General features: G+C 36.2%; 1 protein-coding gene across 1 annotated transcript; it reads right to left on the bottom strand.

Moving 5' to 3' along the window:
• Positions 1-20,468: 20,468 nt before the first annotated feature.
• On the bottom strand, positions 20,469-46,434 carry LOC129271781 (cytosolic carboxypeptidase 6-like). The gene is made up of 5 exons (XM_064106467.1): positions 46,342-46,434; positions 37,847-37,969; positions 34,240-34,364; positions 31,557-31,651; positions 20,469-24,557 (listed from the first exon to the last, which is right to left on the bottom strand). The coding sequence occupies exons 1-5, from the start codon at positions 46,364-46,366 to the stop codon at positions 24,257-24,259; spliced, it is 669 nt and encodes a 222-aa protein (XP_063962537.1). The 5' UTR covers positions 46,367-46,434; the 3' UTR covers positions 20,469-24,256.
• Between the last annotated feature and the right edge of the window lie 25,655 nt (positions 46,435-72,089).

The raw sequence follows: 72,089 nt of genomic DNA, 5'->3' as shown, positions 1-72,089 counted from the left end.
TTCCTACATAAATTACGCTTAATTTAGCACGTATCGAGCGCGTGTATAAAAAATGTCCAATGCTGATGCGCGCTTTTTTCAGTGCGCCAAATTGACACCAAATTGATACACTATTTTATTCACGAGTCCACTGTTTGAGGAGTGGACTCATTAATTAAAAACAGTGAAATCGTGACTGAGATAGCGTGGATAACCACGGCAACAGGCGTCAATTTGGCGCACTGTGACAAAAGCGCGCATCAGCATTGGATATTTTCTAATACACGCGGTAAAATAAGCGTAATTTATACAGGAAATCTGCATAAACCATGGACTCAACCGTAGGTTTTCAAAACCACCATTGTGAATTCGGGCCCTCATGTCTGGGGCAACATACTTCTGTGCATTGAACCCATGTTCATTACCTTACTGATAAAAAACAACAAACAAAAAAAAACCAAGGGTCCTGGATCATGGACATGACTGTCTCCATCATGACGCAATTGAGAATCAAATCTACTACTGCGAGCTAAACATTGAGTGGGCCGATCTGGGTGAGATGATGGAGATTTATTGGACTGAAGTACCCCTCACTTATCTCACTAAAAGTAACCACAGAGTTTAACGGGATGAATCATTGTCACAAACGTGATACAAATTACCGTCCTGTCTCTCTACGTGCCTCCGACTTCATCTCAGTTATACACCATACGCACACCGGCTATACTTGGTGATTATTAGGCTCATGAGTTCCTAAAATGGTCCACTTTCCAAATGACAAATTTATCAGTCCGTGGGACTGTTAGGGAAATCACTTCCATGTGCATCAATGTCGGCTGGAAATAAGTTTCTGACATCCTTTTGTACTTGTACATGTTCATCTGAAAACCTGATCTTTTGAAATCAAAAGTAGTTGAACTCTTTAAAAGGGAAACTTATTTTCTTTTTTATTTACAATGAATAATGAAATAAAATTATCACCAAAGAGCAAGAAAATTATGCTTTAGTCTCAGAAAATATTTTTGTACATGGACTATCTTTTGATGCAATGCAATTACTCAAAATTCAATTGTGAAGCTTTTATGTCGTGTTTTAAGGAATACATCCTGACTGATTGATTTATTCATTCATTCATTACTTATTTATTTATCGTATTCATTTTTAATTCTAGTCTATCTCCATGTATAATTTAGCTGTACATATACTTGCGAGTTGCTACATGTATGATAAAGATACATCAAAATACATATATAATCAATTAATCAACTAAATTCACTCAATAGAAAGATTTCACAAATAAACAAAGAGTAAACATGGTTTCACTGGCCCGCCAAAAACTGAGGGAAAGCTCCATGGTCATGCAAGTGAGTGAGAGGAGTAGATACACATCTTACAGGCCTAATCTAACTCAGATATGAAAACAGTAGGCAGGGGAGCCACAGTCAAGATTGTGAAAGAGCTCCCTCTCTGGTGAAGACTGGACAGGCAGTGTTACTCAAATCGAAGCCTATACTTGCCTCATTGGTTGACAATGACCAGATTTACAGGATAACTTATTCAAGAGACTGGATGACCCAACTGCATGTATCAATCTGAATTCATAACTGACAATTAACAACAAAAATCCTAACAACCATGAACATGATGCAAAAATACATGAATGTGTCACATTCACCAATACATTGATAGGTGACAAAACAGAGGCGGCGGAACATCAGGCTCGGACAAAGAAAGTGGAGGGGGGCACCTTTTGTCTGCCAAACAATAGGTGCCCCTCCACTTTCATTGCATGAGCCTGACGTTCCGCTGCCTCTGTGACAAAAGGTTCATAAACAAAAAAGGAGAATTTGGAGAAATGTAGAGTATTAATTATGTCACCATTGAAGACCAAGGTATTACAAAGCTTCTCTTTTAGCCAACACCTGTAGTAAAATATTCCAATTTTATGCATATTTACTGAACAATGTTGTTCTTGACAACCTGAAAGTTTGCCAGAAGCTTGTCAGACATTGCAACAATGTATGCAAATTGGAAGCTGTATGTACTGCGGTACATTCATGATTGATAGGTTAAAAGAATACATTGTACATGTAACTAGGCAGGGAATAATTTTGCTGGTATCCATCGCAATTTGCTCCACATTTTTGAAAGACTGCTATGCATTAAGTCTTTTGTATAGCATATTTTTACATAGGACTGTACATTACTTAGTTGAGAGCTTTTCTCTTATGAACAAAAATGCTATTCAAATTTGTAAAGCAAAATTATTCCCTGCTAGGTTCTGAGTAAAGAAACAGCCATGAAATTCAAGTCACTCTAGACACAAGCCTTTTCTGACTGATGCATATAAGATCAATATTCAATTTTGTTTTTCTAGACAATTTGCTGTTTGACCCAGGAGCAATTAAATCACATGATTGGCAATGACATCCCAAATTCATGCACACAGCAAAAGAGTAAGAAAATATTATATGAGTTTGAAACAGTAAATGGGGTACTCTTCCATTTCTCATATCTTTCCCTCATGCATACTTTTTCAAGTAAACAGGTGATTATTTAGTAAAACTACGCACGTCATAATCAATATGGATATCCAATATATCCATTTGTATTTCACTTATATAGAAGTAGCTATTTTTAATGATTTTGTCTTAATACAAGCATAATTTTAGAAGCATATTACTTTGAAACATGCAGAAAAGGGGGATTTCTCATCTCTTTCCTAAATATTTTTGAAGCAAACAGGTGGTTTGGAATTTCCTTTTTTTTTAATCACTTTATTTTTCAATTACACAACAACTCATTTTTACATGACTTTGTTGTGCAAGTAAGCATAATTTTACAGGCATAATTTCATAAACATTAAAAAGAAATAGATTTTGCATAGACAAACAGATGCATAGGAACTATGCACAATGAAATGTACGTCCTTCGGCATTGTAATTAAAGGACAAGATTAGTGTGACCTTAATCCACGAACACAATAAAAAGCTTTCAGCACATCGAGGTATGATAAAACACACTAGATATCCCACTGGCGTAAGCTCTATGCATGCACTTTGCAGAGTGCGTTTTCAAGGCCAATCAAAAAAAAAAAAAAAAAAGAGGGAAAAAAATATCCATTATCTAAAAACACCCGATGTATCCCAAATAATAAGCTTAGCGCTAGTATATGAGAGATGTAAGAATAGGACGGATGTTATATTAGGCTTCAGATTGATAATGCTTAATGCTGTAGTAATTGATCGTATTATGCATGTATGTACGTTGTAGTCAATTAAAAGGCATGTATGCTATTAGACAAACCATGTTGCCACTTATTAAACTTTTTTTATTTTTTTGAAAAAGTCTTGGATCACATGATAAAGGATCTTATATAATATTAACCTTTGAAATGCCTTCAAGCTGGCTTAAACATGAAATAAGCATACATATTTAAGGCACTTGAATTCTATGCCTCTTGAAATACAAGAATTTGTTAACACCTGTGTTAAGAGTTCCAATGATGAGGATTAATTTTTTGTTTCCTCCTTCATTATTCTTTTTTGGGGGGAGGGGTCTGTCCAGATGTCTCTATCTCAGTCTCCCCCCCCCCCCCCCTCCCTGCACTCACTTTCTGATCTCTGCATTTCTTTTCGAACTGACCTCGATTCCCCCCCCCCTCTCTCTCTCTCTCACACACACACACACACTCTCTCACCCTCCTTCTAACTCTCTCTCTCCTTCCCTCTTTTTCTTTCCCCCTCTCTCTCTCCCCATAATAACCAAACAAACAGACAGCATCATAACAACACACCTGTAAGAAAAGAATGGAAAGCTTTTCAAAAGAAAAAGGGGGGTCAATCTAGTATGCAGGTCAACCTCCTGGAGCACTAAACAGTGTCAATTATGCGCATGATTACGGGGAGCTTTTAAAGCGGAGAGGAGGGGGGCGACAGGTGAAAACATAAACTTTGAGTTACCGGTGGTCTATTCAGGTGCACGGCCCTGCATTATAGATGTATCCTAAAATGATCTTTACAATGAAATAATCAATAATGTGTGTGTGTGCTGGCTAAGGTGAGGTGGCATAGAGAGGTCGATTTAGCTATCCTGGACACGATTCTAACCATGATCGTGGAAAAGATAGACCAGTAGATTCAATGACATAGGAGAGAGGAATGGGAGGAGGCATCAAACTTTAAAAGGAAGAAAAATGAGGAATCAATCGAATAAAAAAACACAAAAAAGTGCCGTTTTTATTCAATAGGAAAAATATCAGAAGCATCGGACCTTACAGCAAATACTTTTAATTAATAGACCTTTATAAGGTGTACTACACTGCATACTCTATTTTGTGGATGCTCTTTCTCTTTCTCTCTCTTTTTTTTTTAATTCCCTTTTTTTTCTCTCCAAATTGATATCACAGATAACAAATTTTCCAATGAAACATGTCTTAAGTTTTTTTTGGTATCAGAAATATATTTTTTCTTGACTTTACTAAAACATCAAGTTCAAAAACAATTTGATCAAAACAAAACGATCATGTGAATCTCAAACAATTCAATGCAATAAATCTTATGAATAATGCATTGCAAAAAAGGAGTGTTTTTCTGGTATGCTTTCATATTCAAAGGGAGTGATGAAAGGTTACTCTAAAGTACTAATAGTTCACTGAGACGCTGACTGTTTGGACACAAAATCCAAACAAAGTCAACAAAGGTAATAACCATGAATATTGATAATAGCTTGAAAAGACAAACATGGGCCCGTTTAAAAGTGATTCAAAGTCATTGATGTTTCTTTCCTTAGAGACCTAGCAACAGAAAATTCCTTTGACCTATACACTACAATATGAGGAATCCAGTTTGTCTGGTAAGCCTCTGGCCAGCTTTCATGTTGTCACAAACAACCTGGTTCTAAGATATATGCATGAAATTAGTAGAATAAGTCAGTAAACCTGTCCATTGTTCGTAATAAAGTTTACCAAGAAATCAGTTGGTAAAATTACACAACTGAATTGCATGACTGATAAGTATTAACTCACAGGATAACTGAGTATATAGTCACCAACAAAAGTGCTCTTCATGCACTTGTTAAATCACTTTGTATTTAAGTATTCATGAATAAATAATATATTCAAATCTTTTCACATGAATATGCCAGGTATGCACCTCATTGTGTTTACAAAGTCATGATGCAGATTGCAAACACCATGGCCCAAATTCAGAAAGGAAAGGTGGTCACAAAAGGCAAATTCACCTGATGCCATGCTTGAATAGGGTGATTGTCATGAATAATTTACATTCTGGCTATTACAGTCAGTTATTCATAACAGGTGAAGAAGAATTAGCATAAGCACATCATTAAGATGAATGCAGGAATTAAGGTGACTTCAGCTTACATCAGTTTTATACAAGAATGGCTCACTTTTAATCATTGTCTGTTGCTTATGTAGTGAAAGTCTCAGACACATTTTCAGGTCTTGAAATATGACTTTTGCTTTGATAATATGCGTTAATTATGATAGATTTTCCTCACATTTGCATTTCAAAGCCAGCAGGATATGGGGCAATTTTTACAGTAAACCCTAAAAATGCATTCATTTTATTGTTTAAATGAATTTTACTTTAAGTGCACAGGTATTAAGCATTTAAGAGTTTTTGACAATAAGGCAAATTAAAGGGAGGAATTAATTTTTTCGAAAGTTGAATGATTTCCTTCTAACAAATATATCTGGGGCCTGTTTCATAAAGAGTTATAACTGTTTTAACTTTGCCATTACGGCAACTCCCATGGCAACAGGGCTCAGCAGCCAATCGAAATCAAGGTTACCATGGTAGTTGCCATAATGGCAAAGTTACAACAGTTGTAACTCTTTATGAAACAAGCCCCACCCCGGGCCCGTCTTACAAAGAGTTACAATCAATCATAACTCTATGGAAATCCATCAGTGTCATAATTTTTTCTACAGGAAATTTGCACAATATCCTTTGTAAACAAAGAGAAGCACAGTGAATTTTTAAGAAAACAATGAATGCATGAATATACATCATATTTAGAAAATATTTTGAATAAACATGCATACATGTTGAAGTTGCTGGCCGTCCATAGTTACGATTGATCGGATCAATCGTAACTCTTTGTAAGAAAGGGCCCAGATCTCTTCTCAGTGTATAATCAAGAAGACCACTGGGTCCAATCATCACTTGACTTAACGTTAATTTTTAGTCTAATGCACAGATGGTTTAATTTACACCCCAGCTTTGTTGTCACTTTGCACTTTACGAACTCTGATTCATGAACGGTTCATCTAGTCAGAGACTAAGTGGCATTAGACCAAGTGGATAATATACGAAATGGGTATTGCTTTAAAGTAAATACCAGTAACGACCTGAAAATGAGTTCAAACAGAATGCAATAAAATGACCACCCAAGTGTTTGTATGTATGAATAAAAAATATGTGCCAATTGGCTCTGGAAAAAAATGTGTAATTGCTGACAAATGGGCAAAATAAGCACGGAATTCCGTAAAATGTTGGGTATTTTTTCCAAGCAATATTAATACACTGTCCCACATATGTCTTTTTGTGTTAGTTATCATCAGAGTTATTGGTTTTCAGCACCAGATCTAGATCTCTAATAATATTGGGGGTAATTAACCTTGATTTTAAAGGCTTCTTCATGAAATAATTGTTTGCTGCAATTACTTTCTTTGACCTTTAACAGGAATTTTGACAAAATGGTAAATGTACTAAATAGCCACAAGACCAAATAGTAAATGGTCTGGTTGTAGAGGGTGTTTCATAAAGCTGTTCCTAAGTTAAGAGCGACTTTAAGAACGACTGGTGATCCTTTCTTGTGGTAAATGATACTGTTCACTAGTGACTATTTAGTGTGGAAGAAAGGGTCACTAGTCGTTCTTAAAGTCGATCTTAACTTACGAACAGCTTTATGAAACGGCCCCCAGGTCGTAGACCAACCAGGGGCCTGTGACACAAAGCTTAGCAATGATCGTAGTACATTTTTCTACGATTGATTGCATAGACTACAATGTACAATCAATCATGAAAATCAATCGCAAACCTTTGTGTTAACGGGACCCAGGTGGGTGTTTCGTGAGGCTGTTCGCAAAGTTTCATATGACTTTATGCATGAATGTAACCTGTTCTTGGGTGCTAAGTCAGCTACATGGGGATCCTTTAGCACAAGAAAGGGTCACCAGCCATGCGTAAAGCAGGGTGCTACATAAGCACTTGCCCGATTGCCCGGGGCAAGTAAAAGTTAGAGTCGGGCAAGTGTTTTGAAGTAAAGACCCAAACTACTAGCCCCAATTGGGAAAGCAAAATTCTCACAGTGGAATGACCAAAATTAGGGTGGATATTTTCAATATGATATCGACCCTAATTTTGGTCATAGCGGGCAAGATGAAATCACTTTGGAAAAATACATGCAATAACAAGGTACATCAGTTCATGTCAAAAGACAGAAAAGAAGTTCAATGGTTCATAAAGAGGTACAACTTTTTTTTCAAGGATTTTTTGGGCAAGTATATTCCAACTATTTAAAAATTTGCTTGCCCAACCGGGAAAGTGCTTCTAAAAACTTATGTAGCACCCTGGTAAAGTCATTCATAACTTACAAAAAGCTTTATGAACATCCACCAGTGTCATACCATGGTGGGATGATGCCAAACGGGAAGTAGACCAAGTGGGTGTGGACCAAGTGGCAATTGACTGGGGGTACCGCTGCCAGACAGACAATGCATCTTTGTGATTGTAGTTTCACACTTGCATATATTGTCTGGTCCCAATCTTTAATAAAAACCTACACACAGACCATCTGCTATGTGTGAAAGCAATTAATATCATGTCTACTAAACAAACAAGTGCACAAAATTTTGCAAAGCAATTCTTGATTAAGCCAAAACAAGAAATAAATTGGGAAATGCAAACTTTGTCTTGGGATTAATGAAGCAATCCTTGACTCAAGGGTTCAGCTGTGATTTTCATTGCCTTTTCAATTCCCTAATAAAGTTGATTATAGGGTATTTGAGTCTAATAAGCGTCTCCTTGGAATCAGCCAGACAAATTTATAAAACATCAAATTAACAAATGAAAGCACCTGTTGATTCTGTATCTACATGTATATATTGGTTGTTTTTTTTTTTTCAATATACTACAGCACTTTAAAAAAATAATTGACCAAAAATAATGAATTGATTTTATTTCCACTTTTTCATTGCCAATGATAAACATAAAGAGGTAGGTTTATACATGTCATAAAATCTACGCAGAAAATAAAGCAGTGGAGAATAGGCGTAGAAATTATCATTTTTTTTTACAGAAGTCCTTAACAGGGCAATGAATGGATTGAGTTAGGAGAAAAGTATCTAAGTTTAGCTCTAGGAGTCAAGGAGTTAATATTCTGAGGTGACAGATATGTCACATCTGTCATATCAGAAAAACCAGTAATACTGCATTCATCATACTTCTCATCTGACAGCTTTTTTAGTCCTGCTTTGTCTCCCTTCTCTTTCTCTCTCCACGGTGCAGAGATAACGGCACGCGACCGACCGTGGGCAGTTTCCCTCTCAAGCTCGACCGGACAAGCACAAGAGGGGGGCCGTCACGGTTGCCTACACGTCCATACGGCTTGGTGGCTTGCTCCCACGGTGCAGCGAATCCTCGGCATGCCTCCTCTCACGTCGTCGTCGTCGTGCTTGCGCTAAGTCGGGCACTTAATTCATTATCTCCCGCTGTTCCCCCCCTTCCTGCTTGTTTAGCTAAATACGGTTTTGGGAAACCAGAACCAGAGTAAGGCAGACTCCAATGAATGGAGGGAGTTTTTTCATCTCGATGCCTGATTTCATAAGATGATTGAATAACATGAATCAGGTTAGCATGAACAGCAAAATGCTTGCTCAATTTCCAGGCATATCTGGGTTCATTATATACAATGAAAAAAATATACATTTTGCAAAGAAATAGTTCTAAAGATGATTCAAATGTTAAACTTTGCATTCAATGTTTGACTAATTAGGTAATTACATGTATGAACAATCAAATCATATTTTACAAGAAAGTACTTCAGCATTCTCATGGAGTGTACCTTACTGTGTTTATATGGTGGAAATGCATAAAGCATTATATTCTTTTACTCCAAGAGTTCATCTCAAGATTTATAGGGGAAAAGTATTGTACATTTTCTGGCATTATTAAAGTCAATTATTTACTTATTTATAAGGATTCAGCTTTTCTTGTAATTTTTTTCAACAGCATTCTATTGAGCAGTCTTTTTTGGGGGGGGCTTTGTTTTTTTTCCTAAAAAACTAATCAATCAAAATTGAATAAAATCTACAAAATCAATTCATTAGGTGTAAGATCTATGCAGCAACATTTTTTTTTCAATATTTCTTTTGATCTTTAATTCCTTACAGAAGAAATTATGTGATGCATTTTTCTTATTTACCTTATTCAAATGTAAACAGAATATAAATATACGGTAAAACTGATTGATAGACGATTTCTAGATTACAGTTGAAAAATAAACTGGCAATATTCAAATAATTGGGACTATTGGGACATTCCATTATGGAGGAGGTACAAATCATGGGGGGGAAATATAATGTTATAATACTAGCAGTGCAGAGCTATGATAAAAGGTGGTTTCAAACCGCCTCGATCACAAGAATCCCCGTTAAATTACGAGAACTTTTTTAGGCTGAAAAATACCCATTAATTATTCCTGCATTCACACCACCCTGAAACATACCCTTCGGGATAAGTTCCTGAAGTTACGAGCATGCGCAGTATGGTCTGATAAGCAGCAAGGCGCGAAATTCAAAATCACTAGCCCAGCAGCAACCCATGCACGGCGCCGCACCCAACGACACGCTGGGCTAAAAGTTCCCGTAATTTGCTTTCAGACCGCCAAAATACCCACGACCTTGGAAAAATCCCCGCGAAAGTTCTCGTAATTTCGCCAAGTACCTACTATTTATCGGGTATTTTCTTTCGGGGATATTACGCGTAGTTTGCTTTCACACCGCCAAAATACCTGGTATTTTCTGATCGGGGTAAATTTCCCGATCAGAGAATACCTGGAACTGGCCAACTTCGAGGCGGTCTGAAACCACCTATAGTACTAATTGTAGAACATTGGCCGTCACACCACGTCATACATGGGATTAGTCAGACAAACTTTGTGTACCATGATGATAGGTGTCATGTGTTCCAGTTATTTAAATGGAGAGGAATCATGTTCATTTGACAACATCCCAGGAGAGATAAAATCACACTGTATCATATCAATATGAGCAATATAGGATGGAATCTGGGGTGGCGTGAGATGTAAAGGAAGGGGAGAGAGAGATGGGGGAGAAAAGAGAGACGGCGAGACATAGAGAGAATGATATAAAGAAGGAGAGTGAGAGATAAAATCAGTCTGAATTATTTCAATATGAGCAATATCAGCTAAAACCATTAATAGTGGGAGAAAGAGAGAAAAAGGAAAGGGGGAGGCAATAGGGGAGACAAGAGAAAGAAAGTCAAAGAGAGAGAGAAAGATAAAAGAAATAATCAAAATGGGCAAATTATAAAATTGGAATGAATAGGATATTGATAGAAATATAACAGGGGGATCAAAAAAAGGCATGATAAAAGATTGAACACAAAAGCTATGACGTAAGGTCAGCCCCCCAAAAAAAAAAATTAATAAATAATAATAATAATGGGTGATGAACAGAAAAAGAATGTCATTTAAAAAAGAAGATTAAGTGGAAAAGGGTATATATATGAATTTTAAAAATAATAATAATAATGATACAGGATTTGTATAGCACACGTATCCACCTTGATAGGTGCTAAAGGCGCTCCTATATTACCCCGGCTATAAAGCTAGTCTACCGATTCCGGTGTGCACAGCTTTTTGAGGAATTACTTCCTGCCGGTACCCATTTACCTCACCTGGGTTGAGTGCAGCACAATGTGCATAAATTTCTTGCTGAAGGAAAACAAGTCATGGCTTGGAATCGAACCCACGTCCTTCATATTGAAAGATGATAATCTTAACCACTAGACCACGATGCCCCCTTGTAATAGGGAGGGGCAGAGAAGAATGGGAAGTGAGAAAGAATAATAGAGGGAAAGAAAGAGGATTAGAGACAGACAAGGAAAGAAATCGAGAGAGAAAGAGAGACAGACAGAGAAAGTGAAATAGAAAGATAGAGAAAGTATACAATCAGAGAATATATATTCCTACATTCACTAGATAATGAACAGATAGAAAGAAAACATACAGTGTACTCCATATAGACAACCTCTGTTTCATCCTCCTATTCTATTACTTGCTAGTGATGCCATCCGACAAAATAACACACCTCTCTCTCGCTCTCTTCTTTTAATAAGATGCAGAGATAACAAGGATAGAGAGAGATGAGGTGAGAGGATGAAGAGAGTGTCAATGTACTTTTTTGTATTCTGTGCGAGATAATCTGTGCGAGACAAAAGCAAACATGAGTGGGGTATATGGCACCTGTCGATTTAAAGGCGTACACGGGGTCGGTACGGGTGTTCAGAACAAGATTGCTTGCTATAAGGGGTTCAGGATGTCATGACAATGGCTACATTCATTTCATACAGGTGAAAACTGTCATGGAGACGGATCACCAACCCTCGCATGGCACCTCGCTTTCTCAGCCAGAAAGTACTACAGAAGAATTATAGAATATACTCCTTTACCACGATGACTGGAGGTTTATCAATTGAAAGACATATTTTCAGACAATGAAAAGCTTTGCGTTGAATTGGTCTACCTTTGGAGATATTTAAAGGTCTCTTAACAACATAGACAAAGGAAATACTGTAGATAATAATAATAATAATAATAAAATAATAATAATAATAACAATCATAATAGTGTTAGCAAATATGATGATATAATAATAATAATATTAATAATAATGATTACAAAAATTAATTACAGCAATAACAAAAAATAAAGTAACAATACAAATGCAATTAAAAAAAACAATATCAACAGTTACAGTGATTAACATACTGTTCCCACCACTTCCATTAAAGCTTGAAATACTTACTGTTTTTTTAATGTATTATCATAAAAAATATGATCCTATCAATTATCACAAACCTTCATTACAGTAATGAAGAAATAATAAGATAAAGGAATGAAAATATACAAATTGAACAGAATAATAAGTTGCCTTTAGTTGTATATTAGGCCTTAGATGAAATGCCTTCTTTTCTCTATCTTTTATATTACATCATACTCGATTTTTCCAAAACATATAATTTGCTCTCTTCATATTTTAAATGATCCCCCTTCCCATTATATCATCAAATTATTATTCATTATTATTATCCATTATTATTATTTCAACTAGTTCTCCTGGTCATAATAATGTAATGTGCTTCATTTCACTCAATTTAATATGTTATCTCTTAAATCACTCATTACATTAATTATTATATTTCACATAAATGCAGAAAATGTACTTTTCACAAGTACACAGTGTCTACATAGACAGATCAAAGTGTACGTGTACTCTTAATGATAATAATATTATTTTTTATCTCATTAAGGTCCATCCGATTCATCTCATTAAGTCATGATTTCAGTTGCTTTGGGGCTTCTATTTGTACTTTGTTCATGAGAGAGATTGCCGAGCTCATCATCCCATCAAATGCTATTGTTACACAAGAACAATGACTTCCATACAACACGGCTATTCTACAATAAAACATTGGTTTTGTGGGTATAATAATCAAACGCACAGACAATACAGACATGATTTCCATTATTTAATTATCTTGCTTTCTGTATTCCAATGGTTATGTTTGTAAATCACATATACCCTATGATATTTACTGGTGTCCATACAAAGAAGAAATAGGCCTCTATTTGTTGCAATATGTTATAATTTTCCCTTTACCCCTCCTCCTCCTCATTCAATAAAAAAGACTTTCAGTAATCTTGCCTTAAAAACTCCCCTTGAAATTTCTCTTTTTTCACTAATCCATTATTCTATTTTTCTTTAAAAGACTGAATGGTAATATAATATATAGTGCAGTGTTGTGGCCGAGTGGATAAGTCTCCAGACTTTGAAATAGAGGGTCGTGGGTTCAAATCCCAGCCATGGCGTTGTGTCCTTCAGCATGAAATTCTTCCACTTTGTGCTGCACTCGACCCAGGTGAGGTACATTTAAATGGGTACCCGGTAGGAATTTGTTCTTTGAAATGCATGTGCGTTGTAAGTAATTATGGCCGCCAAGCAAAAGCCGGGTAATAATATCAGAGATCTTTGGAAGCACATAGACACATTATATTCATAATTATATAATATTGACTGGCCTTGAGGGGAACATTAAATATATTGCCCGCAACAGAATCATATTGGCCCGAGTCTTTAGATGAGGGCAATACGGTTATTTTAAAGGCAATACAATTTATGTTTCCCGAAAGAAAAGCCAGTCAATATTATCTTTATTACCTACAGCTGTACAATGACATTTTTTATCTGCTAAAATGCCTTGCACATGTAATAATGTGATACGCGCTATCTTCTATACAAGAACTGTTTATTATTGATATTATTATTATTATTATATACTCATGTATTGTACACACTATGGTACTTTTTGTTTCTAGTACTCATGAAATTTAATTATTCACATTATTTCGCATTCTTCTCTTTTTCCAGGATGCCTTATCATACTTTACAATTCAGTGTATGGTTTTTATTAAGAATGTTTCATTTTATTATTTTGTCTAGCGGTTACGACTCTCGTCTTTCAATCTGAGGGACGGGGGTTTGATTCCCAGTCAAGGCATATTTTCCTTCAGCAAGAGATTTACCCACATTGTGCTGCACTCGACCCAGGTGAGGTGAATGGATACCCGGCAGAAAGATATTCCTTGACTGCTTGAACACCTATGTTGCAGCTCGGCTGCAGCTGGGGTAATGATATGATACCAAGTTTAAAGGGCAGTAGAGTAACTGCATTATATAAATGGTCCATATTATTCTCATTATTATACAGAGTTAAGTTATGACTATACAGAAAGCATTGAACTTAGAAACCCCTGTATTAAGTGTCTCTAATGTTTTTATCATTATTATTATTATCATTATTATCATCATTTATCTAATCCTTCATCCTTCTTTATTTCTTCCTCTTCCCCTCCTTTCCCTCAATTAGCTCAAACAATGTCGAACATACAAAGTAAACACAAAAGTGTTGTATACACCTGTTGATGTTTTATGTGGAAAAGAGGCATATTCCTACAAATCTACTTGTGTCAGAATGTTTATCTTTAAACATACACAAAACAATTTACTTAGATTTCTAAAAATGCTCCAATTTGTATCTTATTTTGTCTATTATTCTAGCTCAAGTCATAAACATTGACAAGTGCGAACAGAAATAAATATGATACACTTATTGGTAAAAATACACAAATGTACCCTCCATGTACATGTGTATATAATAATAGTGAAGTCCATCGGTGTGAGTGTTTTGAAGTTATTTTCCCCTTTTTTTTTAACAAAAAGCTTTTGTCTATTCTCTGTCTCCATATGCATGCTATTTTGGTTGACATATCAACACTAAGATGTGAATTATATATATGATAAAGGAAGAGGGGTGCTAACATCGACCAGGAGCTGACATGGACTATCTGTCTACACCAACGAGACATGCATCCATTTAAAATTTCATGTCATCGCCATGACGACACGGATGCCCCGCCCCTCTCATCAGCTCTAATTTATCGCTGGGGCCGCTTTGAACCCCTGCAGAAGGCTGCGTGTAATAAATCAAAGAGGCATCTCGCTCACACCTCGGCACGCGCTCCCACCTTGCATCGTTAAATTGTGATGAGCCCCGAGACAAAGGGAGAGTTTAAAAAGCGAGTCCCCCCGCTAGACAATGGGACTCCACTTCGCGTGGCTACTGCTGCCGTTTCAGGGAAGAGGAAATGGATAAATTTGTTAATTGATCAGTTCTCTCCGAGATTAGATCACAGCAACCCTCTTAAAACCCATACCAACATTTTGGTTAAACATGGAAGGGGAAAGTATCGCAGCGAAAAATGCTCGAACCATCCTCCGCTTAAGGCACGTCTTTCTAATATTCAACTAAGTTTGCAGTCGTAAACATTCACAGGAGGATGCTGACAAGTTGAAAGAGATTATCGGTGCAAGCGGTAACCCAGTATTGTATTTCTTTGTATGGCACTGTGGTACAATCCAAATCTTTCAGGAAAATCTGCACAAGTCTCTAAAATTTTATTCATTGTGAAGAAGCAGGGCTTAGAGTACGTGTACATAATAATGAAGCATGCACGACTTTAAAATGCATGATGGGAAGACAAGAAAATGAACAAATGTGAAAAGAAAAAAATTGCTTATACTTCCAATGATATAAAGTGAATATACAAATCTTTAAAATTAAAAGGTACATGTCCACCTGCTAATTCTTTGTTTACTTGCATTTTTCCTTGTATTTTCTTTTTTCAATGTGTAATGATTGTGTTTTTATTAAAGTGATGAAAATAAACTTCACTTAAAGATTAAAAAATACACAACTACTGCTGGCTACTTTCAATGAAACTGAAATAAAGTTGAGACTTCTTATCCCCAAGAGGGAAAGATAAATGAAGGAGATGAATGTTTGAAGCTCCAGCAAGAAAGCATGTGCCCTGAATTAAAGGGAACCAAAATACAAGGAGAAAATCTGTCTTATCAGAAAAAAATAAAATGAGAGGAGCAATCTAATACTTGTTATATCAAAATCGGTCATAGAATAAGCGAGTTATGGAAGTTTGAAAACTCTTGTTGTACTTTCTATGGGGATTCTCAAATTGGCAAACGTGCTTTAAAATGGCTGATTTTGTGGACAACTCTCCATTTTTTTTAACATAAATTTTCAGATTTTCCTCATTATCTTTCAAATAGCATCTTGCCTCCTTCTGAGCACAACATATGTCATGGGAAAATATAATTCACACCACATATATCAAGAATCAGCCATTTTGAAGCACATTTGCCAATTTGAGGATGCCCATAGAAAGTGCAACAAGACTTTTTAAACGTCCATAACTTGCTTATTTCAAAACCGATTTTGATGAAACTTGTTTTAAATTGTTCCTCTCATTTTACTCTTTCCAATAAGATTGATTCTTTTCTTGGGTTTTGGTTTCCTTTAAGGATTCCGGCTAAAGAGCTGGAGTCAGACAGTTAAACAGCATCGGCAGTGGGTCATTGAAGCTAATACTCTTCTCTAGATGGGCAATTAATAAGTGAAGTTTAGGTCAAGATAGTCATTATTTCATTTGGCCCAGCCATCTAGGTGGCGCCTCTTTCTAACGCCATAGCATCCAAGCAGTTGTAAGCTGGTCCATTTTAATACTATTCATTAGGTCTTCTCTTCTACTGCAGAGTCAATGACCAATAATTCTATTGCCAGTATCCTTCCTTCTTCTCTAGTATATTATTATATTGTTTAGAATGAAGAATGGTAAAACAAAATGAAATAAAATAAATTAGGAGATAAAAATCAAATAAATGAGTTAATAAATTAACAAATTAATATAGAAATTATAAGTGCGATAAAGATTAAACCATGCTCACTACATGTAGATAAACCCAGAATTGAATTGAAATGAAATGAAGAATTGAAAGGGAAAAAATAAAAATAATAAAGATTTAACAAAAATAAACTTGATGTGGAGAATCAATCAAATGGTAAATCTTTAATACTGTTGATATCATATTACCAAAGATGAGTTCCTAATAAGGAGTAATGAGGAGGAGAAGGAAGTGGAGGCAGAAAAGAAGGAAAAGAAGAAGAACAATAACAAAACAAATACAAGGAAAGAAGAAAAGTTATCAAGTACATGTAGTTGTCTATCTAATAAACCAATTCAAGAGAAAGAAAAGTGAGAAAGGGGGAGGGAGGGGGGAATGGGGAAGGGAAGGGACAAGAAGAGGAAGAATCATATAATGAAGAAGAAGGAAAAGGAGGATGCAGAGGTAGGGAAAGAAGGAAGAGCAGAAGGCGAATAAGAATACGAAGAAGATGATGAAGAACGAGAAGCAGCAGAAGAAAAGGTGGAGAAGGAAGAAAAGGAAGAGAGTACTAAACAAAAAAATTGTTTTTGCAGGTAACATGCAAACTATAATGTGGAACATGGAACCATAATGTACTACTACGTCTATGAATATGTTAACATCTAACAAAGATATACTTATAATGGCAATGCCAAATGTTCAAACCTCTCTCTGAATGACATATACACCCTCCCCTTTATGTATCACTCCCTCTCTTTCCCTCTCCTGTTCTCTTTCCCTCCCTCTCCCCTTCTTTATCTTACCAGTGTTTTACTAGATATTGGATAGCCAAAATGCAAAAATCTCAAAAAATTTTTTTTTTTTTTTAAACCAAAATTGACTGATACAAATGGTTCAGATGAACGCCGACGATGTAATGCACAATTAACTGGATAAACAAGTCAATCAATACATACATGTACAAGTTTTTTTTAATGTGAGTCTAAATGGATTTTTTTTCTTTGTTTTATGATCAATGAAAGTATTAACTTAAATAACACTTTATAATACATAACATAATTTTCCAAATCTGTTAAGCCTTCAGAAATGTTTCACTAAATCAAAAAATTTGATTAATGCTTGATCAATCAAAGTAATAACTTCAATAACACTTTATAATACAGAACATAATTTTCCAAATCTGTTAAGCCTTCAGAAATGTTTCACTAAATCAAAAAATTTGATTAACGCTTATGCAGCACACATACATTAACCACTGATTTACCCCTGTAAATCCATATCTAAGAAAGGAAAATATGCAGCTGCATGAATATCTAATCGACTCTTTCAAATATCAGCGAGTAAGGTTGAAAACAGATCAATTAAAATGCCCAGGAAACAAATCTTGGGAAATTCTTTTAGAAAAGAAGAAGCAAAGGGCAAAAATCCAAATGTTACTAAAAACAGTATGCCCCAGGATGAAATAAAAGCCAGGTCATTTTAAGTCCATCAAACACGACATCGCCCGAGGAGCAATCTCTCTTCCAAACTACACTACAAAATTCGGAAGACGAACGAAGAAAACAGAAATACCAGGATGATATACTTCATGTTTGGGAATGTTAAAAAGTCCTGGAGTTCGATTTCTGTTTGTTGGCAAATCCATTTGTGGGGGTCCGGCTGAATTCACAGGGAGGGGAGAATTTACGTCGGGCAAGCAAGCAGCACTCCCCTACCATTACATGCGTGTGCCCTGTGGCGGGAGCACTCGATCGGGTGCGCTTTGTGGAAGCTCGAGTGCCAGCACAACCCCCGATGCAAATGCACCCGAGATGAATTATGGATGATGGTTATTTTAAACCTAAATCAAGTGCTTGTATGTAGTGCAGTGCTTTAGAGGATCTAGCCCTATGAGCAGAAAAAAAAAGACAGGGAACTCATGCATTTAGAACAGAAATCAAGCCCCAGGATGAATACTCAAGTTGGTATACGGGCGGTGAAGGTACAAACAAATAAATGCACCAGGTATTTCAAAAGGAAAAAGATGTTGGTAGCAAAGGCCAACAAGGGAACAAAAACAAAGAGAGGAAGACGGAGAAAGAGAATCTGTGATGGAGGCTCATAACTTTAAGGGGTACTTGTGAAGACAGGGTGTGCGTGTCAATCCGTCGGGATAAGCTGTTAGTGTGTTTCTATAATGCTTTTGGAGTTCTGACTTGCGTCTGCACCCCCGAAGCGTTTTCCCAATCAAGCCCTGAGTTTCTCTGCCGGGATGGTCCTCCTAGAGCGCTTCTGGTAGTGTTTTCAATAACCCCTGATTGGTTTTAGGCTACACCCTCATCATCAAGGCAACGGCTTAGGAAAGAGGTTGCAGACGTCGTCGTCGGGAGGGCTGGAGGGGACCGCGTTCTCAAGACTAGTTTTTCGGAAGCGCAGGTATATGGACTTGAAATATTTCCCAACCTCTATTGCCACTCGAGAGTGACTTTGAATATTTAAAAGGCAACTTGAGAGTTTTGTTTTTGCAAGTTTGGCAGAAGTTCTGGAAAGGCACCAGACATGTCCTCACGACTCACCTTGGTAAACCAACACCTCTGACATTTACAGACATCACCTGATGTTTAACCTACTCACGACATTGGCACACATCTTATGGTTCAACCTCTCATTCAAAGACCCAGATAGTGTATATACTGGGAGAGTAAACCCACCAAGCTTACTGCATGTATAATCTTCATCCACTTGTATTGCATAGAAGTGATTTACATTAATTATACCTACAAAAATATATTAAAAATGTCTCAAAACCTGTTTGTTTTATCACTGATCCCCCTCGAATACTAGAACATATTATCAGAGAGTGGAATTATTTTCATTCTTTTATATCATATATACATTACATATTTTTTATTTATAGATTTAAGCATTTTCAAAAGCAACATTGAGAAAAATACCATCAACATCTACATGTACGCAGCAAAAATCTACAAATTAAAAATGTTGGTTCATTTCCCGTTAAAATATAAAATTGAATTACTGGGATTTGTTGTTTTTCTTTTGTCTCTCTCTCTGTCACTTTTTTATTTATTTTCATGTCTTCCAGTAACAGATTGACTTAGATACCCAAATTGTATGTTGACAAAGCTTTTTTAACAGGGCATTTTGGCATTTTAACAATTTAGTTACCCTTTCGTCCATTTAGACTTGATAATATGTATATTTTCTACTATTTTCTTTGAATGAAAAACACATAATGTAATGATTGGTGAATTATGTGAATGAAAATTGAAGTTAACAAAGAAACAAGAAACTAATGTTTCACAACAATGTAAACAGAATACAACCTCAGCATTTCAACAAAGACAAAGGAGTGATGTCATGTTTTTCTCTCTTAATCTTATCCACATCATCATTCAATACCCTTTCATACAAAATCCACTTCCTGCACATTAAAATGTCATAAATTTCACATTTAAACAATGATAAATGTTTATGCTAGCTCCTGGCTGATCTCTTAATCAAATTAACCTTTGGAAAGATTGTTCATATTTCATAATCTCATGAAGTGCACCAAGCTTTGTCAGTATCAATTAATTCTAAATTAGTTCCCAATCTGAGGGGCATCATTCCAATTTGCTTGTCTATTGTCTACGAGCGATGGCAATTTTTTTACTTCTTCCCTGTACGATGGTAGAATAAAGTAAAAGTTCATTAAAACAGTAATGTGCTTTTAGCCATTATTGGAGTGATTCCTTTGTCTTTTGGACAGCCTTGCACCCCCAAAAAACCTTGTCCTACTTTGAGCCTTTGTATCACTGATGTACTATTCGTACAGCCTGGATGAGGTACACTTTTCAATCTCAAAAAATATTGTTTGTTCATTAATCTAAATCAGGGAAATGGACTACATGTCAATCAGCAGATTTTTTTTTATATTTTTATCCTCCAACAGGATATTGCTTAATTGTCATTACTTTACATCATACATTGTACATGCCATACCTATTTTGATAAAAAGGCTACTTCATTTTCCTTTCATATTTTTTTTCTCCAAGTCTATACAAGTGTTAGTAAAAAACTGAATTAATTTATTAACCATTCTCATAAGAAGTTACTTCCCATGTGTATATATGCCGGAACTGAAGCTACCACTCATGATCAGCGCCTTATCAAATAGACACAAAAGCTTGATTTTTTTTTCAAGACTGAATAATAATGAGGAAAAACTAATCATTAATAGTATTCCTTAAATGTAATTGAGAAAAATTAGTGACGAAAAAAGAATAAAACATGGTCCAGGGGCCTGTTTCACAAACTCATCATAATAAATTTTCAAAAACAAATTTAAACTACTGAATTCATTCAATATGATTGGCTGATAGTAAACCTGTTATAGACATTGTACTGTTGTTGAAAAAAGTATCTATGAAATGGGACCTTTCTCATCGTACTAAGAAGACCAATTAGTTTGTTGACAGTGCAAATTTGATCCCGGAATTAGAACATTCAATATTTTACACAGAAACAATAACATAAAATAGTTAAGATGTTTCATTAGGGATTGCCTTTCATTGGCTTTCCTTAATGTTTTGTGTTTTTCTTTGACCATCTGTTGTCCATGTACTGTACATACATCTAGGTATATTAAAGAAAGGTTCATACAGTGTACAATATAGGGCTGTTATAGATAACCTCTTTATCGCTAGTCTTGTCGATAATCGCTTGTCTTTTGCCACTTAGCGATATCGACAACCTTTCTCTTGTTGTCGATAATACCCGCTATTATGTAGGGACATAAGAGTGAATTTCCGCAATTTCACGGAATTCACGGAAACGGCCTTTGAAAGTGGCATTTCAAATGGAAAATCACGGAAAACGTATTTTTCCTGAAAATGCACAGAAAAGAATCAGAAATTTCGCCAAAATCTCAACAAAATACAAATATTTACGAGCAACAAAACACGATCTCACTTCACTATAATCATGACAATCTGAACATTGTGACTGCACTCGACTCTATTCGATCGTATATCGAAAACATTCACAAGCGCAAGCTCAATTTTAGCGAAGTACCAACCTAGAAGGCAGCACACAACCGTGTGTTGCTGCCCTCTACGTTCGAAGATGTACAGCATGATATCAAAATGGCGGATAGGTGAAAGACGTTGACTGCTCAGAACAATGTCCAAAAAGCCTGTAAATTATCGATAAAACTTCATCCAAACCTAAAATAATGCTAATAACATGAAAGGCGAGGATATATTTATGCTAAATATGTTTGCTAAAAGATGTTATGTAATCGTTTACATCCGATGAACGCGGAGTTAAAGCATTCTTGGTACTGTCGCAGATACAAATTTTGACCAACGCGAGTATGTGACATCGCTATTATGCATACAAAATGCATATTGATTATGTTCTTTTGACGATAGTTATCAACATTGGTAAGATATTTTTAGCGATATATCGACAGAGAATTTTCTTAACGATAACAGCCCTAGTACACTAGCATTTGTAAAGAGCCAGGATTCATGCGGGTAGAGATCTTTTAACACTCTTGGTGTAGTTTGCCGTCACAGATCTGCTCATTCAGTGCTGTGTGATTTCAAGTACAGAGTAAGACTGGTGTTGGTGTAGATATACACCAGCCACAACACTGTATTCAAAATCTCCCAAAGTTGTTGGGATTGACCTACATGTAGGAAACTAAACTATGACATATTTTATAGTTTGTGATCAGTATTAGTTTCGGTACTTGTTTCAGCAGCCATTAGAGCCAACTCAAAAATCAACAGCAACTGCACAAACACTGACCCTAATTTAAACTTTTCTCAACAAGTGGGTCTTCACACAAGACTAGCACAAATACACCTTACTGTTGGCGGGGACTTTAGGCTCCATATTCAGACCACTTTCCCCGAGGAGGGTCAGCACAGCAATCTCACCACACCCTGCTTGAATTAATTCATTGTGAAACCAATGCGACACTAAACAAAAACTCTACTCCAATCTCCAATACGTCCCATGTTACATTTATTTAACCCTTGAACTACTTCGCAAACACTGCAGGATGTCAATGTCCTGTTGCTCCTAACTTCCATCTTATTTTCAAACAAGAAGATTCAAGCTTTCATCCGCCACTCTTCCATCATGCAGAAAGTTTGCCCATATATCTGGCGAGAGATCGAAAGAGCCTACGGCCTCATTTGTCAGTTACCCTTCATCGAAGATGAAGCTAAGCAAATCAGGAATAGTGTGTAATTCCCTGCTTCGCTACCCTTCCAATCTAATTCATCATTCTCAATTAAATCTTTTTGTTTCAATGGAGCGTGTAGCATCCATTTGTTTATGGCTCGAGGACCGGGTGCTATTAACGGCTCCGTAGTCTTCTTGCTTTCCACATGCCTGGGGTAAGGACTTAACGGGTACACTGCATTTTTTTAACAAGAAATATATCCTACAAGTATACATATACACCTCACCCTAAATTAGATATGCTTTTATTCTATTCACCATTCTCTAGACTCTAGTTTTGATCTGAAAAGACCTTCTGTATGACGTGTTAATCCTACAAGATGCTTTATGCGATTCCTGGATTGCCCTGATAAACCAGGATTAAGATTTTCAAAGCACGCTTGTCAATATTTATTTGAATTTGAATCCTCATCTCTAGAATAGGTCAGTACTCAGTGTGTACTTTTCTTTTTCAACACAGTCCAGGTAATAATATTTGACATCTCTAAAGGGCAGTTTTCACGGGGCACATACACGATTTGTTAAGGACACAAACATAAAAGGAATGGCATAGTTAACAGTCGCAATGTAAAGCTGCCAAGCTAGAAAATGTGTGCTTAGGTTCGGAAGCTGTGCCAATTGTTTGCAAGTGTCATTTTCAATTAAGTGCAATGTTTTTCGATTATAGAAATTACTGGCAAACATTTTCCACAGCCAAAGATTTTCTATGTGATTTATTCTCAAACATGTAGCATTGGGTCATCGCGTTCACTTCAAAAATTTGGTTCCGATCGAAGCAACACTGTCGGGGAATTGATCAATTTGTAGTATTGATCAATGTCCATTTGTAATAAGGTCCATGTCATAAACAAACTAGATGAAATACTATTTACCCCAGGCAAAGAAAAGGAAGACTTTTGTGGCCACACAAAGCCAAAGTAGTTCTCTCTTGACAAAGTCAAACTTTCTCTTCTCAAAATTTCTTTATTCTTCAAGACAATGTTTTTGTTAAAACATATTATATTGATTAAAAATGTGTTTTAAATACCATTGATATCACATGAAGGAACAGAGAAATGTTCTTTCCACACTGAGGCTAAGTACTTCTCTCTTGACAAGACCAACCTCAACATTTCTTTTATTCAACAAAACATTCTTGTTTTGTATTTTTTAATATTTAAAATCATTTAAAACACTTTAAATGATTCAAAACATGATTTAAAATTGCAATTGCACCATATGAAGGAAAAGAAGGATGTGTTCTTACCACACTGAGGCAGAGTTGCTCTCTCTTGACAAAGTCCAACCTTCCTTTCTCAACATCTTTTATTTCACAAAACAGTGTATTATTTTTGGTTTTGTTTTGGGTATTTTAAAATGTCTTGTTAAATGAATTCAAGGCAAAGTACTTCTCTCTTGACAAGACAACCTTCTCATCTCAACATTTTATTTATTCTACAAAACATTCTTGTTTTGTATTTTTTATGTTCCAAATCATTCAAAACACGTTAAATGATTCCAAACCTTATTTAAAATTGCATTTACACCGCATGAAGGAAAAGAAGGATGTGTTCTTACCACACTGAGGCAGAGTAGCTCTCTCTTGACGAAGTCCAACCTCCTCTTCTCAATGGCCGAGAGGTAGGTCTGTAATCTGGTGTAGGAGTACGGGTAGCAGTAGGAGAACTGATAGAGATCGCTCTCCTTGTCAAAGCAGAAAGCAAAGGACATGACATAGTTCTTCCTGTGGTCTGGGCATCGGTAATAGTAGACATTCTTGGACGGTATCCTCTGCCTGTAAAATGGATACAAACATAAATATAACTAGAACTTTAATTATAATGAAAATAGATGTACATCCAGTCATGAGCACCCATCAGGGTCCCGTAACACAAAGGTTAGCGATTGATTGTACGCTTGATTTTCACAATTTATTGTACAGTGCAGTCAATGGAATCATCGTAGAAAAATGTTCTACGATCATTGCTAAATTTTGGGTTACGGGCCCCAGGTGTTTAGTTCTTGTATTGTCCTTTTTCTTTGGTGGTAGCCCCCACCCCTTCCCCCCCCCAAAAAAAAGGCTTTTCTTTGTCTGTCCCAATTTAGGAATTTCCTTAAAGCCCCCATCACACTTATTCGGAATCAGCAGGAATCAAGCAGAAGCTGGAAAGATAAAAATATTCAAAAAATCTATAAATTTTTGGGAGGAACTTATGAATTCACCAAACTGGAGTTGAAATTCAGTAAATTGACCAGGTGAATCATCATACACTAGTCAAAATGAACCGCAATGGAGTCAGATCGATAATTCGTGCTACATTCTTGGACATTCTAGGCGCATTCTAAATATTCTGAGTGCATTCGAAATATTTTGGACATTTCTTTTGGCCGTCCCGAAGGATTTGGTCATGTTCAAAACATTCGAGGGGTATTTTCGAACGGTGTTCGAAGTAGATTTAAATGACCAACTTGTGGTCAAACAATAGTCCTTTCATTCAGGCCAATTCTGCTTGATTCGGAATAAGTGTGATGGGGGCTTAATATACCGGTTCATATGCATGGTATAGTAAAATGGACAATAATAAGATTTGATTTAAAAAATTGCATTGGTGACATTTACAAAGAAGAGAGGCTAAAATACTTCCAAAGCTGTTCATTCAAATTTTGTGAAAAGATCAAGGCTCTTCGCATTTTTTTTTTTGTATCATGGTAACTTTGCATCCGTAACTCCCGTCAAATCCTGTTTTATTATAAGCAGGGAATAGTGAGCACTGTTAATTTTTTTTTTCAAATAGGAAACAATTTTGGTGGCCACTAAAGACAGGTGGCCACCAAGAAATGTTTGCCTTTCACAACTATTTCACAACTTTATCAAGTATAGATTTGAAGCATACAATTGTGTACACAAAGATCTAAATTTCATTGCAATGGAAGCAAATATCAAGTTCACATGCTTAGAAGTAAACTTTATCAAGTACATTTTCAAGCATACAACCACGTACACAGAGATTTCATTGCAATGGAAGAAATATCAAGACTATGTGCAATAATTAGTTCTACGAAAATTCAAAGTACAGAAATAAGGGGCTTGAAATCTAGTGCTATTAAACCGGCTTGCTCTCTCTCAAGAAACATCCTGCTAGAGCAAGTAAACAAACAAGAAATCAATTGAAATATTTTGAGAGTTATTAACGATAATTTCATCAAAAATGCTGAGATGAGTGCAATCGCGACAGGCCCTGCGATCAATCAGAGCTAATAAGCCAACGCCAATCATACTTAGATTGTTACTTACTAATGGAGCCTTCTCATCGGGCATGTCCCACCCTGCCGTGTATTTCTGGCCTCCAATAACAAAAAATTCATTAATTCCTAATAAATGTGAAATCTTGGTGAGGAAAGAGGGAGCCGGAGCTCAATGAAAGGCCTTTGTCTGTTAGAGAGGCCATTGATTGATAATGGCATTGAATGATTTGCCTCCAGCCCTCTATCAAACCACTTCATTTCTCAGCCACCACCATCGGAGAAAACCCACACTCCAACACTGCAAGTTTCTGTATGAACAACATTGCTATACTGAAAATAGTCAATAATCAAGTAGGCCATGTATCTCAAATTATGTGAAAAATCACCTTGTTTTTAATAACAAAACATTCGAACTGGGCCCCATCCATAAAACACATGTGATTAATTCAAATCAAACTGAAATTGCGATTGATCTAAGATTGTGTCTTTAAGTGACAGGAAATGTAGATCAATGACAATATGAGTTTGATTTAAATTTATCAAAGATTGTTGTAAGATGGGCCCCTGAAGTCCAGTCTAATTCCCAGAGCTGATATTAAATTCCATATTTAAGTCAGAGAAATGAGCATGTTATATTTTTGATCAGATGAAATACTTTTGATTGGGTGCCGAGTCCCGTTTTACCATTATAGTTCTCTTAATAGCAAACCTCTCTCTAATACAAGTTTTACTGAGATAGGACCCTGAACATATTGGAGAAAGCAAAAGTGTCCCATGTCTGCGCACCCATTCACTTTACACATGGTTTTGGGATTGATAAGAGACTGCATTTCGAGGCCTGAAATACCTGAAATGAAACATTTTTCTTCATTATGGCTCAGATTTTTAAATGAACATCTGTCGGTAAAATGCACACACCTGTATGTCAAGTTTGTGGTTGTTGTGTGCCATCCTTGCTCAGGATCATGCACACATGCATATCTGCAGAGGCAAGGAGCACTCCGCAGACTTGGGGCACACCATACATCTTTGGTAGATGTGAAAACAAACTTGCAGTGTTGGAGTGAGAGGACAGGAGGAGCTACCCTACCATATGTGACAAGGGTTGGATATGAGGGGTGCTTGGAAGCCCAAGATGAGACTGGTTATAGAGGAATAGAAATAAAAGATGTATAATTGTCTTAGGGAGGGATGAAATATGGAGAGGCAACATGAGGTTAATTATAAACACCTTCAAATGCCTACGGTCAAGCTATGGAACTGAGTTAACTAAATGTAGAGAGAGAGAGAGAGGGGAGGGGAATTCTTACAAAAGGAAATAGTAGATTTGAATAGTGTAATGAATAAAGGAATGGATGGATCGTTGGATGGGTGGATAAATTAAATACTGAAATAATGGATGGATGGATGGATGGAAGGATGGATGGATGGATGGATGGATGGATGGATGGATGGATGGATGGATGGATGGATGGATGGATGGATGGATGGATGGATGGATGGATGGATGGATGGATGGATGGATGGATGGATGGATGGATGGATGGATGGATGGATGGATGGATGGATGGATGGATGGATGGATGGATGGATGGATGGATGGATGGATGGATGGATGGATGGATGGATGGATGGATGGATGGATGGATGGATGGATGGATGGATGGATGGATGGATGGATGGATGGATGGATGGATGAATCAATCAATCAATCAATGAATCAATCAATCAATCAATCAATTAATGAAAGAAAGAATGGATGGATGAAAGTTAGATGGATGGATGGATGGACGGACGGACGGATGGATGGATGGATGGATCAATGGATTGATAGATGGATGGTTGGATGGATGGATAGATGGATGGATAGATGGATAGATGGATGGATGGATGAATGAAGCCCAGTCACATCTTTCAGATTGTGATGTCAAACTATGTGACATTAGGCATCGGTGCGACATTACCAGTTGTAACAGGGCCTCTGTTTAATAGCGCATTGTTAGTGCGATTAAACAATGTTTCTGTGCAGCCGACCCCGGTTGTTAGATAAGCTTTCAACTTACTGGCCCGTATTCTGATAGCTTGATTTAACTTTACCCTTGTCTAAGTGAGGTAATAACCACAGTCTAACTTGTCATTTTAACCCTAGGTTAAAAGTTTGTATTCCGATAGCAAGGTTTGAATTAATCCTGGTCTAAGTGTGGCTATTAGAATACAACATGATTAAAATACACTTAGGGTTCAATTAAACCTGCTATCAGAATATGGGCCATTGTGTTCTGTACAGTCCTATGTAAAAAACAAATGCTACACATAAAAATTTTTTTGTGTAGCTGCCATACAAAAATGTGGAGCAAATTGCGATATGATACCAGGGAAATTATTTTCTGAGGCCTGTTACTGGTAAAACACATTATAATAAACACACTTTCCACTCCAGCGTAAAGCATGCAATTTGGTGAGTCAATATCATAAATACAGCTTTGCTTGATCATTTATTTCTTTACATATTTTTACCATGGATACTTTTCAATAATGAACACTTTTGTTCACAGACCACACAGTTAGAAACATACTTTTATTACATCCTTTTGAAAATGTGTTTATGGTTTAAAACTGAAAGTGAGTTTAAGTGAAAAGTTGATTTCCTGTTATTCCCAGACTTGAATTCATACCTTCCATCATGCTCATCTCAATAGATGACAATATGAAGCCCCCTTGATCTTCATACGAGAGATGGGGCAGCCATCTTGTCTCTCGCATCCACTCATTCCATTTCAATTACAAGTATTCAGTCAACTTTCAAGTACCAAATCTCCTAATTGGACTTCATTTCGAGCACCAACCATTCTAATTATTACTACAATTGAATATTGTTGTTCTCTTAATCTGTAGAGAGTTAGGGCTTTTTAGATTGCATAAAAAAAAAAAAACAGTCTCCTTCAAATCAACACGATGATAAAAACCTTTCTTTGACCTTACCACAGTTCATCTAAGGTTTAACAAATACAAGGCCGAGATGAAACAAACAACACGGGGCATAGACAAGGAAAAACATACATGAATTCAAACATGATCATGAAAGTTCATCTGTGTTGGCTGAAGATAAGAAAATTTAGAGCTTTTGCTCACAACACACAAGGAAAACTTTAAGATTTTGAAAAATATCACTCGGGTCAAATCCGGTCACATCGCTGAGGAAGGCTGCAGTTATAGTAGCCAAAATTTTGAGGTATATCTTTGAGCTTTCTTTGTGTGTTGTGAGCAAAAGTTCAACATTTTCTTAAAGGTCAAGTCCACCCCAGGAAAATGCCGACTTGAATAAATAGAGAAAAATCAAATTAGCATACATGTAGTGCTGAAAATTTCATCAAAATCGGATGTAAAATAAGAAAGTTATGACATTCTAAAGTTTCTCTTATTTTTCACAAAACAGTAATATGCACAACTAGGTGAGTCAGTCAATGATGTCCATCACTCACAATTTCTTTTGTTTATTGTTTGGATTATACAATATTTCATTTTTTATATAGATTTGACAATAAGGACAAACTTGACTGAATTGTATTAAACAATGCTAATTGCACATGTTCAGGGGGAATTAATCATTGTATCACTTGACAATGAGGAGAAAATTAGAATATTTCTTATTTCATATAATAAAATACAAAAGAAATAGTGAGTGGATGATGTCATAGTCTCCTCATTTGCATACCAGCCAGGATGTGCATATAACTGTTTTGTGAAATTAAGCGAAACTTTAAAATGTCATAACTTTGTTATTTTACATCCGATTTTGATGAAATTTTCAGTGTTATGCTTGTTGGATTTTTCTCTTTTTATTCAAATCAGCTTTTTGTTGGGGTAGACTTCTTCTTTAAGTTAAAAAATGTATTAGGCCTTGAGTTTCAATAGTTTATAGGGTAAGGCCACTTTTTCATCAGGCTCATTTCACATATGGGAAATTTTTTTAAAAGGGCACAAACAATATTCAAAGCCTGTAAGAGGGATATTAGAGTACATCGTTTGGGCGTCCATGTCCATGGTCTTACATATAGATGGCAATGGATTGTATTCAGATTGTTATACAGTGCGTCCCAGAAAAAAGGAAACCGGGATTTCCATGTCTTTTTTCTTCAAAGGCAAATGAATTATATCTAATTTACATAATCATATAATTCAATTATTCATCTTTATTTTGATACCTAATTTATGATGAACACTTCACGCATTAATAAGCAAAACAAGTTTGAAACTTTAATGTCAAAACCTGGTTGCGCAGAAAACTTGGACAAGATTGGTTCGTGATATGATGAACGTGCTTATTCGACGATAGCCTTATTAGCATTTCTTTTGTCTTCTTTGTTAAGATTCTCTCACTGATCCTTGAAATGAGAAAGAATTCAGATCCACACATGAGTTTCTGCGCAAATGGTTTCTGAAATGCCCCTGTATTAATTATTTGAAATCTGCCATGCGTGAACGATTCGCTAAGATGTTGTTTTCAAATTAGAGATGAGCTTCCACTCTTGCCATGAGTATGAAATGTATAGTAAAAGCATATTTAATGATTGTGAAGTCTATCTCTGAAAACGGGTTTCCTTTTTTGTGGGATGCACTGTATATATACAAAAATAAATGATGAAGGTGACAGGGATAGACTATCATTTCTCAGGTAATTTGAATTCAAAATGGGCGATTTCAAGTTTGGTGTTGGTGATAATGGTATTGGTGAAATCTTAATTAAGTTAGTCTTTCCTTGATCTGATGTCAGTTTACAAAAAATTCAGAAATATTTCAAGGTGCCAGCTCCCACAATATGTCACAAATTATTCACACAGATGAAAAAAATTAAAGATAGAAAAGGATAGGTTTTTAGTTCAGGGCCCCGTCTTACGAAGAGTTACGATTGATCCAATCAACTGTAACTCTATGGAAATCCATCAGTGTCATAATTTTTTCTACAGGAAATTTGCAAAGTGTCCTTTGTAAGCAAAGGAGAACACACCAAACTGTCAAGAAATCAATGACTTTATGGATATACATTCATATCTAGAAATTTGTTTTAGCAAACATGCATTTTGTTTATTGACTTTGCTGGCTTTCCATAGTTGCGATCGATCGAATCAATCGCAATTCTTCGTAAGACGGGCCCCAGATTTGAATTGCAAAGTTAGACAGTGAGAGACAGTCTATGTACAGTACCTCTCACTGCTGGAAACCAAAATCAACGCGCGGCACTGGTCCGACGGTCCCAGACCAGTAAAAAATGCTGTCGAGCCACTAACTTTTCAGAAATAGCCAGATTTACTAGTCCAACATGAACGGTAAAAAAATATATCAAACTGATACAAATGATATTTCCTCCTCTTTTGTAAATTACAAAAATGGCTTTCCAAAATTGAGAAATGGCTCTCATTAATTATGTTGTGTATGTGTGTACTGTTTGTTTGTATGTTTGTTTTTGGGGGGGCATAAAAGCAATAAAAATATATTCTTGCATAACGGACACACTTTGTAAGGTGCATTATATGACATTTGACCTTACCATCTTGTTCTACTTGAAGATTTGACCATTGGTGCCATTCCTTCTCTGTACAAACTCTTGGTCTTGCTGAAGTTTACTATGTTGAATATCACACGCTGAAAAATAAAACATGAGGTTTCGAATCATAGTACTTTAATGTAGATAACAATATGAATAACTTATTTATTCATTCATTTAATCATATTCATTCATTAATCCATTCATTGATTCATTCATTAATTCATAATCATAAATTCATTAATTTATCCATCCGTCCATCCATCCATCATCCATCCATTCATCCATCCATCAATCCATCCATCTATCCATCCATCAATCCATCCATCCATCTATCCGTTCATCCATCCATCCACCCATCCATCCATCCATCCATTTATCCATCCAGCCAGCCAGCCATCCATCCATCCACCCATCCATCCACCCATCAACCCATCAAACCAACCATCCATCCATCCATTCATTCATTCATCCATCCCTCTATTCATCCACCCATCCATCCATCCATCCATAAATCCATCCATCTAATCATCCATCCATCCATCCATCAATCCATCCATCCATCTATCCATTCACCCATCCATCCATCCATCTATCCATCCATCCATTCATCCATCCATCCATCTATTCATCCATCCATCCATTCATCCATCAATTCATCCATCAATTCATCCATCAATTCATCCATCTATTCATCCATCCATTCAACCATTCATCCATTCATTCATCCATCCATCTATTCATCCAACCATTCATCATTCACTGATTTCCTCATTCATTCATTATTTCATTTATTCTCTCATTTATCAATTCATTAATTCTCTAGGCAAGATGATTTTTACAGACATAAAACATTCTTGTGTGCTTGTAAACGGAAATCAACTTGCATTGGAAACAAGTAAAAATTTCAATCATTTTTTTCCAAAACCAACATTCCATTGTAGTCAATATTCCTTTTAAAGTGAGTTGGGATCATTCAAGTAATAAATTTATAAATAATTAAAGTGGAGAACCTCTTCTTCCAAGATCAATCTTACTAAGATATCATTACTGCCACTTTTTGTGGTTTCTAAGTGCCTGATTACAAGTGATACACAGAAAAAAAAAATGTCTCCAATTAAAACAACAGAGCTGAAATTGTACAGAATGTACATATCCTGTAAAATCACAATATTTATTGATATGGAAATGGCAGACAGTGAATAGTGAATGCAGTTTTACCAATTTTTTTTACAAGATTATAGGAAATTAATTCAGGTAGTAGAAGATGAGTCTTTACAGAACTTTAAAAGTAGTCCAGTAGACATTTCGTTGTGTCCTTTTTTTTTTGTCTACAAAAGACATAAAACATTGCAACTCACAACAAAGACAGTCAAGATGTATAGATTTAACTCTTCAACTAGCTTTAACTAATCAATTCAATTCATAAATAACATCCATTAACAAGTGAAACGCCTCTGGCAGTCTCGCGTGCATTACGCGATTCGATATAGCAGCAGTACTGACTTTGAAAACAGCTATTGAATAATTATTCACAAAAGAAAACATTCATATGATAATAAAATACTATGTCCATTGACCCCAAATTACATTTGACCATGATCATGATATCTATTAGATGTATGCAAAACAATCATTTATACTTGATTACCCTTATGTCTATGTTTCATGAACAAGATCCATAAACTTTCTAAGTTATGTTGCCAATTCAACAAATACCCCAACATGGCCAAAGTTCATTGACCCTAAATGACTTTTGACCTTGGTCATGTGACCTGAAACTCGCACAGGATGTTCAGTGATACTTGATTACTCCAATTTTTATGAACTAGCTCCATAAAAAATTAAAGTTACGATGGAAATTCAACAAATACCCCTTACATGCCCAAATTTCATTGACCCTAAATGACCTTTGACCTTGGTCATGTGACCTGAAACTCAGGCAGGATGTTCAGTAATACTTTCATTACCCATATGTGTAAGTTTCATGGACAATATCCATATACTTCCTTAGTTATGATGACATTTCAAAAACTTAACCTTGGGTTAAGATTTCGATACTGATTCCCCTAACATGGTCTAAGTTCATTGACCCTAAATGACCTTTGACCTTGGTCATGTGACCTAAAACCAAGGCAAGATGTTCAGTAATACTTCATTACTCTTATGTCCAAGTTTCATGTACTAGGTCCATATACTTTCTAAGTTATGATGTCATTTCAAAAACTTAACCTTAGATTAAGATTTTATGTTGACGCCGCCGCCGTCACTGTCGAAAAAAAGCGGTGCCTATAGTCTCGCTCTGCTATGCAGGTGAGACAAAAACTCAAGGCCCGTATTCTGAAGTCCAGTTTAACTTAGGTCATGATCTAGGATAACTTAGTGCTACAATTTCAGGAAGCTAAAAATGTCAAAATTTTGTTTACTACCTATATTTCTTGTTTACATCTTATATTTCTTGTTTACTCTGCTCTTTCCCCATGCTTTAATAGTGAATACAAGAATGATTTATCAATCTCAATATAGGAGTGAAATATGAGGCAGTAAATTGAACCAGTTCTGTCAGAGGTTTGTGTCACAAGTAGCTTTCCATAGTTTTACACCACAACTTTAGACCAGAGTAAAGATTAATCTGGATTCAGAATATGTTAGAAAATGTTAGAATAAAGCAATGATTCTGACTGACCTGATCTGCTTTTGTGTTCTCTACCGTGAAGTTAAACCAAACTCTAAACCTGGGATTACAGGTATCGGGTCTAACAAACAGATCATATTCATGCTCTGTGATATAATCAACACGTCCAAGGTTACCTGCAATACAACAATACCATAGCACAAATTTATGATAAATAACAATAATTATATGTAAACACAGTACGGACAGCCTGACCACCAAACAGCCCAACCCAAGACAACCCGACATATCACAGTATTTTTCATGTATTTAACAAACAAAAAATTTAAATCCTTTTCGACATTATTTCATTCTAGAATCTGATCTTCAAGAAAATATGACCATCATGTTCAAGGTCCCCTCCCAGTAATGTTATCATTTATCTTGCAAGAGTCACTTCATGCACTACATAAAAAAATCACAACACGTAAACTTATGTAAGAAAGCTTCTATAATTGAAGGTTGAATTGTGATTGTTTTCTTCCAAATATGGTACATATACTTTGAATTCATATTTCATTTCATCTTCTAACAAATATTAAATCAATGGAAGAGACAGTGGCACTTGCTTCATAAGGTATATACCGTATGAGAATGTCTCCCTCAAAATTACATGGGACTTTAATGTAAAATAAATTGTTTATACAATTCATTTTTGCCTACTTCTTGCTGATTTGCATGAAATACATTTAAATGTAATTTTACTTTTCTAATAAAATATTGAGAACCATATTACACCAAAATTACCTTCAAAATTTAGTCTGGGATTTAAAGGCTGTGTCATTTAAAGTCTTGAATGAATTAAAACTATAAATCATAACGGTTGTTGGCTTAGAGGAAACAAATGTCTGAGGCCCAATAAAATTTAAAACTGGAACTATCCACTGAGTGACATGTACACAAATAATGCAGGAAATTTTTTAATGCATTCTACTAAATACATACTGATTGTATGTCTACAAATTCATCAGTACAATCCCAATGTCAATAGATAGTTAAGCCTGTAAATTGATGTATAAACCCCATTCCTTTTCAATGAGTCTTGTACTCTGTAGAGCCAACTACTCCACTATCATCCAATGTTCTATAACAAAGCAATCAATTTAATCCTAACAAGTTAAGGACCTCATAGATTTCCTGGTCTTTATATCCCTCACCTGACAATGAAAAGGTGTTAAGTATTAGCTGAGCTCTAATATCAAAAGACCTGTTTCTTAAAGACTTACATTATACTAGTATTATATCCCTTGTACCATAATTAGGTTGGAAACATTTCACATACAAAACAAAATTTTACCCTCAAAGACCCAATGCTATAATACTCTATGGACCTACATTTTATTATCTCCCTTGTACCGTAATGAAGTAGGAAACATTTCATAAACAGCACAAAATCTCACCCTTCAAGCACTCAGTAAAAAATTCATTAATCCATTAGCGACATGTTATTATTAATACTTTTTAAACATTTTAACATTTAACTTCAAAGTTTGTTTTCCTCCTACCTAATAATTAGTGCATGCTGCACAATTTAAGAATCACCAAAGTATTTAGAAATTAACATCATTTTTCATCAGTCTCTTACAGGGTAGGAAATCATTTTTATTTTTAGGGGCTACTTTCCCCCACATTGGGGCAAATGCTAAAAATTGGGGGTATTTTTTTATTTTAAGTGCTACTTTTTAGGGGTAACAAGCAATTATGCATCAAAAGCAAATATCATTATTTGCCATCTAGTTATACAGTGCGTCCCAGAAAAAACGAAACCGAGATTTAGCGATGATTTATCATAACTTAATCAAAAATAGAATAGACAAATGACCTACCAATGTAAAGCTTAGAATCTCCTCTTTCATCTGATATTATTTAGATTATTCCTCATTCACGCATGAGTGAGCAAAAACAATTTGAAGGAAGGATACCAAAAACTCATTTGGCGGGGGGTATATAATTTCAAAAAAAAAATCACATGTCTTAAAAGTTCAATATCTGCTCTTTAATTTGATACCTCAATTACAGAAAATGGTCATGAAATAACAAAGTTCTGGTTATTTGAAATAAGGCTTGAATTTCCATAATTTCATTAAATAAACTGTTTTCACCGGTTTCCCACAGAAGCTATCGCATGGTTAACAAAAGACTTAATGCATGGCTGATCGTAAACACAACAGAGTGTTGAGTGAGTTTGAACGCTAGCCTGTAAAACCCCTTCATTTTATGAAATTATTGTAATTCAAGCCTTATTTTAAATAACCAGAACTTTGTTATTTCTTGACCATTTTCTGTAATTGAGGTATCAAATTAAAAAGCAGATATTGAACTTTTTAAAAATGTGGTTTTCCTTTTGAAAGTTAGATACAACCCGCCAAATGACTTTTTGGTATCCCCTCTTCAAATTGTTTTTGCTCACTCATGCGTGAAGGACAAATAATCTAATTAATATCAGATGAAATAAGAGATTCTAAGCTTTACATTGGTAGGTCATTTGTCTATTTTATTTGTGATTAAGTTATGATAAATCATCGCTAAATCTCGGTTTCGTTTTTTCTGGGACGCACTGTAGTATCGATTTCTTGACTATCTTCTCGCAGATCTTGGGGCGACTGTAGAAAGAATGGTCGCCCAAAACGATGCATTTTGGGGGGAATTTTAGGGGCAATATGGGCTGTAGTGAGGGCGAAGTTGCCCATCACTCTCATGCGTTTCCTATGCTGGTCCCTGCAATGCATGGTTCAAATATTCATGAAACACACACAAATGCTTTAGCCAGGTTTTTATATTTTTTTCATTTTATTATCATTATTTTTCATTTGATTTTATTTTTTCTTATTTTGGTCATATTTCAAATGGAGGGCATCCAAAGACCAATAATTTGCAGTGGATATTCTTTATAGAAGAAATCAAGAAAGTCCATTACGAATGACAATATTTAACAATAATGGTTTCAATATTTTCCCCAAATTGCATTTCTTTTATAATAATAATCTGGTTATTTAGAAGATATACAACTAAGTGCTTATATATATATATATAAGGAGCGTTGTTGCCCAGTGGATTAGTTTTCGGACAGAGGGTCGTGGGTTCGAATCCCAGCCATGGCATAATTTCCTTCGGCAAGAAACTGATCCACAATGTGCTGCACTCAACCCAGGTGAGGTAAATGGGTACCGGTAGGAAGTAATTCCTTAAAAAGCTGTGTGCGCTATGAACGCCTAGCTTAGCCGGGTAATATAGGAGCGCCTTGAGCACCTAACAAGGTGGATATGTGCGCAATATAAATACCCTATATTATTATTATTATTATTATTATATTTATTATTACACATTCATCAGATTCAATCAATCATTCCTGGATATCCCATACAAAATGTATGCACATCTCCACTCCCTGGAGAGTATTCCAGCCCGTCGCCATTGAGCCGAGGCACACACAATACTGGTCAAGCCACAATGACTTTCACATCATATTGAGTACCCATTTAGCACCTGGGTGGAGAGTGGCAAAGTGTGGATGGATGTCTTGTAAAAGAATTCTAGGCAACAATGATTAATTACTTTATATGAATGATTACCCCCTAGATCTCATGAGAAGAGTTTTCAGAAAAGGAGAACCACTTACCACATTCAAAGCATGCATCAAAGAGAAGATGACCAGGTTTGGGTCTCCCACTGTATCCCAGAGGGAGTACAGCAAACTTATTGAGATTACCAACGACCGCTTCATCGCCATCGCTATCAGAACCTGGTAGAAATATCAAGAAAACATCATTCAATTTGAGAATAACTGGGGGCTGTTTCAAAAAGAGTTAAGCATGACTTAGAGAAATGCTTAAATACTGATGTTCACGATAACTAAAAGTAATCTCATTGATGACTATGCAGTCGTGTGTGTCCTATCTGGCCAATGCTGTGATGCGTTATATTACATCACTGGCGGATCCTTTTGAGAAGCAAAATTAAAATTTGTAATGTGAAAATGCCATTAAAACAGAAGTGTGACCCCCCCCCCCCCTTTCAAAGTGAAGACCTTTTTTTTTTTTGCTTGTCAAATTTTTTTCGGGGAAGAGATATCATTAATTTTGGTTAAAAACCCCTTTTTATCTTTTTTTGGCTTGTCAAATTTTTCCTCAGAAAAATGAGTTCCCTCTTTTGGAAAATCCTGGATCCGCCCCTGTATTACATAGGTTATATAGATGCGTGCGTCCGTAACGTTGGGGAAGAACAATGAGAAACAAGATGGCGGGGAAAACATCGGGCAAGTCTCCCCGTCTTTTCATATTTTTCTCATTTTTTTGATGAATTCTTCTTTAAAAATTAAATCAATAGCGTAGAAATGTCGGAAATGAAGTTGTATCCCATTTACATGATTTAGGGCTAGATCTTTTAGAATGAAAGTAGAAATCTTGGGGGCGAAAGTTTCAGGGGTGGTATTCTGAGATCCATTTTATCTCAGATAAAATAAAATATTTTATCTCCGTTAAAATCAGTGAGATAAAATACCCTTAAAATCTCTCCGAATTGGTATTCTGAGAACAATTTTATCTTCATTTTATCTCTGTAAGACACACCTATTTTTTAATCAATATCCAATTAGAAATGCGCTTTTATAGCTCTCTCATATCACTCAACCAATGAAAATCCATTCCGCCAGGAGGTGTGGCAAAGGAGTGAGATTGCGTCAATCTATTTACTTCAAATACGCTTGCAATATACGCTTGCGCGTCTTTACAGAGATTTCTTTAAAAAAAAATGACAATACTCTCATCTTTTTTCGAAGTCTATATTTCCTCTTTTCAAGCATCATTTCAAAGACAATATTAGTCAAGAAAAGTCTCATGAAATACTTCCTGATTGTACAGGAATAACGTTAAGGTATTATTCTCAATAAATATATAATTTTTCTTCATTTTCATGTCAACATTTGTAGTTAATTCACCAAGAAATAATGATGAAATCAACGTCGCGGAGATAAAATAGCCCCTACCCTCTTTTAAGTTTATTTTATTTTTCGTCAAAGTAACATGAGCGCAAGCACATCATCCGCGTTGCAATGGCCAGATACGCGAAGGGTATGTCTACGCAGGCACTCCCCTGTTGCGTATTATCTGAAGATACGCAAGATAAAATTTCTACGCAAGATAAAATTTAAAATTTTATCTGAAAGATAAAATGTCATCTCAGAATACCAATTTCATTTTAAGAGATAAAATAAAATATTTTAAAGATAAAATGACCTCAGAATACCGCCCCAGGTTTTTTGGTGGTACACGCAGATGAATGGGATGGAATCCCTGGCTTCGTAGAGAGTAAGCATACGTAAGTAAATGATTTTTACTCTCTAGAAGCCTCCTGGCTAGTCGAGATCTAATTCAGACTTCATTTAGTTTCACACCATCTGAAGAAAGTGAAGCAGTGTACATTCCACAACCCACGTCCACTGGCCAGTGCAGCTTGTGCTTAATAAAATTTCATTTGGAGCATCAAATCGGATCTGATGCAAAAAGCCAAATTCGTTTAATTTGCAGGAAACACTCCACAAACCAAAACCCCTTCATTTTCTTTTTAATTCTTTTTATTCATTAAACCAATGCAGCCAATTCATCAGGAACACGAGTAACATACGAAAATGCGATGTAGACCTAGACTCTGAAAAAAAATAAAAGTTTTCTCTCAAGATCAAGTGAGAACAATTAAATATGGTAAGGTCCCGTAAGTCTGTGCAAAGCCCCTTCAGCGCACACACGTATCTGCGCGACTCTAGTAAAAGAAGATACGCGACGACCACAAACATTACACATGCAGCACTCACACGTATTGCGAGGTTAGCATGCTATTCTAACCTCGCACTACGAACATGTTCACGCTACGGATTTTAGAGTTGTCTGTTAACATCGCTTCATAACGCGAATAATGTTAGCCGAAACTCATTCTGCTACTCACCATGGCTTTTTCTGATGAAAAGCGTTCCATTTTCAATTTTACAAATATTTTTTATGTATAAAAGCATATAAAAAGAGCAAATCGCTTACCTCGGCCTGGAAAGTTGCTTCGCATGTCTCTTCCACGGAAATAAATGGAAGGTCGTTGGTGGCGCTAATACAATTCACAACCTTAATTCAGCTTGTCGGTATTTTCTTAACTAGATTCTTGATTCATTGTAAGCACAATTCCCATGATTGTTTGATAAAATATAGACATCAATAAATGCAATAACTTAAAACACGTACCTTTTATATTATTTTTGCTGACGACAATACTTTTTGGAAAACATTCAAAGCGATGACAAATCAAACAAAAAAAATGAAAATTCTACATACCTTGAACAAAGCCCACAGTGCTACCGTTTTCCAGTGCTACCGTAATCCAAGCTGTGGGGAAGTTACAAATTGATGCAGAGGTTCGAGGTTCGAGCCCTGGTCACGTCTTTCGGATGGTGACGTTAAAGGTCGGTCCCAGACGTAAATAATCATATCTGATTGATACACGTCTGACAAAACTCAAATACACACACACACACACACACACATCTCTTTTCAAACCTCGGAAGGAGAGGTCTGTTGACAGGCATCACACTGTCTTGGTTGGGTATTGGGGGGGCCTAGGCAGTGCTTGCTTTTTATTAGCAATCACGCGCATGCTGAGAATTTTATAACCACAAAAATGACAAATTAATCATAGGCGTAAATATTCATATCCACTCACACGTATTGCGAGGTTAGTATTAGTATGTACTAACCTCGCACCGTGAACCGCGTTTGGCAGTGGATTTCTAAGTAGTGGGTCGCGCGTGCTGGGATCTCACTTCTGGTGTCCACAACACACGACTTCTATGGCTTGATTTTTCTGTAATGAACCCTTGGGTGATTCATATCTGAATGATACGCGCCTTAAAACCCAAGATAACAACAACAACAACGTTTGTCAATACTTGTTCCACCAAAGTCTTTAGAGTAAAAAGATTGGACATTTTGCCGACTTCGCGTAACGCTTTGCATCGATTTACGTGTAAAATAGTTTTTGTGCCTAGTCTTTCCCTTGTAGTGTCTTTGATATGAAGATAAATCGCACACCCTCTTTAGCTCATTAGACCAAAAATTTGGGAAATTGCAAGCTTGCTCCGTATTTGGTCAACGAGAAGAAAAATCAACGCTTAAATGACGCTATTTGAGGGATAGGCTATTCATCATATTAGGGGGAATTGACTTCACATTGTTCGGTAAGTTTCGTAGGAGGACTTGATTCTGTAAATCCTCTTGTGAAATTTGCGGGAGTTTGTTGCAATTTTGCATGCATCGTGCCTTCAATTTTTCTGTACACGACGGCAGTAATGCACCCATGGGTGCACATGAAGTACATAGAAAGATGTTAGTTTAAAAAATCTGACTAAAAATGGTGGAAAATAGTGAATTTCTGGCATTTCATGTGACAACCTCAATATACTTCCTCTCATCAAAATCCCCAAATCGTGTAGAAAGTGAATGGGTGCGCAGACATGGGGGACCATTATTTTGTTCAACGACATGTTTGATGGGGTGTCCAAACTTCGCAGACTTTTCAAAAATATATATCAGGCTTTAATTTGTTCACAAAATATTCACAATTTATGCAAAACCAATTCAAGAAATAGTTACCACATTGACGGCAAGATCGTAAACTATAAAATCATTGACGAAAATTAGAAGTAGGTCAAGGGGCTTCGCCGGTATCGCGATCTCAAAATTCTATTCCGATCGACGAATGCGCGCTGTGCTGGAAATACGTTCTGAAAAAGTGTGACCTAACTTCGCGGACCAAAGTTTTTGTGGAGATTGAAACAAAAACTCTAGCTAAAAAGGTGAGATATTTATATCAGATTGAGGACAAAATGCTATAGAATCAGCCAATACCACATTGAACACACATTTTTCATGATATCTGCTTGCAAACTGATGATATCTTGATGCTTGTTGACAATGTCCACTCATGGGTTCAATGCATCTCGGGTGCGAAGGATTCATATGCACATGGTGCACGCGAATCTTTCACACCCTTTTTACTAAAATAACTATGCCATTACAGTTTACCTAAAGTTTCTAATTGTGCTATGACACTTACCGAACCATATGGATCGTTTGTTGACTTCTCTTTGCTGTTTTTTTAAGAAAAAAAAAAGCATTTTCTCGTGATCTTCACGTAGATGCCGCCGGATCATCGTAGATATCAACTTTTGCCTAAAGAGGGCGCGCGATATTATTCACAAGACGTTTGTTTACAGTTCTGCAGCTTGTACTGCTAGCTGCATTTTAGACGCTTAGCATTATTTTCCTCTTTCTGTTTTTTTTTTTTTTTTTTTTGCTGTCAAGCGGTATTTTCTATTGTAACGCCATCAGCAATGATGAAATGTAAAGAGTCGCCTTGAAATGAAGAAAAATTGTGTCACATTAATTTTTGAAGTTTGTTTCCTATTTTTTTGCTCTTTTTCTTCTTCCTCATCTATGATCAAAGGTGAATACCTTTTTTTGATATCTGTTCTAAAAGCTGGACATTTTAAATATTTTGTTCAAATAAATAAATCAACAGGATAGTAATCAAAATGCGATAGAGCTGCCCGAGCTGAAAATTCTGATACAAGGACTTGAAAATAAAACATTCTGAGCACTTTTTATAACCATGATGAGGAGACCTATATATATATGTATATGAAATAAGCTAACACGAAAAAAAGACGTTTTGGGGACTGTTAAATAAGAATTCATGAGTGGGATAGGTAACTATCTATTCTATTCTTGTTCATTTTTTATTATTATTTGTGTGTTGTGTTTATTTTTCTTGAAGCACCAAAAGGTGGACATGTCCGATAAAATATATTAACGAAGTCATGCACCATTATTATCATAAGCTAACGGATCAAAATGCGAGCGTGAAACGTGAGCTTCTTTTTTTCTTAATTCAGTCTTAACGATACTTTTTCATCATATTTTAAAGGTGAATCTCATGATTCAAAATGATAAATGCTTGTCGCACGGGCAGAAATTATTTTCAATATTCCGAACTGCATTCTGGACGTTGTATAAGCACCTTTGTATAACAATTAAAAGGGTAGGCCTATTTACCTTACAAATTATGCGAGCGCTGAACTTTTGGACATTTAAACCTCAACAAATGGACATTCTAAGCATTTTTAAAATATGAACAACATCATAACTGTCACTTACAAAAATGATGCCAGCGCGAAGCTCGCACTTATAATTTTTGATATTGATGACAGGACTGTATCTAAATGAAAAATAATGCGAGGGCATTTGCGCTTAAGATTTAAATTTGGGATTTGAAAAGTCCGACAGATTACCTATACTTTTAAAAAAGGAATGACATCCAGAATTCAAGCGCAAAGCGCCAGTAGATTTATGTTGAAGTTAGACCTAGAACAGGGACGTTGAACCTTTATAATCATGAAAAAGATGGTATTTTTATAAATAAAACATGGAAGTCTAATTTTGTTTTAGTGTTAATATTCAGATCTTCAAACTTGACATTTTCCTATCCCCTTCATCATTCTCTCTCTCTCTCCCTTTCCCGCCCCCTCCATTCCCTTTCTCGCTTTTTCTTTCCCTTCTTTTCTTTCCTTTCTCCCTCCCCTACTGTTTTCTCGCTCTTTCCATTTTTCTTTTCCCCTCCCTTTCCCTCTTCTTTCCCCTCTTCCTTTCCTTTGTTTTCTTTCTATTTTATGGTCTCCTTTTCCCTCTCTCTCCTCTACCTTTCCCCCTCCCCTTTTCCTTTCCCTTTCCCTCTCCTTTTTTGTGCAAACATTAACACGAAAATCTTGCTTCCTACACACACACACACAAACGCCCACAATCTAACACACGTAATGCGAAACAATCGGGACATTATCATTTTGTTCATATATATATATATATATATATATGTATATTTTCATCTATTTAAAGCTTTGAAAATTAATAAACAACGATTCCATAGGCGAAATCTCAATGATCATTAGGAAAGTACTTTACCCATTTTCATTTTATATCATTGTGATTATTCCATACTAAGGCAACATATTTTGGATATAAAAATACGTGAAGGAAATGTTCCTCTTCTGTTTTATACTTTAACAGAAAACATTTTGTTAAACCAAATTATGATTTGTATTTCCAAGTTCCATGTAGTATTTTCATTGGAAAATCTCTTAAAGGTCAAGTGCACCCCAGAAAAAATCAAAATCGGATGTAAAATAAGAAAGTTATGACATATTAAAGTTTCGCTTATTTATCACAAAACAGTTACATGCACAGTTCATTGATATCTAAATGAGAGAGTCAATAATGTCACTCACTATTTCTCTTTTATTGTTCGAATTATACAATATTTCAATTCTCACGACTTTGACCAAATAGGACCCTCTTTAAGTATATACATGAGATGCAACCTGTTGATTTTTGGTACAATTTCCTATTATGCGCCGACGACTTGAATCGAGAATGTTCGATAGGAAAAATTCGCATTTCGATTTTTGTTTGCGTAATTTCCACCGCAGTATGAAGGATGAAAGATCAATGCTCCTTGTAGAATTGAATGAATCACAGCCAGGACAAATAATGGAGTATTTAAAAAAAGATGACCCAGGGATACAGAAAGCATTTTTACATTTCGTTTCAAGAACGAAACGTTTTAGTAAGGAGTGATGACCTACTATTCTTATATTGTATTGTCTATAAGAAATATGAAAGGATATGCTTATACAAGTCTAATGTGAAAAGAAAAAAATATATATATAATGTATGATATAATATACAAAATGATATGTTCTGCACATATAACTAACAAAGCCCACAAGTGTTTTCGCCTTGTTGTTGTTGTTGTTTTAAAAAAAAGAAACAAATTATTTTAATGTTTAACCCATCTGTAAGCACAGGTACACTAGCGCCCCCTCGTCTATGCATGGGTGACCTAGGCATTTATGTCCGAAAAATTGGCACAATGTACCGTGCTGACCGGTATGATTGCATCTTTGAAAGGGCAGGGCAAGCGCAACTAGTTGGAACTGAGCTGAAGATAGCGGTTTGTTTTTGGTGAAGATTTGTTTATATGCCATTTTGACAAGAGTTACGACAAACTTTTGTACATACCATAATTATCCTTTTTCATATTAGAAGGATACACAAGAATAATATTTCATATATGTATACATCATATTGGTAATAATATCATTATGTGAGAAGTGAGATTTTTTATTAATAGAGTCAATGGCGACAATAGTCAAATATGACTAATCGCCACTCAAACCAAAATAAGAAGAAGAAGAAGACCGAGCGAAGTATCCTGGTTGAGATTTGGAGGTAAGCGATAAAAACACCTTTATCAATAATTTCTAATTCATTTTTAAAATAACTAAATCATACGATCAAGATTAACATAGTGGAAAAATATTGAAAGATTTGGCGTTTCATAGTCCCTCACATTCGTGTGATGAATGAAAACGTCAAAATGCACTATGAAATCACATGCGTTGTGCGAGGTTAGTATACTAACCTCGCATGTTGTGTGAGTGGACAATGTCAGATTTCTTCGGAACGGGCGCTAATGGTGACAAATTATCCGATCTTTTGTCAATATTTTTATGAATACTGAACTCATCCTAAAGAAACTTACGTCAAAGGGTAATTTTAGGATGCTGTTCACGTCAATGTTTTCAGATTTTAAGGATATTGGCTAGTTTTTTAGATAATGACCGTCCGCGAAGTATGGACTCACTGCCAATCAATCGAAAAATACTGGCCAAGGTTTTTTCCAAGTCAGAAAATAATATATTTCTTTCAAATTTTTGTAAATATAAGAGGAATATAAGGAACATTATCAACTGAAAATTTTGTGAAACAACAAAATATACATGTTAAATCGTAAGTTAAATAATTAGATGCGCAGACATGGGGCCTCCCTTCATACAACACACACTGACACAGATTAGAGCACCCGGGACTACACGTAAATTACGCTCTCTTTTTTTACGGGTCAACAAGCGTAATTAGCAAGCTTGAAGCCTCAGGTAATGCAGACTGATTTTCAAGGTCTCTCATTCCATAGAGTTGTCATACATGTTTGAATTTAGGATATTTAATTAACCACACTTACCAGAATCAACTCGCTTGTCTGCCATTTTTCCTTCCGTCCGAATCACAAATAATTGATGATGCGCATGCGCTTTCAACTTCGTTGCTTGGCAAAAGATGCTCCGTGCATATCGCATCATATCGGCCGTGGCGCCTCTCTGCTGCGCTGGGCGAGCAATCCATCGAGATCGGGAGAGATGTATTCATAGCATAGAGATGTATTACTAGTATATATCTCTATGATTCATAATCAAATCGTATATATCTGTGGAGGTTTATTATCTAGAATTCTACACCAGGCAAGGTGCATTTCATCTTCTCTCGCCAACGAGTCAGGGGCCGCAGAAGCGGGGGGGGGGGGGGGGGGCTTCACTTTTTTTCCAAAACCGTCTACAAAAACGTAAAAATGACCATATGATTGTGATTTTTTGCATGGTTAGCCCCCCTCCCCACTTTTGGCTCAGCCCCCCACTTTGAAAACCGTTCCGCGGCCCCTGAGTTACGTTTCATGATGATATCATAAAACATTACGGTATCACATGCACCATCCTCATCGCCCCCATTTTCAGTGCGTCCCTCATCATTCATCAACATTAACATCATTCATCATGAAATCATATTTACATGTATCTTCTTTTTCAGTTTTTAATCCAGGAGCAAATCAAGAGGGGGAATTTCCATCGGAGGCGGCATGGCGCCCCCCCCCCCCCTTGTTTTCGCTATCACCGGCGCGGCATCATGGTAACGTCTCCTTTGTTATCGCTTACCATTTCAATCTCTCTCTTATATAGCTGATCACCTGCATGACTCTAATCATTTTCGCCAAGTATTTTTGCTCCAACAACCACCTGCGATTTTTTTTTTAATGATATGTTTTGATTATTCAATTTAAGGTCAAGGGTCAAGCCCCAGCATCAAGCTTTGATCCCGGCTTTGATATATCTTTGGTAGCCCTATATACAGTGCGTCCCACAAAAAACGAAACCGAGATTTATCGATGATTTATCATAACTTAATCACAAATAAAATAGACAAATGACCTACCAACGTAAAGCTTAGAAACTCCTCTTTCATCTGATACTACTTAGATTATTCCTCATTCACGCATGAGTGAGCAAAAACAATTTGAAGAGGGGATACCAAAAAGTCATTTGGCGAATTTCAAAAAGAAAATCACATGCCTAAAAAGTTCAATATCTGCTCTTTTATTTGATACCTTAATTAAAGAAAATGGTCAAGAAATAAGAAAGTTCTGGTTATTTGAAACAAGGCTTGATTTTCAATAATTTCATGAAAGGAAGAGATTTTACAGGCTATCGTCCAGACTCACTCGACACTCCGTTGTGTTGACGATCAGCCATGCATTAAGTCTTTTGTTACCGTGCGATAGCTTCTGTGGGAAACCGGTGAAAACACGTTTATTTAATGAAATTATGAAAATACAAGCATTGTTTCGAGGGATCATAACTTTTTTACTTCTTAACCATTTTCTGTGATTAAGGTATCAAATAAAAGAGCAGATATTGAACTTTTTAGCCATGTGACTTTCTTTTTGAAATTCAGATACCCCCCGCCAAATGAGTTTTTGGCATCCTTTCTTCGAATTGTTTTTGCTCACTCATGCGTGAATGAGGAATAATCTAAGTAGTATCAGATGAAAGAGGAGATTCTAAGCTTTACGTTGGTAGGTCGTTTGTTTATTTTATTTATGATTTACTTATGATAAATCATCGCTAAATCTCGGTTTCGTTTTTTGTGGGACGCACTGTATGTGTAAAATCACGAAGAAGTATAAGAGAGAGGGAGAGGGGATAAAAGAAGAAGAACTAGAGAAGGAGATTATGAGGATGGGAAAGAAAAAGTTACATACATAAGGTTACATAAGGTTCAGTTCTAGACGCAGGATCTTCTGTTCCTTTATATGTCTAGCTCCTATAGTGATATACAGTGACGTCTGAAGAATTGGCGCGGTCCAAGGGAGGAACTTTATTCAAATTTAAATTCTGCATTCATATACGCCACCAAAAATCAATCCTCTTTTCAACTTGTTATCCTTTTTTATTTTCAGTCAGTATGCTAGGTCAATTGTAAGTGGAGGCACCATGATTTTTAAAGTGGATGTCAAAGGAACTTCTAGTTTTGAGCCATTGCCCTATAAATGACACCCCACCCCCAATGAGTAAAATGAAACCAAAAATAAGAGGGCACCACGCATACACAGTAAATCACAAAAAATAGCACATTGTTTAAACTTGTCACTCTAACACGAAGTTGTTTTTAGATTTTTGTAATTGTTTAAACTTTTTAAACAACTTGTTTAAAAAGTTTAAACCGTTGTTTAAAAAAGTTTAAACAATATTTGTTAGGGTGATGGGCTCAAACGTGCTTAAATTTTAAACAGCGTTTTTACCAGTTTATACAGTGTACGGGTGAAAGTTCTTAACAGATGCGAAGTAGCAATAAAATGTTTTTTATTAATTTAAGTTCTAATTCGTATCGGCCTATGTTAAGGAGTTATTAACCAAGTTTTGAGGACATAACATTGTAAATTTATTTTATGGCTGGAATGTGATACTTGACAGCATTTACTTTTTTTAACAACTTATTTTTTTATAACTCAATCACAGATTATTATATGGAGATGCCTATTTAAAGTGTTGCAAATAAGAGATGAATAAAATGACTATATACAGAAAGTTATAAATGGAATATGGATGTTTTTGTATTGCATGCAGGAGGGTTTGATTAAAACTGCTAAATTACATAGAAGAGGAAATAAAACAGAAAGGAATGGGGATGGGAGACATATGCAGAGAGAGAGAGACAGAGAGATGTCGAGTATTTTCAGTTTCATTTACCAAAATATTTTATTTATTTATTTGTTTATTTATTTATTTCTTTGTTTATGTATATCTATTTATCTTATTCATAGATTTACTTGTTAGTATTTGGAACATGCAGAGATGATTGATTATTTGTTGATTTATCCATTCTTCACATATTCTCTTATATTACAGTATAGGCCTATGTCAATGCAGGGGCCGCGGAAACGAGAGGTTGGGTGGGTTCACTGGCACGCCCCCCCCCCCCTTCCAAAACTGTGTACAAAAACGTGAAATGACTATCTCAGATGGTAATTTTCTGCACTGGCGGATCCAGGGGGGGGGGCACAGCCGGCCCGTGCCCCCCCCCCCCTTTGAGAGGCACAATTATCTTTTTAATGTAAAAATGTCGTTAAAACAGATGTGTGCCCCCCTCCCCCTTTGAAAGTGAAGACCTTTTTTTTTTGCTTGTCAAATTCCTTGAGAAAATGTGCCGCCCTCCCCTTTTGGGGAAATCTTGGATCCGCCCCTGATTTTCTCATAGTGATTATTGCACGATCAGCCCCACCCCCCCCCCCCCCCCACTTTCAAAACTGTTCCGCGGCCCCTTCTAGTTTTTAGATTTACGATGTTAGAAGCTATAGCTCCCATGCAGGAAACTTTGCTGACTCACGTCCAGTCATAGCGTGATATGCCATCTGCATCTGTACTAAGGGTTTCAATATCAGTGGCGTATAGTCTAATATGAACATAAATTTTTGAGCCGGGATTTTGAGGGGCTCCAGACATGGGCAATTAAAAAAATAGCTGCCAGTGAGAGAATTTAATCGACTTGAATTTAATTGGACCATATTGATAAAAAATCACATTTTGTGATTTTTTTTTCACCTCTTATTTATTCTCCTGTAATAGGAACAGTTGGCAGGTATTCTTTTTATTTCACCTTTATTTATTCTTTTCTCTCCTTGTCTCGTTTTATTTTTTGGAGGGATCTCTTAGTCGTGAAACTTTTGAGGGACATGGCCCCAAGTCCAACCCCCCCCCCCCCCCCCATCTGTGTACGTCACCGGGGTACGTCAGTGGTTTGTATCCACTTGGTCTAATCATGGACCGTAGGGTCCATAGTCTACCACCATGATGGGTAAGCCCACCTGGTCTACTATAAATTTGGTCTAATTACCGCTCAGTGACAGTCAAGCCATCACTTGGGCTAATAGTAATACCCACTCGCTCTAATGGCCATTTAGTCTAAAATCCAGATGGTATCATTTCCACATGGTCTACTCATCGATTTGCTTTTTTTTTTTCAAACGACAAGTTCGTTCATAAACAATGTGTCTGTGGACCCGGTGTGTTAGACCAAGTGGAAATTAGATATAAAGCCTAACTGAAATTCAGACAAAATGGTATTATGCCAATGTAAAGAAAGGGAAATTAGACCAAATGCTTAGTAGATCAACTGGTTGTGGACGAAATTGTTTGATTGATTGATTGATTGAAGTGATTGATTGATTGAAGAAGCTCCACTTTTTTCCGCAACATTTTTTTTTAGTTAGTAGATAAAGTCCGGGCTTATTTTTGCACATTTATATTTTGGTTTGTATAAAGTATTATTCTAATGCGATGATTTTAATGATTTCCAAAGTTGCCGAACATATTCAATTCATCTCAGTATTGAGAAATGCAATTGAGAGAAGTCCGACGTTCAGGCATGAATTGCAAAGAAACGTCAAACCGGACAAATTCTTGTGATCAAGTCGTTGATGCATGAAAGCTTGCTAGCTACCCCGGAGTTTAGGGGCAGACTGCGATCTCTGTTCGTGTGAAACTCCACTGGTGAATTCTCCCATACGTATCAAAGCTGCAATTTCGTACTTCATAAAAGCACGTGGACCTCCCAATGCGCGCTATTTATGTCTGGTTGTTTGTAAACAAACGATTGTATTACATTTTTGTTTGCGCAATGACGCGATAGGTGGGTTTGATTGACAAGATGATTGGCATGCACTGTATGCGTGAGTTTATTGTGCATGTGCTAATACTAGGCATGTCATGTTCGTACATGTTCATACAGTGCAATCACAGTTCCTAGACATTGTGAAATACTTTTTTATAATGAAGGAACTTTATTTTTTCACTGGTTTTATTATTCAACGCTTTCTTAAATCTTGAATTCACACTTGCTCACTTGACGCCGTGCTTCAAATTCTTTAAATGGTTTTAAAGAATCTAATTGTTATTGAATACAAGAATCTGTATTTCATACTCCAGCTGATCAAAGTAAAACATCAAGTACGACTTCCATGAAATATTGGCTTTAATGTAGGCCTACTCTACATAACATTTCGAAACATGAAGAATAATAGAAAGGTTAATCAATCGTCGAATTTAAACAAGAATTTGATTCAACTGAATGCCAGTATAACTATTTCCAATACTATTAGTATTATGGAAACGATGCCTATCAAAAAAAGAAAGAAAACAGGAGAAAGAGAAAAAAAAAAAACAATATGCCTATCCATGTGTGTAGGATATGGCTACAGCCCAAGACAGCAACTAGAGATGTGTGTTCGACTTACTAACCAGATGAGAAACTGACATAAAATGAAGATCCCAGGATTGATAAGAGGTTGATTTTTTTTTGTGTATTTTAGATGACTTCCTAACAATTTTTTCTTCTCAATTCTTATCGTTGTTGCCCCCCCCCCCCCCCCCTCCCACACACATCCCTCTTTCCTTTTCCCTTTCCTTTGTTTGAAGTATTCATGCTTTCTCTTTTTTTACAGTTTTATGAGTGGGTGTATATTGTATATTCGAATATTTACTTACAATTGTAACATGTATGTGATCTTCATATCATTTTTGTTCTTATGGTTCTATTTGTAAACAGTCACATTTATCAGTCTTCGGACTGCTTGTGTATAAATGTATGAAAGTCTTGTTGCAATAAAATCCAACGAGATCTATATAATTGAACAAAAACTTTAAAATAAAAAGCTAGCAGGTCCTTTTTTTTAGAGTTATAGAAACTCCCTGGTAGGAATGCTCGGCAGTCAATCCCATTTATGGTTTTCAAATAAATGAGTAGGTAGTTACAACAATTTCAAAGTTAAAAACTGGCACCAAGGGCCAGAGATATAAATACAGTAAGCGTGTTGGAGCTGATACGGGCTTGGGTCAACTTTGCAGCGTTGCGACCTACATCAAAGCGCCATTGCCACGATGATGTAATGCACGACTCATGGCATTTAATTTGTCTGACGAAAACTACGTAATTTTCGTTGGAGACGGTCGAGCCGACGAGAGGGTGCCATGCCAGCGCCAGGGAGTCTGCATCACCTGCAATACTCAGGTATAGCCCGATCGGTACGTACCGAGAGCTAACGAGCCAGCCCAGCCTGGATATTCGCAATGCTAATTACGCAACTGCTATACACTTGCTAAGCTCCCACCTTAAAGTAGTTCCGGAATTTGGGGGGCGTGGCGAAGATAATTGGCACGTGGCTACAGGTGTTTTGAAACATACAAAACAAACAAAGACAAACTGCAGCTTTATTATTGGCACCACCCAAACAAACGAAGTTATGAGTAGTGAGTGGGAAGTTTATAAGCTATGGGGAGAACAAACTTTTGTGTAGAAAGAGAAACTGTATGAATAGACCCCCAACAAATTATTTTACTTTTTTTTAACCCCAAATAGGAAACAAAGAATACTTTTTTTTGGGGGGGTGCAAAAACGCTACTGGTAATAGGTTCGACCATCTTAATCTTGACGACTTCATTTTTGAAATAAATTTACCAGTTGACAAATGAAAAGAAAAAATAGAGGGGATACATGACCAGTCATTACTGTGATCAACATGGCAAAGTCTCTTCAAATTCCCGAGGAAGCGAAACGCAAACAAAACTTGATTTTCTAAAATGAAAAATGATGACATATCTTACTCTTTTCCCTTTCGTCTCCTTTCTTTCCCATCTTTTTCATCTTTTCTTCCCTTTTTTTGGTGGGGCCCATGCCACCGCCCCCATACGTACGCCAGTGCAATTTACATTTGTATGTTTATATGACTAGAGAATATCAAATAAACACTCGCATCCTTTTGTAAGGTATTTAAATACTAGATTTGCCACTCTCCACCCAGGTTTAGGGAACCGGAATTCCACGAGTGCTCAAGGGTCTGATCCGGCCTGATCACGCTATAGCCGCGCTACAGCCGGGGAAGTGTTTTTATGGAATGGCGTGTATAGCAGGGCTACTATCATTATTCGCACTTAACAAGTCTATTGATTTGATACATAATACTTTGATTCTATGTCATTTAGTGACACTGGCGGATCCAGGGGAGGGGGAGCAAAGCCGGTCCATGCCCCCCCCCCCTCTTTTGAGAGGCACAATCAAAATTTGTAGTGTGCAGCCCTTTAAAAGTGAAGAGCTTTTTCTTTTTTCCTTTTCAAAATTTTACTCGGGAAAATGTGCCCCCCCCCCTTTGGAAAATCCTGGATCCGCCCCTGGTTGGTGACAATTATCATTCCCAACATGTAATGCCCGTTGGTGTAAACCCTATTTCCCATCTCATTCGATTCCCACTTGGTGCGCTAGTGCCCTTTGGTAAGGCATTAATCCTCATTACCAGGTCCCTCGGATAGGACCTTAAGCCGTCGGTTCTCTGGATGCTTGCTTACAAGCATTCGTGCTCTCTTAGCAATCAGGAAAAAAAAATCACCACATTTATCTCAATAGAATTGAAGTGAATTTATTTTTTATTCATATAGAGCTTTTATATTCCTTTTATAACGGACAAGTCTAGCCCAACCAAAATTTTATTTAAATAAAAAAGAGAAAAATCCATTAAGCGAAAATTTCATCAGAATTGGATGTAAAATAAGAAAGTTCTAACATTTCTATGTTTTGGTTAATTAAAAAAACATCCTGGGTCCTGTTTCATAAACCTTGTTTTAATAACAATAAAAAAGCTATACTGAAATCCTTCGATCTGATTGGCTGATGGTAAACTAGTTATAGAAATTGTACATTTGTTATTGTAACAAGTCTTTATGAAACAGGACAATGGTCAGTTACACAGGGGCGGCGGAGCGAAGTTGAAAGTGGGGGCATAGGGAAAAAAGGGCACATTTTCTTTCGAAAAGGGCACTTAAACAATTTTTTGAAAATCTGCAGTAAAAAAAATGTGACTTTTACAAATTTCGGAGGGGGGCAACTGCCCCCTGCCACCACCCTGCTGCGAACGGCCATGATCTTAAAACAAAGAGAAAAAGGCTCGTAGGATTATTGTTACTTTTTAAATTCATTATGCACTTGCAAAAGGAAGACGGCGCTAAATAAAGAAACTGGACGCTCATCGGGCATGAAAAGAGTGTTTTTTTCTTCAGGACAACTTAACTGATATAAAGAACAGGCACCTACCATAAAACAAAGGGGCACTCGTTAACACATAAATCAGGTCCTTCTCAGGTGAAAGGGGCATAGAACACGTTCGTGAGGGACACTTTTCTTAGGTAAAAAGGGGCACTGATACGAGAAAGGGCACCTAAAAGATGGCAAAAGGGCACTTGCTAACGGCATAAAACGGATCCTTCTCAGGTGAAAGGGGCACAGGACTTTTTCATGAGGGGCACTTTTCTTGGGTAAAAAGGGGCACTGATACGAGAAAGGGCACCTAAAAATGGCAAAAGGGCACTTGCTCAGACATAAAACTGGTCCTTTTCAGGTGAAAGGGGCACAGAACACGTCCATGAGGGGGCTTTTTGGGGGGGGGAATTGGCAATTATATGAGAAAGTGCACTTAGAAACACCTAAAATGGATCCTCTTCCGATGAAAGGGGCACTACACGTTCGTGAGGGGAAATTTTTCTTGCGTAAAAAAAGGCAATTAATCAGTACTTCAAAAAGTTGGGGCACTGTGCCCCCCACCCCCCCCCCCCCCCCCCCCGGATCACCGCCCCTGGGTCAGTATGCAAATGAGGGGGTTGATGTCATCCACTCACTACTTCTTTTGCATTTTATTATATGAAATATGAAATATACTTATTTTCTTCTCATTGTCCTGTAACACAAAGTGCTTTTCTTAAATTAATGAACATGTGGAATTAAACATTTGTTTTAACATAATTATGGTTCGGTGAAGTTAGTCCTTATTGTGAAATCTGTACAAATTGTTTATTCAAACAATTTTTAAAAAATGAGTGAGGGACATCATCGATTCTCTCATATGCATGTCACTGAGTTGTGCATAACTGTTTCATGGAAACTAAAAGAATCTTAACGTCATTTAATATCAAATTTAGATGAAAATTTCAGCGGGGATGTGCTTGCTTGATTTTTCTTTATCGATTCAAATAAAAAAAAAGATTATGTGGTATAGACACAAACCAACAGGTTATTCAGAAAAATACTATTAGAGAAAAGAAATCAGCAAATTTTGCTGTCACTTGTCAGGATCTCGCTGGTTTATTTATGATACTTGTTTATCATCACTCTAAATCCACTTTTGATGCATATTGTATAAATGTGGTGAACGCTGCATAATTTAACACCCTCTCCCCCCCCACAAATAATTTTATCCACTTTTTATTCAAATCAATGTAGGTTGCTTTTTATCATGAATTTTAAACGTCATATTTTTCATCACATTTGACATTCCTGCTTAAATTTGGATTGGCGTATACCTGCAATTTCAAATCATATACCAAATCTGTAATTTAATTATCCATTTCGAAATACCAAAATGCCATCTATTTATTTCTTGCTTCTCCCGCTTGTATTTTTTTTCTTCAAAATGGCTTTTCATAATACCCCCCACACACACACACTCACACTCCTCCAGATCGCCGCCTATGACTATATGCGTTATGTCAAAATTGATGGGCGTGGGTATTTTGGAGACGGACCCCCCCCCCCCCCCCCTTTAAGACAATTATGCAGACGCCGGATAACTCATAAGTAATATCAAGTCTAAATATATGAACCAAGTCAACAATCATAATAGCAGTCATCATTATCCATGATTCATATATCTTGACAAACACACAAAGGGACCGCCATCTATAATTATAAAACACATTGATCACCAACTATTATAAAACACATTGATCACCAACTTTAAGGACGATTAGCCTACATACCATTATATAACTTACGTGTATCATCATGATTATCTTCATATCATCAATAATAATAATTATTACCATTATCGTTAGAAATATATTTTAATAAAGGTTATATTTTTTATATCTATAGGAAAATGCCTGAATACTTTTCTTGACCTACTTTCAAATTAAACCGGCGAATATTATTTTTTATGTTAGTGTAATGACGTCATTAATTTGGATGAGAACTATAATCGCAGAGAGCCATCAGGCACAGTGAATACAACAGATATGACCTAGAACTCTCGGGGTGGCTAACTAATTCATCCAGTGTTGACTTTGTTGTTGTCGAGGATGTTGCCGGGTGATGTTTTTGACAGCGGTTTTTTTTTTCTTCTCTTATTATATCCCCCAATCCTTCGTTTATAAAATTATTCTTACCATCCTCAGAATTTCTCATTATTCTTCTCCTCCTCCTCCTCCTCCTTCTCCTCTTCCTCCTTCTTCTTATTCTTCTCCATCTTGTTGCTCTTCTATTTCTCATTCTTCATCGTCTTCTTCTCCTTTTGATTCTTCCTCTTTCCACTCCTTAATAAATTTGCATTTCTCAGTAACATGAATACAGTAGTATTAAAGATTGTCAATTTTGATTGATTTTTTGGTTAATTTTTATTTTCTTCTTTCATTATCTTTTTAATTTGTTTATTATTATTATTATTATTATTATTTTTTTTTTTTGGGGGGGGGCGTTTTCACACTAGCTTTCTTTTGTGTATTCATCATTAATATTCTGTAAACTCCTTTTATTTCATTTTATACCTGGATGGGATTTCATGGATGTGGTGAATTTTTACCTGATAGTTAAAAAAGCACGAATAATTCATCAAAGGAATGAAGTGCATAAAAAAGAGATAAAAGGATAAATAGCACAGTATACAGCTGTCATACAACTCGAATTTGCATTATGTGTTTTGTCTTCTTCATTGGTAGTATTTTCGTCACAAATCAAGTTCATAAAGTAAACATGATGAAGCGTTTTAAATTCATCGTTCGCATCGCTCACTCAATGTTTGATGTTGATGTACACCTAATTTTTAATGAATAGTTTATATGTCAGCATAGACTATTTTTATTATAAAAAATACTATTAAAACTTAAAAGTAAAATAACCACCATCAAAAGAGCTATAAGTAGGCCCATATAATTATCTTTACTCGATTCGCTCACTTCAATATGAGGCTGTTCAAAGGCTAAAATTGAGTGATTTTGAAAGTGATGGGCAGAGTTGCCAAATCAGGCCTATATATTATATTGTCAAATTTTGTCGCAGACGAAATGTACTTAATTTTTGGTTGATAACCTTTAAAAAAAAAAAATTATTTTACTTTTTTGTTGTTGCTTGGTCGTCAAATTTTACATGGAAAAGGAACAAATTAAAAGGTATATACGTTTATAGGGATCCTTGCATAAGAAATAAGTAAACCAAATAATACAGAACTGTAGCCATGCACGGTTTTAAACATGGGGGTTTGACCTTGGTTGAAAAATTTGACAAGCAAATAAAATGACATTAGTAAAAAATTGTTGGCCACTTCGTCCGAGAATTTTTTTCCTGCCCCCTATAAGTTATTCTTGCTTTGCAAAATTAACGTCGTTCGAGCATTTGAGAGTCTATATACGTTATTACAAGCAAATGAGTAAAAATATCGGAACGACCCAATAATTAAATGGCAAACTAACAACATGGGGTGTTGTATACTTGATCCCATCTTGTATGTAAATTCATTCCCCGGAATTTAACTCCAAAGCACCCGAAGTGAATGAAAAACTGACCCAAATCCTAATTGGACATATACATAAAAATAATAATTTTTGTTATTCTTGATTTTTTTATACTCAAAATAATTGATTTGGGTTGATAGCAAAAGCTTTGATACTAATGCACGATATACTTTTGTCATTTGCTTGAAATATTTTACTTTTGACAAATGTGTTTTTTCATCAACTTTTGAACTAATTTGAATATTTCTGGGAGGAATAATTAGTACTTGAGTTTCATCCTAACTTACCTTCTAAAATGACAAGGGTCCCGTTTAAAAAAGACTTGTTATAATAACAAATGCACAATTTCTCTAACAATTTTTTCATCAGCCAATCAGATAGAAGGATTTCAGTAGCTTTTAACTGTTATTGCAAATGTGTTAATGTAACAAGTTTTATGAAACGAGGCCCAGATCTCTCTCTCTTTTTTTACATTTCGATACCACAATGCATGTTCTATTAATAATTGCGCAATTTTCGATAATATGAGTTCATTAAAATTCTTGTTCGCGTACTGCTATTGCAGAGCGTAATTGACAAATTCTTCTATGCGTATTGCTATTTTGATTGACAGATATTGACATTATCATCTACACAAAGCGGACATTCTTGCAAGAAATCAACAAAGAAAAATGCAACGCATGTGAATGACATGAAACCCACATGACAGCGATCATGCACCTGTTGAAGTAGGTCCGTTAAGAAAATCGGTGAAAGCAACCCTCGCCAATCAAAGAAATATCATAGCGTCCTCTTGTGGGGAAACCGAGTAAGACTTTTGGAGATGGATGGGCATGAGATTTTGAAAGTAGATCTGGAGCCTGAACTTAGAGATCCGTGTACATGTACGGTATATTGTAATTGAAGGCTTTTGAAGCAGACACCATCCCCCAAATAAAAACAATATAAAACGAAAATGAACAGAAAATAAAATATAGTCTAAAAGAAAGAGAGAACAAGAATAGTTTGATAGAAAGGACAGAGGGCATGATAATCTAATACCACTTGTATTCATGTCATTGTTCTGGGAGATTTTGATCTTGCGTGTGTTTTTGTGTACAGATTTCGGGAGAGGGGGGGGGGGGGGGGAGGGGCATGGTGATGTAGGATGGAGAATTCGAATCAATTTGACTGTTTATGGATATGCTTTGTAGGCCTTTACAGCATACCGATAATTCAAAATTGCATTTGATTTCATTTTCCATCATATTCCTATTCAACATTGGACCCTTTAAATGCTTTTCTTTTTAAAACTATTTTCACGAGATTACTTCATGATGTAGTGTATAGTGATGTTTTGGGTTCGAATACCGATTATTTTAATTTTTTCCAAATTAATAATAATAATAATATATGAGATTTGTATAGCGCACTTTCCATGTCTGAACAATAAGTCAATGCCTATCAAAAAGCACTCTTAAACAGGTATGTTTTCGGGTTGCCCCCCCCCCCCTTGAAGGAGGTCACTGCAGTGATAATAATAATAATGATAATAATTATCATTATTATTATTATAGCAACAGCCACTAGAGCGGTAAACGTGAACTGATTATTATCTATCTTATTTTGTGGTTAATCGTCGATTTTTTTTCAAAATTATTTATTTATTTTTTAGCAAAAGCGGTCACAACGTAAAGAAATGATTACCATTCTTGATTTGTGGTTCATAGTGGTGGTCATTTTATCTGATTGCTAAAGAATGATTGCTTGCTGGAGAGCAACAGTGCAGAGGACAAACTACTCAAAGTATTGGTCGTGCGTTCTCATAAAAAAATTAAATACCATTATTCCTTTATACTGTTGTTGAAAATTCTATCCTAAACCGATAGATAATGATATTGTTACTCATGATTTAAAAAATCACCCTCACTGTACTGACAGTGAGACCGAATCTTGGAAAACCAGTCTTTTTATTACTCTACTATTGCAAAGCCGAACTTGGTAATTTTCATTCATATTTACAGGTGATCTATAGATACGTCCCATTTCATTTGTCGTTCTGAATCTTATTGTCGGATTTGGTGAGCATAAAAGATAAATAGTAATTTTTTAACGAGTATTATGAAATTCATAATCCCCTCTCCTGAATATGTCTATGTCTAGACGAACTTACAAAAGTCAAGCTCTATACAGGTGCACATTAAAAGAGCTCTTTATAAATACCGGGTGGCGTCTTTATTTTGGTACAATGTGCTAATTTGGGATGCAAGTATTTCCTCTGCATTCTTAATCTGTTCTAATCCCAGATGAAACTGAGAAGGCTTGTGCCTATTGAATAGTTTGTATATCAGGCTCTTAACAAAAGGACTATTTTCTTCTTTCAGTCCGGATTTTGAGGGAAGCAATGCCTTCAATATAATATCGACTTCCGCTATATAGCAAATCGGCATTGTTTTTGCGCGGTGCATTTTAAACGGAGCAGGAAATTCGGAAATCCTCATAAATTTGGTGTTGACGTCTTGTTTTATTATTTGAACACAATAGCTACCCACCCCTTCTACCAGTACGTATGGGGAGCACGATAAACTTGAACGATGCTTGATACCGAAAGTCAGTGGAACTCCATTATCTCTTGGCCCCAGGCGTAGATTTAGAATAATTACGTCAGGGTGATACTGGCACGTGGCTGCACTGATTGCACCCTAATATTTTTGTATACCTGCGCAGGACGAAAAAAAAATGCTATGATTTAATTTCAAGCATAGTTATATCAGCGAAATACATGAACATTCTAGGCATTAATAGAATAGAAGGGAAAAGAAGAAATATTTTCACTCTTTTTTTCGTCGACTCTCTTCATACGAGTCATCTGAAAAAAGGGGGCGGGGACTGAACGGTGACTGGCGCGTGCCAGCATAAATTATCGCGGATGTATCCTAAGCCAGACACTGTGTAGTGCGGCACGGTATAACGGTAGCACGTTGAACTTGTATTTACTATTTTAGTTCGTCAGATGAGTCGGTGAAGTGTCCATTCAGTTTTTACCCTTACGAGACGACTCACACGCATATTTTCGTTTTTTCAATATTTGTTAGTCTAGTCTAGCTTATGTGATTTTCTTTCTTTTTTCTTTTGTAGGCAGTCGAGTCTTTATTTTAAAACGCATTTTCAGCAGAAACATTTCATCACAAGGTATCCAAGTCATTGTCAGACCGACAGCGTTTATCTGAAATATTGGCTTGCTCCTACAGGTGACTCGACGAAGTCTCAACATCATCACATTCGTTGTTTTGGGCCTTATTTTACACTTCTACCGGTCGTCTACTAGCTCCCATCTTAACACGGATTTTTTGTTTTCTGTCAAACAAAAAGGATTTATTTGCGCCCCTATCAAGTAACGGTAGCCTACCATAAGATTCTACAACTTTTTACCCAGGAACTTGCAATGATCAACGTTATTGGTGAGTATTCTTACTCTTAGACCTTGCACAAGACAGTAAAAAGAAATGTCAATGAAAAGAATGTTTGAACTTTGATTGCAGTGCAAATTTTAGGACAAGTTCTAAGTCTAACGTTAAACTGGTACGGTTTGTGATGTGTCGGACATAAGATTAAGTTCAATCATCAATCAATTGTGATTTGTGAATTTAGTTTTAAAATTAAAAAGTCAAAATAAGATGTTGGTGTTACTGTTAATCTTAATGTGTCATGACCATGTCATGACTAAATTAAATGTTACTGTTAGACATGAGACATGAATTAATTTTACTGTCACTAGTCACCTACTTAGACCTAGATTACCTGAGCTTAGTTAGTGTTAATGGTCGTAAGACTAGTCTTTTTTTTGATATAATTTTGTTGTTCATTATCAAGTTAGATTAATGTAAGTTAAAGAGTTGAGAGATTCAGATATTTTAAGTTCAGATTCATTGACTTTATTATAGGCCCTAGAGGTCTACAGTTACGCTTAGATCTAGGCCTAGATTAAGTCAGAATCGTGCTAGCAGATCCTAATTTTACTTTTACTTTTAGACAGTGTTTGCTTGCATCAGTGTTACAAATATTATAATTCAAACCTTTGATAATTTTCAAGATAAGGTCCTTAAGTTAGACACCGTCTTTAAGAAATTTGGATTGCCAGCAACAGACTCATTTTCGAATTTCTCTATTTTATGAATTTCAGGAATAAAACGAGTTAAAAAAAAGCTTGTTTTAGTAGACCCAAATGCAAAATGGTTTTCATGCAATAAACCCAGATCTGCAAGACCGGCATTGAACAAAAGCGACTCAAAATTGGGTGAAAAGAGCACGGATTGAGATGAAGATAGCGGTGCGACTTGTTGACCTAGCTAGTCGGATGAAGTCCGCATGCTTGACAAGGGCACACAGATCTTAACCCACGTCTGGCACACTGCATTGCCACGCGGCGAGGTCCACAGCCACGCGAACACACGGAGCTGTCGCCCCCTGCGTGGTCGGCGTGCGAGCAGGCTTCGGCCGGGTCGCGTGCCACTGCCATTGTTTACGTTTGTGTGGGAAACAGTGCGACGGCGGCTCGCGCCAGTGCATTGAAGGCATAAACCACTGGCCTATTCACAAACCATGCATGGTGACCTTTTAACACTGCTTTTCACAACAATACCATAATTCAGTCATCTGTCTGGCCTGCTTTTTAGCGCCAATTTAAGACTTTTGTGTTTCATTTTCTGTTCAGATGTAGCAATTTGCAATGAAATCCAAATATTTTGGTTGAAACAATGTTAGGCCTATGGGATGGAGGATGAAGAGTCTGACCAAAAATGTTGGCAAAAATAATATTCAAATAGGCCTACATCCTAGAATAGATCTAGGCCCATTCTAATTGATCTGAAGTTCAGAAGATTTAGTTTCTGGATTTCTCCCTTTTTTTGTTGGGGGGGGGGGGGCTGCAAATGCTTGAAGAAAGTTAGGCCTAGGTGTTCATTATGAATCTATGCCATTCACTAGAAAAAAGACAAATATCTTCCCTTTGACTTTTTTGGGACTTGATACTTGGCCCCATGCCTATCAAGGATGATTTAAAGAAAATGCAGAAAAGATTTTTGGATGTTATTTAATTTTATGTTTATTCACTGGACCTATGTACAAAATACTCTTTAGTCTTAATATTAACAATAGCACCTCATTTCTAAATGCTGGTATTTATATAAATAATTTTAAAATCAATATTTTAGCAAAAGTGACTGAGTGTTTTGAAATTGGTGTGTTAATTTGTAGGATGAGACTTTATGTTGCCTAGATCTATTTTCTTTCAGTTAATCAAAATCCCAACTTTGCACAATACATGCAGGTCTATGTAGTAGACTGTCTTTATATAATGAATATAGGCATGTGTATTGTAGAGATATGGCTCGGGCATCAAATGAAAAGTTATCACTAGTACCATGGATCCTTCGAGAACATGTACCACCAGGAAATGGTTTGTTTGGGTTTTTATTTTGCTCACTTTCAATTTCGTATTAAACAGAAAGGAAACACCAAGGTACTATATCTATTCCTGAAATCATCCGGTCCATTCTTGGAACAAAATGTTAATACAAATTAGGGTTCTAGTCTAGGTTTAGATCTAGACTTTAATAGTCTTAATAAGTGATGGATCGGGATGGGGGGGGGGGGGGGGTCACGTGTCCTTGGTATAAGCTTCAAGGGCACAAACAAAGACAGTACCGTATGTTTTTCTAATTTAAACTGATGTAGGCCTAGTATTTTAAAGTTGATCAGATGAACACTCGTCTAAGTTCTGATTTCCCATAGAAATTAGAATACTAGTAACACTTAATTATAACAAATTGTATTTTTGCTACAAGTACAATGCCATAATTGTAAAAAGATGCATTGTTTTTATGCTTTAGTATTTAAAATCAAAGGCAGACAAATCGCAGTTAATGTGTTACAGAACATCAAATGAAAAGACACACTGGGTGCTTTACTTTAATAAACAAGATATACAGTAGATTATTATTATTAACTTATTATAATATAAATTATGGTTTAGGTCTATATCATTCAGTAATAATTCATATTTCACCATGATCTTGAATGTAGTCTTGGTTTCAGGCATGTGATATTTGATTTTATGATCTATTGTCTAGTTTTTCAGACCTGTAGTTTCTTCCTGCATGCCATTCAGATATTCTAACACCTGGCTGTTGAAATGTAAACTTTGTTGTAACCATGATTTTAAATAGTTATTGCGAACTACTTGTACATATCATGAACTTTTACATAACACTTAAACAAGAAAACGGTGTTTATATCACCCCTTTTGCTATAGAGTTTGATTTACTTGTGTAGATCTATTTTGTTTCTTTTTATAAACTTTATGAAAAAAGGGTCCACAATTTAAACAAGAAAATAAAACTGGATATAATCTACATGTCTGTGCTCAATTTATTAAACACAAAATCGTAAATACCCCCAAAATAATTGGGTAAAATGGAAATCAAATCGGGCCTTTTTTCTTTTCCTAGATGTAAATTTATGCTATGCAACATGTATGTAGTAAATTTAAAATAGATTTTCTTTCATAGGCTTTATATCATAACTAAAAAATACTGGACTTTTTCTTATTTGGGGGACATTACATTTACTTGCAGACTAGACTCCAACTGCTGATTTATTTCTTATACAGTAGGATACTGAAAATTCTGTGGCTCGTATTCTGAAGTCAGGTTTAACTTAGGACCATGGTCTAACTCTGTGCTACAATTATGGGAAGCCATAAGTGTCAAAATTTTTATTAGGTTGTATGTTTCTTATGTTCACTGTGCTGTTTCCTGATTCATTGATGGTGAAGACAAATATTTATTTATACTTTCTATTTAATTATTATGAATGATTTGAGAGCCAAATGAGCTGAAATATTATATCTCTTCTGTTAGTGATTTATGTAACAATTGGCTTTCCATACTTAAGCCACATCTTTAAACCTAATTTTAACTTAAACCCGACTTCAGAATATGGGCATGTATGTTTATCCTTTTATTAAAGTTACAAATTCAGAACTTTTACATACACCTGTAGATTACATTGTAGTATTATCTAACATTCAAATATGATAAAAGTGACGCACTTGGCCATTGTAATTTGTATCTCTTGATTCTTTGTGAAAAATTGAATTTAAAGAGAAAATGTTTAGTGCCCTCTTATGCTAATGTATTGTTTCTGATTAAATTCCCTAAATTTAATGGCTGCACATCGGATATGATATAGCCTATATAGTCATTCAATAACTCATAATGAATCAAATATTTAAAATGAATCTGTATTATTAACAAATCTTAACAAATGGTTTAGGTGCAAATTTAAAAATAACATAAATGTAGGCAACATAAATGTGACATGAAAGAAAAGTGAAATGTAATTTCTTGAATGTTCCTATATTGAGCCGCGAAATAAGTGTATGGTCTCCTATGAGAATAAACACTACATGGTAACCTGTAGGCATCTAAAAAAAATTGTTCAGGTAAAGAAATCATTGCATACCGCTGAATGTATCGCCTTCAATCCAAAGTACACAACCTAAATTCAAAATATAGATCTTTTTATATTCATTAATGATTAACAATCTATTGCAGCTTCCATGATACAAAGTGATTTGCACATTAATTGTCATAATAACAAATCACCCTGGCTTGGCTGGCAACATGTTAGAATGCATGCAGCGAGTCTATAGGGGTTGATCGTGTGAGGAACTTAGCTTGTTATAAACAATGCTGTTTGCATTAAACTTATTCCTCTTGCCTATACACCCTTGGGAAATCAACCAGGTAATTGCACTGTCGACATGGATATGGCTAAAGATGCCTGAAAAGTGTTGCTGGCGTGCAATTTCTGGACATTGCATGTGTAAGACAGCAGCAGGAGTTCACTGCTTTCATCCTGTCCAACTCCTCGCTATGTCTGGAGGGGAGATGAAAACAATGCACAATGCAATACATGAGGGATGTTATTATACTTGTAGAAAGTGGGATAATTTAACAGCAGGTTGACTGAATTACTGTAGCTTCAGTAGAGGGGGGTTTATAAACCATTTTAATATTTCATCTATTTTGCTTCAGTCCATTTTCTGTATAAAAGACATAGATGAACCTATGAATTGGTAAAGATATTTCATTTTGAATTTATACATGTAAATCGCATTTGTGATTTATCTCTAATTTATCATTAAAAGTTATCCTTTTAATCTAAAAAAAACACTGATTTTTACTTATCCAAAGAAAGAAGATCTATAAATCAAAGAAATGAAGAAAAAAATTATACCCCTATAAAGAATAAATTTTAACTCCATATACAATTGTTGCATCTTTGAAAAGTATAACTCAACTTAAACTGCAATCTGCCTGGATCCTATTGGTTAAATAATGCACTGTAATTGAATAGAATCGGATTATGGAAATGAATGAAAATACGATGAAATGAAATATTTACATGCACATTTCTTGCTCAAGCATGCAAACACATACATGTACCAGACAGTGTTAGCTAATCATGATGTGTAACATTTCATCTCATAATGCTTCAAGTATCGATCAAAATAACAAAATTTGGAAAATAAGATTGATTTTCACTGGAGGGTGTGAATATAGTATGGAATACAGAAGCTTTCCATTGCATTCCATGTATGTTGTATGGCATACAGCGCACGAGACTGGTTGCCACGTCTGTATGTTATAAGGTAAGATGCGATAAGCAAGCCTGCCAGCACATAGTGGCACGTTCTCTCTTTTGGTGTAGGGTTACATCAAGTCTCACTTTTACTGGTGCAATCCCATCGCGTGCCCGGTTTCATGTTTCCCCCCTCCTCCCCTTCTTGCTAGAACCAACTTGGTATCTTTATTTGAATAGCTGAGTGATGTATTTTACCATTTTAATTAAGAAATGCACTGAAAATGTATTACGGACCAGGCATGTTTGGGTTAGACGTTCATTATTGGTAGTGCACATGGAAATGATTATGACCGTGGAAACGGCAGCATTATAAAATGTGATGCGTGTCACCTACATGTATGTGCTATGACTACATGTACATGTATGTGTGCTACATACATGTATGTAGGCCAACCTCTACTATGTACATTTCATTATTACAGTTCACAAAAATGTATTCGGTGAAAAAGAATCAGGGATTAGAAGTATAATAGGCTTACTGAATAGAATATTTAAGATTTTATCAAAATTGTTAATTTCTCTGTCTATTGGACACATTTCTCTGTATATTGGACCATTTGGAATAATCTATAGATAAATTATAAAATTGGATTCTTTTAGAATCTTTAATAATAAATGCTAAATGTTAGAATGTGCTTCATCTTCTAAAAATGAATATTTGTTGCTTGACCTTATCAAGCTGTATCCTGTCAGAAATACATGTAGAGAGCAGCTTCCATTCACTTTCACTTTGTTTACATAATTTGAAAGAGACAAAGAATTCAACCCCTGTAACAGATATGCACTGTTGCTATGGAAAATCTTTGAAGAAGAGAGAGAAAATGCTTCCGAAAAGGATGAATATCCTTGGAGATGGTGGGTTCCAAAAGGCGGGCACATGGGAGAAATGCAAATTGATCCAGGCAAGGGAACCCTATTAGTGCACATAGCTAAAAGCAAGGAGACTGTACAAACACGGGTTACTGAAAAAGCTCTGATGATAACAATAGCACGCTTCCAATGTGTCCCACAGAAAAACCCCCTTAGACATGGGGACAAAGAATGGGGCTTTCTTCGACCCGATTTTTCCCCCGATGGGTTCGTTTCCATCCAACCCAATGTGTACAATATCACGCCTGGATGCGGCACTGGGAGAGCTTTAACACGAAACGAAACTAAACCCTCACATTATCATCCTCCACACGTCGTCGGGGCTTCTGCATCAGTCAAATCTTGCCGGACCGCCAAGCAGTCAATAAATCATGCTCGGATCATTATTCATGTAGCTCTCACCTCTACAAGATGAATATATTCTCATGACATAGAGTTCGAAAGCGTAGACTTTCCCCCCATCTTTGCAGTTTTTGTTCCTACCTGGCCTTGACCATGACAATTTAACAGCTGAATTTGTGGAACTGTGAATAGGCTTAATTTCCCTCTCTATTTCCCTGCTGAAGTAACACAAAAGGGGCTTACATATGTAGGATTTCTCTTCGGGTGGGTTACAAAAATTAGGTGTATTCAAACCATCAGCTGCTGCCTAAATGATTCGAGGACGCAATAACAAAAGCACCCAGGGTGTCTTTTCAATTGATGTAATTGGTTTGAAGTTTGTTTGTACATGTGCATGTTCATAATTCGGCCTTCGATTCACAGGGTGTATTAATGATGCTCCACGGTGTGGGATTAGAAGTGCACATGACATTTGCCTGAACTGTGGGTGCATCAATGTTTTATTGCTTTTATTTGATGAAATTGTGGGACGTGAACATCATATTTGCAGACAGAAGTGCACATAAACAAAGAAACCACTTACATCTCCATTAGATGTAGACATACTGGTATTTACAATTTGGGTATGTTTACGCTTTATTAAAGGGAAAATTGTGTAAATTTGACTTGTATCAAAACAAATTGACTATATCTTGTTGAAGGGTATAAGGATGGTGACATGGTCAACACACATTTCGTATAGTATTGCATCTACATGTATGTATACTGGATGCATGTATTGTATATATACATATATACGTCTTTCGACCTTGTGTGTGATTAGATGCAGGGTCGTGCACACATGGCCTGCATTATTGATATACCTATATCTATGCAAAACATTCCAAGTCGTCGGAGGCAATTTCCATTGTTAGGAAAGCATCTTCTTCCTCCACATCTGCCCATCCTCCATCTCCCCCATCTCCCTCATCAAAATTACCCCAACGATGCAATAAATCATTCCTGAGGCCCAGACATATGGAGCAGACATTACCTCTTGACCCGGTCCTACTGCTATGTGCTGTCACATTTACAGTATTTTGATTTCACTGATGTCTGAGAAGAAAAGAGTCTGCATAGAAGATGCAGTCTGATTTCATGTGATTGGGTCCTTGAAATTTGTGCAAGGTCCCGTGCATTAGACAAAAGCTTGATGAGACGGCAAATTATCATTGCTATCTTTTGTTTAATAGAAATTGAAATTACATTTTAAGATTCGGGCACATTAATGCCATCTAGTATGGGATCCTGCTCTGTGTTGTGACTGTTGTCATATTCAATTTCATTTCACTGATGGCTGAGAAGAGTCTGCAAAGAAGATGCAGTGTGGGGAGAATTTCATGAAACAAATAGTGATTTTCGCCGACTATAATGTTATAAGCTACCAAAAATCCTTGAATGCGATTGGTTGAGAGCAAATTTATCCATGAAATTCACTTCTTGAAACACTCCCCTAATTTTACATCATCCTTGAGGCTTGTGCGAGGTCCTACACAGACAAATTCCCAAGCAAGGATACATGAATTACCGGTATCATTCATAAATTAAAACAATGCTCTCTGATTTTAGCACATTAATGCCTTAGAGAATGTTTTATTTAGCGTTGCTGGTAATGAAATGAACCGATGCTGTTTTTCATTTACGAATCGCCTTGCCATGCATCAATTTTCACAATTACATCTAGCCTCAGCTCTAAATCCATTTTAATTTGATATGCATTGGATTATCATTGGCTGTATATCACAGAGACCATGCATGCTCCAGTATGTGCAATGAATAAATATAGAGGGCAAATTAAAGCACGGAGGTTGGATGCATGTGAAGCTAATAACTGTAACATCATGAGGATGGGGTGAGGGAAGGAAGAGATACAGTTTATGTACGGTGGTGTAGCTTGGGCAGGGTAAAGTATGCAGTCTGGTATGTGACGGAGCGGTTCATGACCTACATAGGTGTCTGGGGATGAGAGGGGGTAGGTGCTGGACACGGAGGCGTGAATGCATACAGGGCAAAAATGATCAATAAGTGATGGAGCTGGAAGAAGACTAAGCCCATTAAATACAAAGCTTAAGGGCTACCTCGCTTGCTTGGGTGCTCGCTTGCCTTGGCTATTTCTACCAGACGCAGCATGAGATTTCGTCTTTAGCTTGTCCCATGATCGCGGAGCAGGCGCGGTGTTAGTGGAATGATGAAACAATTATTTGGGTTTCAGCTGGGATGGCTTGTCATCAGGAGGGGATTTGCTATGTACACGCTACACCTTTCCTTCATAACAAATATGCAGCATGTATGTACGCTATACAGTAAAATCATGAAAATATCTACCCAAATGTTATAGAAATGCTCATGTACATGTATATTACTGTCAGAATGCTTACAAACATGAAATTGGGAATTGTTAAACAGATTGTACCAAATTATTTAATTTTTTCATAATCAAATGATGTGCCATACATACATCAATAATTTACTAAAATTAGATTTTTTAGATAATTAATGTGAAATATAACAACTGAATAGTTGTACAAAATACATTACAAACAGGTAAAGCTGCATAAATAAAAAATGAATAAATGAAAGATGCACCAGTTTGCAATTATTTTGACTACGTGTAAATGTGAAAAGATACATCACGTAAGAGTATTGATAAGGGTGTCGTAAGATCCTATAATTTTCAGATGTTCTGCCAACAAAAAAAGCAACTGGGTGGGTTTGAATGTACGGTCTCTATCATTCATTACTCTTAAGATGACTTCTATTCCAGTTAACCAGAAGACTGCATACACGCATTAATGCTCTAGAACATCACCGTCTAATGCTGATCTTATCTCGCCAACTAGCGATAACTTTCATTTTTCCTCTCCCGTTCCCGTAACCCAAGATTTATAGCATCCAATATGTTAGCCTTTTGTGTTCAGCACAGATTTGCTTGCACATAATGTCCAACCTGTGTTTGTTGTATTGCGTCAGCAGCAGCAGCGCTTTCCACAGGAAGATAATTTGTCCCTATTCATCAGAAGAGCATCTTTCAATTCCGACTCCTTTTTTTTTTTCATTTCTTCCCGTTCCTCCACCCTTATCGTCTTTCCCCTCCTAGCAGACGTTTGCATTGTATGCAGTACACAATATCCAATCTTACAGATGTTTACTGCAAGACCTCGAAGAAAGCATGCTTGCGTGTACTTGACATTCTTCTGTGCACAAAAGATCTCTCCGGTGGGTTTCCACGAAGATGGGGGGATTTACGACATGCATTTGTTTTATAGTGGAAATGCATTGTAAGATCTGCGGCCATATGCTACCGCCATCTTCCCCCCATCAAAGAGCCGTGTTTCGACCCGTCTTCTCAATGTTTACCTTTATAATGTGATCTTTGCTGCGATGAGTAAACATAAGTTGTCATTGTGCCTATTAATAAACTAGATCAATGGCATATATAGGGAATTCAGCCACTAAAAATACAAAGACAGTTCTCAGGGAATGGAACTGCACCGTTTAGAATCACGATGATTAGCACTGTTTGTTTTCTGCTGGTATGGATTAAATTCTGTATGATTTGCTGGTGTGGGGGGAAGTAAATAGACATTATTGATTTCAGTTTTGATCTGTCTATGGGATGCAGCTGTATCCTAGCTAGCTGTGCTGTCTGTGTAATATCTGACTTTAACTCCTATTGATCTATCAAGCCACTTTTGCAGTAATGTGTGATGTGAATTGAAGGTGAAAATCAATTAGGAAATCATTAAATGACAGTAACATTCACTTTGTGTATATTACAAACCATTTTGAAGTATGCTAACTGTTTGTAATAGAACATCCGTGGTTTATATCATAAACCTCCATCACATGACCTTACCATTATGATTCTCGTGAAGTTTCCACTGAATCATTTATGAATAATTTCCCATGAATATGGAATAAACATCACTTACATCTATTCCTACACTCCATTTACCCAAAGTTTCTGAGCATTCTTCTTGGCATTCTGTAAAACAAATCAATATTGGAGTAATAAAAAGAAAAGATTGGATTCATATCACAAGCTTTTTACAGAGGATACAAGGTTTACATTTGTTTTTCTTATTCATTTCATCACACCAGTATATTCTTTACTATCTTT

The sequence above is a fragment of the Lytechinus pictus genome, chromosome 11 (genome assembly GCF_037042905.1).
Source record: "Lytechinus pictus isolate F3 Inbred chromosome 11, Lp3.0, whole genome shotgun sequence".
NCBI classification, from domain to species: Eukaryota; Metazoa; Echinodermata; class Echinoidea; order Temnopleuroida; family Toxopneustidae; genus Lytechinus; species Lytechinus pictus.
This window is presented reverse-complemented; position numbering and strand designations above follow the sequence as displayed.

Coding starts and splice junctions, on each gene's coding strand:
- LOC129271781 (XM_064106467.1), bottom strand. CDS start 46,366: ATGGCAGACAAGCGAGTTGATTCTG. Junction 34,365..37,846: donor TGATGCATGCTTTGAATGTG/GTAAGTGGTTCT, acceptor GTTGTATTGCAG/GTAACCTTGGACGTGTTGAT. Junction 24,558..31,556: donor TCTTCAAGTAGAACAAGATG/GTAAGGTCAAAT, acceptor TCCATTTTACAG/GCAGAGGATACCGTCCAAGA.